The sequence below is a fragment of the Bombina bombina genome, chromosome 1 (genome assembly GCF_027579735.1).
Source record: "Bombina bombina isolate aBomBom1 chromosome 1, aBomBom1.pri, whole genome shotgun sequence".
Taxonomy (NCBI): domain Eukaryota; kingdom Metazoa; phylum Chordata; class Amphibia; order Anura; family Bombinatoridae; genus Bombina; species Bombina bombina.
The window spans coordinates 789,630,421-789,702,509 of NC_069499.1; positions in this window are offsets into that span (position 1 = coordinate 789,630,421).

Below are 72,089 nucleotides of genomic sequence, written 5' to 3' on the forward strand. Positions count from 1 at the left end.
CTATTTTACTTCCAGTGTCAAATTGTGCACAGTTTTTTTTTATATGCACACTTTCTGAGGCACCAGCTGCTACTGAACATATGCAAGAGTTCACACTCTATACTTATATGCATTGTGTTTTTATTATGCAATTCTTCTGCATTTAATGTTCTGTATTGCAGAGTGTAAAAAAAGTTTTTGTATCTTGTGTTCTCTTGAAGAATATAATAGAGCAATACATAATTTCAGTGCACCTACAGTATGCCAGACAACATGGGGTTAACACAGCTCTTCATTATCACTTGCATTATTCCCTCATCATTAAATACCAGAATGCAAGGCACAGAACAGAGAGTGATTTTATGGCAGAATAATTACTTACATCATCAAATAAAGAAGGCGCATAAGTCTGTCTCAGGAGTAAGGATTAACAGATCCTCACAAACTGCTAGGAAATATTCAGTAAGCTAACTGTCTGCATGCTTGGAGTTCAAAGTCAGATATGTACTAACAGGGTGATATTTTTATTCTCAACAGCGAGAAATAAAATAAACTGCCAAAAGCAAAATTTGAATGTTCTGGGACCTGTGAAGGTCATAAACATTCAGTGAAGTAAAGCTGTAGCACATCTGTGCTGCTAAAGAGGAAAGACGAGATGCAGTCATAATTAGCGTGTGTCCGGTATGGTGCATCATGACCAGCATTTGAAACAGTAGGCTCTGTTTATGTTCCCCTTCCCCACTGAGGCAAAAAAAATTGTTTAACCTCCACAATCTTTACCTCTTTAAAAATGAAATTTGAAAGAGTTTAGACAAATCAGGAAAAATAGAAACTAAACATTTGGCCTCTTTGCAAATCAAAACATACAATTTTTTTATGTAGCATCTATTTTTATTTCAATTTGTTAGCAATTGCCTTGGGAAATATATAGCATAAATTTGTCAATGCATTATTAATAGGAACAGACCACAGTATTACCATAGGAAACTGAATAACATGTAATAGAAAATGCTGATATAACATGGTATGACCCGACTTCTTGCCTTAAGATATAACTACTATATATTTGCCCTTTATTGAAAACCACAGATTTTTTTTTTTTTAAATGTGATATTATATTAAATATATAAATAGATATGAATACATAATTATAATATATTTTTTGGTGATGTGTTTAAATTACAATATTTCACACACAAAATATATATATATATATATATATATATTTTTTTTTTTTCATATTTTCTACCTCATACCTTAATGTAGTTCTTCCAAATATGACTGATATATACCCATTAAGAATCAAATCTAAATAATTTCTTATACTTTAATTATGTTTATATCACTATACAGGTGGCCCTCGGTTCAATTTACACTGTTTCAGAATAACAACCTTTTTTCCAGTCATGTGACTGCTATTGAAAAGCATTGAGAAGCAGTGCATTTATTAAAATAGCCAGTAGGTGGAGCTCTCTTCCTGTGTTGCAGCAAAGCCAAGCAAGCTGAAATTAATCAGTTTAACCAGACCTGAGCTATCGAGCAGATTTCAAAGGAACAAGATCTTCCTGTCTATAAATCAGTCCAGATTGGAATGCATAGAAAGAACTGTTTGCAGAAAAATGCAAGTGAAGTCTGTGTTGTGTGATTATTTTATTAGGTTTATAATGCTGTTTAGAAAAAGTTTTTGCTCATTTAGCTTAGTTTAATTATATATTCTGTGTTGTGTGATTATTTTATTAGGTTTATAATGCTGTTTAGAATTTAAAGTCTTAATTTCAAAGCTTTAAAAATAATGTATTAGGTTTTATTATGACAATTTTGAGAGGGGCCTGGAACCTATCTCCCTCACTTCCCATTGACTTACATTATAAACTGGGTTTCAATTTACAACCATTCCTTCTGGAACCTAACCCCAGCGTAAACTGAGGGCTACCTGTACTTTAAAACTTTAGAAGAAAGCTGTTTTTAAAGTTCTGATGATTTACGCTCTCTCCTTAAAGGGAAACAACATAATAACAAGAAATTTCTGTTGTTTTGCTATAGAATAATACTAGCTAAGTCTAAACATTTTTAAAACAAATTAACATCTTGGTTACTGCAATTCTTTTTTAATAGCTAGACTTTACCCACTATTTGCCTTATTTCAAGGAACCAATCTGATCTTGAGTGGATAGCAATGCTAGTCATGGTAATTAAGTTAGTATAAAGTGAATTGTTTTGCAGTTGTTATCTGTTAAAATAATTATTGAAACATATGCAGCAGGATTAGCCATGAGAGATCTGCAGTGTGCTCTTTCTGCTCTGAGAATTTGAAAATCAACATTTTTAAGAGCTTAAAATGATGGTAAACTCGGAACATTAACTTTGTATTTTCATATAGAGCATGTTTAAATTAAAGTGAAAGTAAATCCTAGTTTTACTAATGAAACAAATACTTCACGTAGAAAGCTCCTTTATTTGATTCAATCGATCGCCGTTTTTAGCTGCTTTGGCAACCCACATGTTGCACTTCTGATAAATAAACTCCACAGTGCGATCGGGGTTGGGTGAAATTAGGGTGCTTTAATATGAGCTGCAATAAAATGGAGGACACTCATCACTGAGGGAACAAGTGTGTAACTGAAAGAAGGTTCCCCTCAGAAACAAGTAACTAAGTTTCCCTTCCCACTTACAGTGCAGCAGGTGCTCTGGTAAATGTGTCCTCTCTCTACAAACAGGAGTTTAGCTTAGAGTGTCAATGTGTCCTCACTAAGAGAGCCTTTACATGTTATTAGAATATTATTTTGGGGGTGTCTATTTTAACATTCTTTACACTCTCCCCCACAAACTTTTATGTCGTCCTCGACATATGCCAACCCTGTATGGTAAAACAATATGTACTTGTTGTCTGACAACACCGTTGGGTAGTCAGGAGTACGTCACAATTTCTCACTAGGCCTATTGCGCGCTATAGTACCTGGTGAGGTATTCTTGCTCGTACAGCAAGCTATTTGGTAAACCCTTTTCCTCACTTACTTGTGTAAGTTACTGTAGTCAGACTAAAGATGGTGGTAACCTAGAGTACACACTCTTACTCTGGCCCTTTACTTGACCCAACATGGTGGAAGACTAGATACACATTCACCCTGTCAGTTTTTAATTTTAACCAATACCTTTGGGTGAACTTTTCCCATCTTATCTAGTTCCATCATCTCAAAATTACTGCTTTTGCTTTACCATTTGTACATCTTTAACATTTGCTCTGTACATGAATAATTGCGGCATCATTTTATATGCAAACATTAGAACATTAAACCTGACAGATTTACCAATAGTTAGAATCTACATCAAAACAATCTGGATCTAGATACCAATCAGGGTAGACAGGTAAAACATTTTTACACTGTATGGCTTGTACTGTTGGATCTCTGGAAACTATGCTGGGTTGACCTAAAGTATCATAAGTCAAAGTCTTTGGTTGTCTCCTTTCTCGGCTGGATTTTAGTCTTTTTAGAGGAATGGTATCTGAATAGTCCTCATTCTCATCGCTCACACTTTCAACTATCTCTGTTGAGTTTTCAGGTGATGACATTTCCTCTTCCATGTGTCCTGATGGATTTTCAGATCTCTCATCTTCAGAAGAATGTTCTTCTGTAACAATCTCTGTAAGATTTTCATTGGTCCCTAACTGATGTGGGTAGAACTCATCAGCTTCTGGATTCAGATCTGTTGTGTTTCCATCTCTGTGATCACTTTGAGATATAGGAATGAAAGCTTTCCAATGTTCCTGTTCCGTCTCTGACTCACTTCCTGTCTCATCACTGAAGTTTTGTGCAGATTGTAATGCAGTATTCTTACGGTTTTCGTGTTTTCTTGCAGTAGGTCTGTCTTTTGTTTTGTGACCTGGAGCTACAGGTAAATAATCACATGGCAACAACAAATTGCGATGTAGAACTTTGATTTTTCCTTTTCCAGTTTCTGGCTTAACTTCATAAACTGGGCTGTCTTTACATTTCCTCTTCAGAACAACATAGACAGTATCTTCCCAATAGGATCTTAATTTTCCAGGACCTCCTCTTTCTGTGAGGTTTCTTACAAGTACTCTACTACCGGGTATTAGTTCAGCTCCATAAATCTTCTTGTCATAGTGTGCTTTACCTCTTTCTGCACTTTTAGTAGCTGTTTCTGAAGCAACTTTGTAGGCCTCATTCATTCTTTTTGTCCAGGTGTTCACATATTCAGAAGAGGTATGATATTTTTCAGTTACTGGAGTGTCAAACATGCTATCAATGGGTAATCTTGGAGATCTTCCAAAAAGAAGGAAGAAAGGAGAATATCCTGTAGCTTCACTCTGTGTACAATTATATGCATGTACTACCTTTGCAAGTGAATTTTTCCAATCTTTCTTTGATTCGGATGACAAAGTGCGAAGCATGGATAGAAGGGTGCGATTGAACCTTTCCACTTGTCCATTACCTTCTGGGTGGTATGGAGTTGTATGAGAGTTTTGGATGTGGCAGTGTTTGCCTATTGCCAAAAACAGTTTGTTTTCAAATTCTCTACCCATATCATGGTGAATCTTGATAGGAAATCCAAATTTCAGGACAAAATCATTAAATATTTTATCTGCAACAGTTCTTGCTGACTTGTTCCTGGTTGCATATGCTTGAACAAATCTTGTAAAATGGTCTATTACCACTAAGATATATTCATATCCACCTTTACATGTCTCAAGATGAAGGAAGTCAATGGAGACCATTTCGAAAGGATATATATACTCAAAGGAGCTCTAGTAGGCTTGTTTGGGCGTTTATCCTTTAAACAGGTACACTGTTGAGTAATGTAATGTTCGTTGTCCCTTTGCATATGTGGCCAAAAGAATCTATCTCTGATTAGATTTACAGTCTTCTCAACTCCTAAGTGTCCCATCTCTTCATGTAATTCTTTAAACACTAATTGATGGTACTTCTTTGGCAACACTAACTGAGAACCTGATAGTGTTTTTCTTCTCAAAATTCCTTCATTGTCAAGATAAAGTTTATGCCACTGTCTCATGAGTATAGAAAAATCAGAAGACTCACCTTGGCGCTCATGTTTTGATGGAAACTTGTTCTCTTGTTTATATTTCCATATTTTTCCAATCACAGGGTCTTCCTTTTGTGCTGTTCTGATAGTCCCTTTGGGAATTTCGGCTACACTTTTTAATTCACCATTTTCTGTCATTGGAGTTGTATTATTTTTACATCTTTTCCCAATGAGATTTAACAATTTACTATGGTGTTTTGTGGTAACACCGTTCATTTTTGGTGGCAGTCCATTAGTAGAATTGTATGGTTGCTGCGCACGCTGAGCAATGCAGTCTTGTATTCTTCGTGAAGTATTCAGCTTTAACCTTTCCTTTGCTGTGTTCCTTGCTATATGAGGACTCTTATCTGATACTTCTTTGATATAGGGCAGTGTATTACTCTGGGACACAGGTGTGCTGTAGGTTACTGTCTGTCCCTTGACAGCAACCCTCTCTCTTTTAACGGTTTCTGTTTTCTCACTCTGCATCCTTTTGCAAAATGTCCCGATTGACCACATTTGAAACAATGGTTACATGTGATTCCCTGACCTGTGTTCTCACAACACTCACAAGCCCTTTTTCTTAGTCTTGGTGTGGCTGTTGGCCCTTTAAATACAAGCTCCTGCTGTGCTGCTGAACTTTGCAAAAGTGTTTTCATTTCTAGCATTTCTTTTTGCATTTGCAGTATTACCTTTTCAAGATCCAGTTTAGTATTCTGAATTTGCTGAGTATTTTGGTTACTTACTTGTGGCTGCATCAATGGCATGGTATCAGCGGATTTCTGAGAACAATGTAGATGACTGGACTTACACTCCATCATCATTGGTTTGCTGATTTGAGATTTCTTCTGCTTTCTCTCTCTTTCAATCTCCATATTGGCAGCTTCATTCATTTTCTCTATGAGCAAATCATCTGAAGCAGAGGGGTCGTCTAAATATTGCTTTAGCTGAAACTTGATGTGATCACTTAACAGTCCAGTACCTACAGACCTTAAGAATTTCTTCTGTATTAATTCCATTCCAAAGTGTTCATCTGATTCTTCTCCTTGTGAAACAAACAAGAGACGATCTTTCAGTTCAATTGCTCTAAACAGAAAATTCTGAGGTGTTTCTTTGGTATTTTGTGAGATGTTGATCAGTTGTTGGTACAAATCTGACGCATTCTCTTCCTTGTAGTGACTTTTCAGGATTCTTTTCAGTTGCACTAGAGTCAGCTCATTCTTCATTTCCAACATACCTCTAAGACTTAAACCAGGACTTATGGCCTTGACTACAGATTCCACAATCTCTATTTCAGAGTATCCTCTTTGTAGTCCCATGTCAATCTGGTGCATGAGGTTAGTATAGGACAATTTGTCTGTCTGTCCCTTCTCACCTATCTGACCCGCAATTTTAAAGTCCTTTCTTATTGCAACTTCCGGTAAGTTACTATAATGAGGTGTCTTAGCCGTTAAAACAGGTTCTTTTCTTAAATTACTGTCCCTTGAATCTTGACTTTTAGTGCTGAGTTCTTTAATTTGATCCTCTATTATCTTAGTTGTTTCCTGAAATTTTTCCTGCATAATGCGGTACTGTTGCTTTAAATATTCCAACTGTTGTTGTTCCGGTTGGGGGTCTTTGTCATTATCACTTACTGCTTCAGCATCCTTTCTCTTCCCTAATTCAGAGATGAATTTCCTAGTTGTCTGTAGAAATTGCATAACAGCCTCTTCACTCTCACTCTCTACCAGTTCATCCATCATAACGTTAATTATCCTCATGTAATGGCGGCGGTTTTTGCCTTTCGCTATACTCTCTTCTGATGCTTTAATAACCTGGCAGGTTTCAATCAGTTCACTGACTGTCATCTGTGTTAACAAACTGCTGATTTCATCTTGTAACCTCTCCATATCCATTTTTGCAGCTTTTGGCATCAACAGGGTTAATTTAGTATATATATATATATCCTCCTTTGCCTAATTCCTTGTTTCTATTCCCCTCAGCAGACAGGTTGTTTCTTCACCATACACTATTACAGGGATTGCACCAAGTTTCTTTCACTCACAGACTGCTATTTCTATATGCAGCATTCACTTCTGTGTCTTTTCTGTGACATATTCACCCGGCCCCACGTTGGGCGCCAATTTTGTTGCACTTCTGATAAATAAACTCCACAGTGCGATCGGGGTTGGGTGAAATTAGGGTGCTTTAATATGAGCTGCAATAAAATGGAGGACACTCATCACTGAGGGAACAAGTGTGTAACTGAAAGAAGGTTCCCCTCAGAAACAAGTAACTAAGTTTCCCTTCCCACTTACAGTGCAGCAGATGCTCTAGTAAATGTGTCCTCTCTCTACAAACAGGAGTTTAGCTTAGAGTGTCAATGTGTCCTCACTAAGAGAGCCTTTACATGTTATTAGAATATTATTTTGGGGGTGTCTATTTTTACATTCTTTACACACAGCTAAAAAAATTTTGGCTAAGAGGGGACGTTTTCACCTCAGCCAATAGCCGTGCGGTAAATCCGGCTTGGCGCCCATGGAAGCCGGATTTATCACACTGCTATTGGCTAAGAGGTGAAAACGTCACCTCTTAGCCAAAAAATTTTTAGTCGTGCTCTGCTGTAGCAGCTAAGAGCAGCGATCGATTGAATCAAATAAAGGAGCTTTCTACATGAAGTATCTTATACTTCATGAATGAAAGTGCCCTTTATTTGTTTTAATAGTAAATCCTATTGTTTGTAAAACGCTAGGATTTACTTTCACTTTAAGCCAATTAATTTACAATTTTTGTTATGATTTACCTTTAATAGGCAAATCGTCACCTTTAAAGACTCCTGAGCATTGCAATTCTCCACCCCCCTCGCTAGTCTATCTTTTTTTTTTTATTATGTTATACTTTGGCAAGCAATACCAATTGTTGCCGTATGGCTCGCTTTTTTCAATGCGGCTTCAATCTCACCAAGTTCTGCATGTACACCAGTGTTATGCCGGTCAGAAGCCATCCATCAATCAGATTATTTTTATGGCTGACATCACTAAGCACATGCACGAGAGTTCCACACATGCACAATATAGGCAAAGGGGAGTCCCTATGATGCTATGACAAATAATGAATAGGAAATTACATTCTGATTCATTGTTAACGGTGAATTATGCTAGTAGCATTGTCACTTGGAAAATTCTCAATTTTAAAATACAATAATAAATTCAATAAATGGAGTTTAAAAGAACAAATTATTTTAACCTTTGTTAGTCATATTTATATTATGTTGTTACAAATAAAATATAACATGCAATAAGTTAGTTAAAAATATGAATTTTGTACTATTATCAACACAAATAGTGCCGCCCATTTAAATTGGGAGTGCACATCAGTTTAAAGTTTACTATGCTGATGTCCATCATCTACATTTTCTCCACCCAAATTATTTTCGCTGCTACTTAGTGACAAGCCAGGGATTGTTGGTGGCCTAGTGGGCAGCACTCCCAGGCTTCATGGGAGTGCCGGTCGACGTCGCCACTTACCCAGGTGGTAACATCACAAAGGGCCTAAAACAGGATTAACCAGTAGCTGCTAGGGAGCTAGATGGGGGGAGGCTATTCTAACCCCTCAATCTCAGCTCCCATAGCAGCTACAAAGCTCCAAGACCCCTTGTTTGAAAGACAACCTGCTCTTTCAAATGGTGGTGGTCGTATAGCTGTTCTGCAAACCAGATAATTTAAAAATAAAGTAAACCAAACACACAGTGATCTGATTTGCAATACTACTTTATATGCACCATAAAAAAATGTTTATGTCTAGAGACCCCTAATAAAATTTAATTCCCGGTAGACAATTACCTCTCTTAAAAAATATATATTAATTTTGTTTGTATAGCCAGATGGTCACTGTGAACAGCTTGCAAGAAAAAAAGTGCTTTTGTTTCTGTACTGCACAAAAGGGAGAAATTAGTAAGGTGATTACAGTTACAGCAGTGATCACTGGGCTATTTTCAATCACCTAGATTACGAGTTTTGCGTTGCAATAAAAAATGGCAATTTCAGTGTAAAAGCAGGAGCGCACTATTGGGCGTCGTGTCGGTATAGCTATACCACAAGCATTTTAGCCTGTAACTCAACGTCAATCCCGCACTCAAAAAAATGACGTTTTTGCGAGTGATTTCCATAGCGCCACTATTATAGGTTGTGCGGTGAGGCTAAAATGCTAGCTTTACAGCCTATACCGACACAATCCATACCGCCATCTGAGAGCAGTAGTTATGGATTTTGTATAAAAAAAATGTTTCACAAAACTCATAACTAAAGTGTTACAAAGTACACTAACACCCATAAGCTACCTATTAACCTCTAAACCGCTACCCTCCCGCACTGCAAACACTATTTAAATATATGAACCCCTATTCCCCCGCACCCCGACACATAAAGTTATTAACCCCTAATCTGCCGCTCCCGACATCGCCGTCACTAATAAAAGTTATTAACCCCTATTCCGCCTCTCCCCGACATCGCAGCCCCTATAATAAAGCTATTAACCCCTTTTCCGCTGCTCCCCGACATCTCTGCCACTAAATAAACCTAATAACCTCTAAACTGCCGCCCCCCCATTGCAAAACACTAAATTAAACTATTAACTCCTAAACCTAACACCCCCCCAACTTAGAATTAAAATTACAATATAACTCTATTAAAATAAATAAACACCTGTGAAATAAAAATAAACCTAACATTAAACTATAAATTAACTTATATAAAGTTAAATATATAAAATACAAATTTAAATAAACCTAACACTACAAAAAAAAATTAAAAATCTTTTAAACTACAAGAAAAAAAATCCTATGAAAATTTAAACAAATCTATGTTTACAAAAAATAATTAACACTAAAATCACGAAAAATAAAAAAAACACTAAGATTACAAAAAATTATCAAAATTATCAAAAATAAAAACAATTACATCTAATCTAATAGACCTATAAAAATAAAAAGCCCCCCAAAAATAAAAACACCCCCTAGTCTACAATAAACTACCAATAGCCCTTAAAAGGGCCTTTTGTAGGGCATTGCCCTAAAGAAATCAGCTCTTTTACCTGTAAAAAAAAATACAAACAACCGCCCAACAGTAAAACCCACCACCCAACCAACCCCCCAAATAAAATCCTTACTATTACCCTGAAAAGGGCATTTGGATGGGCATTGCCCTTAAAAGGGCATTTAGCTATTTTACAAAAGCCCAAAGCCCTAATCTAAAAAAAAAAAAAAAAACACACCCCAAAAAAATAAAATTGGGGTTTAAAAGTAACTTTTTTTTCCCCATGGGCATCAATGGGGTTGCGTTACGGCGATTGCCATACCGCACTTCAGGCGTTAGATTTTTTTTTCTAACACTCTCTCCCCATTGATGTGTATAGGGGAAAGCTGGTACAAGCATGTATTCTCAGCCATCGGGGCCTAGCAAGCTCCGAATGGAGCTTGAAGGCCCGTGTTTCTGGGGAGTCTTCAGACTCACCAGAAACACAAGTAATGGAGCAGCGGTCTAAAGACCGCTGCTCCATAACCCTGTCCACCTGCTCTGATGAGGCAGACAGGAATTGCCGGAAATCAACCCGATCGAGTACGATCAGGTTGATTGACACCCCCCTGCTGGCGGCCGATTGCAAGAGCTGCTGGTGCAATGCTGAATACGGAGAGCGTATTGCTCTCCGCATTCAGCGATGTCTGTCGGACAGACATATGATAAATAGGCCCCATCGGCTTTTATGCGGTATGGAGCTTAACGCCACCATATCGCATGCACAACGAGGTTTTCAGAAACTCGTAATGGCTGTGCTATGGAGGGTGAAATAATGCAACTTTCGTACACTTTTTAGAGCAAAACTCGTAATCTAGGTGAATATTATTTACTAAAATCTACCCAAATATTATTCTCACATGCCATGAAGTGTAAATATAATAATGGCATATTGTGAATTTGCAGTGCCTATTGAAAAAGACAATATATAATGTATGTGGGTCACTCACTGAATTCTGACTACAAAAGGGGTTTAAATGTAATGCAAAAAAAAGCTCAAAATTGGCTCAGCACTGGAATGAAACAAATGCTTAGCAGCGAAAGGGTTAAACTATATACTTGAAGTTAGGTGCATATTGTTTATCATCACTTTAATTACATGAAAAAGGGCAAAATAAGTATTGAATGTATATTGCAAAGTATATATTAAATAATTTATATTGAAATCTTAAGGTTTTTACTGTTCCCTTAAAGGGACATAAAGCCCAATTTTTTTCTTTCATGATTCAGATAGAGCATACAATTTTAAACAGCTTTGTTTTCTTGTTATGCTTTGTTGAAAAGCTGGGATGTAAGCTCATGAGTGTGCACGTGTCTGCAGCACTACATAGCAGCAGTTTTGCAACAATGTTATACATTAGCAGGAGCACTAGATGGCAGCACTATTTCCTGTCATGTAGTGCTTCAGGCATGTGCACGCCACCTACCTAGGTATCCCTTCAACAAAGAATAACATAACAAAACATATTTGATAATAGAAGTAAATTGGAAACTTTTTAAAAATGGTATTCTCTATCTAAATAATGAAAGAAAATATTTGGGTTTACTGTCCCTTTAACTTTCATTTAAATGAATATCATAATTACATTTTCTATATAAAATAGTGACATTATGTTGTAATGTGTTGTTTGCAAAAAAAAAAAAAGTGAACTATTACAGCAATATTAATTGTGAATGTGTAGTCCCCACTAATGCTCACTGTTTTAGCTGAATTTGTAAAAATTAGGATTAACAGGAAGTTCCTGCCAGGCTAGGAGCATTAACAGGAAGCATCTATCATCCAATTAGCTTTAGCAGTAAAAGCACAGTTTGGATAAGTTTAAATGTAAAGAAGTTTTTACTTCACATGTTTTCAGACAAAAAAAAACTAAACTAAAATCAACATTTTTAAATGCTGCCCTTTCATATGAATGACATTTTTTAACACAGTATCTTTACATTGACTTTGTTTTTATCATAACTTTTCTCAGCTCATTACACAGCATCAAGGTCCCATAGTCTCATAGTCTCAGCTCTTGTATATATTTTCAAGAATGTGATAACATTTCTCTGCAATTATTTTTTTCCCCTCCAGGCCACAGTTGTCCAACAGTTTTCTACCAACTTTCAATATAACTCTCAACCTTAAGACATCTTTCAAAAAACTATACAACATTTGATCCTAATCTAAATGAAAGTGTCGTTGCCCAAATATTCCAAAGAATTAATCTAATTAACACATCTATACTTTCTCAGTTGATATCTTATTTTAATATGTTGCTTTTGTTGCCAAAGATATAATAATATGTATTTTAGCAATATGTCCATTGAAAGGTCATCCTTCTAATTCTTACCTTATGATTTGTTCTTCTTTTTAATATTTTAACTTTGAAAAAACTGTATCTATTCCTTGGTTTTCTATTATAGCATAACATTCAGGATTTTGTCTTGTTATTTCTTACAAAAAATTATGAAGAGTTCAGAAAAGGGCAGCAACTTCAACAAACATAGACTAGAAAAGGTGCCTGTGAATAAATAGGATTATTAAATACAACTTTATAAAAGGTCAAAACAACAATTTTTCAGTGAGTTTCATTTTATCCTAAGATATGTGATAAGAATGAGGTGTGATCCGTTAAAGATAGAAGAAAACAAATAAAAACAGTGTCAAAAGAAAGGGTTATATATAAAATGATTGATTGAGTGGCGAGCTAGCAGTTGAATGTGAGAGATATAGGGTTTATTACATCTGTTTGCGTGCATAGGAAGTAAAGTAAACACGATCGCGTGTCTGGTTAGGACGACCTCAGTGCTCTGGTTAAATGTTACACTCAAAAAAAAAAGTTGTACCAAACACATCAAAATTACATTACAAAGTACAGTTACATTCATGATTAAACTCTTTTAAAAAAAATAGCACAAAAAAGTAATAAAGGATCAAAGGAATGAGGTCTCAGGTGCTTAGAAAAAAGGCAGGCAAGGGATTTAGCATATTACATATACATGTCTAAAGATGTATGTATGTATATATATATATATATATATATATATATATATATATATATATATTGTATACATATACTGTATATACATATGTATTTATATGTTTATATATGTATTTACAGACACATATAAACACAAATACATATATATATATATATATATATATATATATATAGACATATATATAAATGCATTGGAGCTCTTTGCAGTCAAGCAGATGAAAATATGGGGAAAATGTATATATTTTTAGGCAAAAGATTTTAACTATGTATTTACTGTAAATATTTCACATTAGGTGTTAGGTTTTTTCAACTTTTTCTCCATTGACTTCTATAGGGGAATTCGTTAACACACCGTGTGATATTCTTAGTTTGGCTTTTTGCGTGCATCGAGTTAGCACACAAGCGATTATTTTTTACTTTCAACTTGTAAAACATGCGCTACCTAACACATAAAAAGCTTATGTCTATTGGAGTTAGCACGTGAGTGGGAGCACTAAATAGAGCTCTACTCATACTCTAGGTCTCTAGTCTAGCCCACAGTCTTAAAATGGACTTGAAACCCCACATTTTCCTTTATGATTAAGATAGAGCAAACAATTTTAAATAACTTTTTCTATTATCTAATTTGCTTAGTTCTCTTGGGTTACCTAGGTAGGCTCAGGAGGTCGGAGCTAGATGCTGATTGGTGGCTGCACATATATGCCTCTTGTCATTGGCTTACCAATGTGTTTAGCTAGCTCCCCTTCATGCATTGTTGCTCCTTCAATAAAGAATAACAAGAGTATGAAGCAATATTGACAAAAGAAGTTAGTTGGAAAGTTTTTTTGTTTTTTTTAATTTATCTGATTCATGAAAGAATTATATTTTTCTGGACTTCATGTCCCTTTAGGGGAAGCTTAAACATCTAAATGGATTCCAATTTTAGATCATATACAATTTTACAGTTTTGTTTTTCTTCTCTATTTCAATTAAAATATATAAAACCGTTACCAAATCTAGGTTGCATCCTCAATCTATTTACATTTAAAATACACAGGGGCCGATTTATGAAAGCGTCAATCTAGGCACATTTGCTGAAGTTAATACCCTTGCCAGACATCGCTGCCGCAAATCTACAATCGACAGTCTTATTTATCAACACGTCTGTCAAATACACGCGCATCAAGTCCGGCGCGATTAGCATCGGACTGTTGATAAATAAGAGTCCTCGATGTTACAGATATCCTCATCTATCAATTGATCTACTCTTAATGTCCATCAAATGAAGATAGTTTTGTCTTCTTCTTTCAACTTTATTTATACTATTTCATTCCTGTCCATGAACAAGTACATTTCTCTAAAGCTATCTTTTATTTATCATCTATTAATGTCCTTAAAATAGCTATATTTATACCTTAACAAACAATAAATATCATACGGCTAGATTACAAGTTTTGCGGTATGAGTAAAAAAGCAGCGTTAAGGCTCATAACGCTGCTTTTTCACTACCGCTGGTATTACAAGCCTCGCAGGTTTAGGGGCACTGCACACTTTTTTGGCCGTACCGCAAATTAACTTACGCAATTTGCATAAAGTCTTTTTTCAATGGGACTTCCATAGCGCCGATATTACAAGCTTTTTCTGGGAGGCCAAAAAGTGAGCGGTACAGCCTATCCCGCAAGATTCGTAACGCATTCTAAAGTCAGTAGTTATGAGTTTTACACTACATAGCTGTAGCATAAAACTCATAACTAAAGTGTTAAAAAGTACACCAAAACCTATAAACTACCTATTAACCCCTAAACCGAGGCTCTCCCGCATCGCAAACACTAAAATAAAATTATTAACCCCTAATCTGCCGCTCCCGACATCGCCGCCACTAGAATAAAAATATTAACCCCTAAACCGCTGCACTCCCGCATCGCAAACACTAGTTAAATATTATTAACCCCTAATCTGCCGCCCCCAACATCGCCGACACCTACATTATACTTATTAATCCCTAATCTGACGCTCCGGACATCGCTGCCACTATAATAAACATATTAACCCCTAAACCGCCCCACTCCCGCATCGCAAACACTAGTTAAATATTATTATCCCCTAATCTGCCGCCCCCGACATCACCGCCACCTACCTACAGTTATTAACCCCTAATCTGTCGCCCCTAACGTCGCCGCCACTATACTAAATTTATTAACCCCTAAACCTAAGTCTAACCCTAACACCCACTAACTTAAATATAATTCAAATAAATCTAAAAAAAATTACTATCATTACCTAAATTATTCCTATTTAAAACTAAATACTTACCTATAAAATAAACCCTAAGCTAGCTACAATATAACTAATAGTTACATTGTATCTAGCTTAGGGTTTATTTTTATTTTACAGGCAAGTTTGTATTTAGGTAGAATAGTTACTAAATAGTTATGAACTATTTACTAACTACCTAGCTAAAATAAATACAAATTTACCTGTAAAACGAAACATAACCTGTCTTACACCGACACCTAACATTACATTACAATTAAATAAATTACATAAATTAAATACAATTACCTAAATTACAAAAAAAAACACTAAATTACACAAAATAAAAAACAAATGATCAGATATTTAAACTAATTACACCTAATCTTATAGCCCTATCAAAATAAAAAAGCCCCCCCAAAATAAAAAAGCCTAGCCTAAACTAAACTACCAATAGCCCTTAAAAGGGCCTTTTGTGGGGCATTGCCCCAAAGAAATCAGCTCTTTTACCTGTAAAAAAAACCCCAATAAACCCTTAAAAAAAACCTAACACTAACCCCCGAAGATCCACTTACAGTTTTGAAGACCGGACATCCATCCTCAATGAAGCCCTCAACGAAACGGCAAGAAGTACTCAACAAATCAGGGAGAAGTCTTCATCCAAGCCGGCAGAAGTAATCCTCCAGACGGGCAGAAGTCTTCATCCAGACAGCATCGTCTATCTTCATCCATCCTGCACGGAGCAGGTCCAGGTCAGCCAATAGAATGCGAGCTCAATCCTATTGGCTGATCGGATCAGCCAATAGGATTTTTTCACCTTTAATTCTGATTGGCTGATAGAATTCTATCAGCCAATCGGAATTCAAGGGACACCATCTTGGATGACGTCACTTAAAGAAACATTCATTCGGGAAGAAGACTTCGTTTGAAGAGGATGCTTTGCGCCGGAAGTCTTGAAGATGGACCCGCTCTGCGCCCTAATGGATGAAGATAGAAGATGCCGTCTGGATGAAAACTTCTGCCCTTCTGGAGGACCACTTCTCCCGGCTTGGATGAAGACTTCTCCCGGCTTCGCTGAGGACTTCTTGCCACTTTTTTGAGGATGGATGTCCGGTCTTAAAAACTGTAAGTGGATCTTCGGGGTTAGTGTTAGGTATTTTTAAGGGTTTATTGGGTGGGTTTTATTTTTATGTTAGGGTTTGGGCAGCAATAGAGCTAAATGCCCTTTTAAGGGCAATGCCCACCCAAATGTCCTTTTCAGGGCAATGGGGAGCTTAGGTTATTTTAGTTAGGATTTTATTTGGGGGGCTGGTTGTGTGGGTGGTGGGTTTTACTGTTGGGGGGGTTGTTTATATTTTTTTACAGGTAAAAGAGCAGATTTCTTTGGAGCAATGCCCTGCAAAAGGCAATTTTAAAGGCTATTGGTAGTTTAGTTTAGGGTTTTTTTATTTTTTTTTTGGGGGGGGGGCTTTTTTGATTTTGATAGGGCTATTAGATTAGGTGTAATTAGTTTAAATATCTGATAATTTGTTTTTTATTTTGTGTAATTTAGTGTTTGTTTGTTTTTTAATTTAGGTAATTGTATTTAATTTATCTAATTTATTTAATTGTACTGTAAGGTTAGGTATTAGTGTAACTCAGGTTAGGTTTTATTTTACAGGTAAATTTGTATTTATTTTAGCTAGGTAGTTAGTAAATAGTTAATAACTATTTAGTAACTATTCTACCTAGTTAAAATAAATACAAACTTGCCTGTTAAATAAAAATAAACCCTAAGCTAGCTACAATGTAACTATTAGTTATATTGTAGCTATCTTAGGGTTTCTTTTACAGGTAAGTATTTAGTTTTAAATAGGAATTATTTAGGTAATGATAGTAGGTTTTATTTAGATTTATTAAAATTATATTTAGGTTAGGGGGTGTTAGGGTTAGAGTTAGGTTTAGGGGTTAATAAATTTAGTATAGTGGTAGCGATGTTGGGGCGGCAGATTAGGGGTTAATAAATGTAAGTAGGTTGCGGCGACATTGGGGGCGGGAGATTAGGAGTTAATAAATATAATGTAGGTGTCAGCGATGTTGGGGGCAGCAGATTAGGGGTTAATAAGTATAATGTAAGTGTTGGCGATGTCCGGAGCTGCAGATTAGGGGTTAATAAATATAATGAAGGTGTCGGCGATGTCGGGGCGGCAGATTAGGGGTTAATAAGTGTAAGATTAGGGGTGTTTAGACTCGGGGTTTATGTTAGGGTGTTAGGTGTAAACATAAATTTAGTTTCCCCATAGAAATCAATGGGGCTCTGTTACGGAGCTTTACGCTGCTTTATTGCAGGTGTTAGGCTTTTTTTCAGCCGGCTCTCCCGATTTATGTCTATGGGGAAATCGTGCACGAGCACGTAAGACCAGCTAACCGCTGACTTAAGCAGCGCTGGTATTGGAGTGCGGGATGGAGCATAATTTTGCTCTACGCTCACTTCTTGCCTAATAACGGCGGGTTTAGGAAAACCTGTAATACCAGCGCTGTAGGTAAGTGAGCGGTGACAATAACGTGCAAGTTAGCACCGCACCCCTCATAACGCAAAACTCGTAATCTAGTCGATAGTAATGTACCTGTGTAAATATATATATATATATATATATATATATATATATATATATATATATATATATATATAATGATTCTTATTGCTCAAATATGTACCTCTCTCTTTGGATATACTTTGCTTTATTTCTGACATTTTTTGCAAACATATTTACATGTCTTATTCATCTTTTCTTTTTTATTCAATAATGATGCAATTTCAAGTGCTGGCCCAGTTTTTGTGCTACACCTGTGTATTGTTTCCTGATTGGAGTCCTTATTTCAAGACCAATACAACACAGGTGTTAAAATCATGGGCTGGCCTTTTAGATTAAACCATCGGAAAATATTATAGAGGTCATTATAAATGCTGCTTTATCTGAATCATGCCAGTTTAATTGTATGTAAAGAGATATATATCACATAAAAGTGTTAAATTGGATGCGCCTATATTACGCTACAAGTGATAAACTGATAAAATATCAAATGTTTAGTGTCTGATACACAAATGTATCACCTTAAAAGTGCCGTATCAGTGTAAACAAATAAATGAAAATATATAAAACAAAATGCACAATAATGTTAAAGATACATTTCAGTTTTGGCGTTAAGCACTTATCAGTCCTGAAGAAATGTCCTTGTTCCAAGAAAAGAGAGGCTTTCACATTCAAAGAAGTATACTTTGACGTCCCAGTGGAGGGTAACGAGAAAGCTGTGGCAGGCTGCTTCTTCAGAAAGTAGTTGGGGTACAATCCTGCAGGTTCAAAGATATAACAAAGAAAGAAGGCGCCACAATAGTGCAGGGTCAATGATGTTATGAGAATCCCCACTCCAAAATCCGTACTTACAGAATCCAAAGCACTAATACAGTGCTATTCGTGCCTTCTGGGCTCTTACAGTCGCCCAGCAAACTGCTCAACGGTGTATTGTCTGCTCCTTTAGGATAACTTGACACTGTAGCAATCAGTTAGTATAATTATAGTGTGCACAAAACTCACAAACCTCACCACTCATCTAAATGGCAGGAAAGGCTGTAACTGGCCACCAATTAGGAGTGAGATAATGGTGCCAATAATAATATAAAAGTCCGTGGCAAGCCTAGTGTAGATAAAATTAGACTTTATTACAAACAATATTCAACACAATGTTTCACGGTATCAAACCGTTTTCTCAAGTGTAATACAGTCTCTAAAATAACCACGGCTTATAAATGCTCTTACGGCGTCCTCAGGGTCACACTGCGTCTGCGCTCACATTCTACTTTCGATTGGTTTTCATGAGGGGTGTGTTTGCTTACGTCAGAGATTCATTCATGTTACTCTTTTCAAACTCTCAAGATAGGTCCGTTTATTGACCAATGAGAGAGTAAAACAAACACACTCCCCCATAGTAAGTATACGTTATATCGATACTGGCTCATGTTAGCTCAGATATTTAGTAGCATTGTGTGTATAGAATAAGAGCACAAAGGTCAAGTGTTTCTCCCCTTACAATCTAGGAAAGCATCTCAATCTTAAAATATATAAATTATATATATTAAAATAAAAAAAATGAAAAAACAAAATAAATTCTCTCTTATGAACCAGGGAAACTCGCTATAATAAAATTCAAACATAAAATAAAACATAACCAATGCATAGTTCTTAAATTCAGGGGAACTAAACCCATGTAATTCAGATAACCAAATTATTTATACATTGGGTCTAAAGGATATATATGCACATACCCCTGTCTAATATTCTATGCATGTGGTTTATTTACCCAATACCTGTCAAACCGACCCAATCTTAATTCTAGGTAGTCTAGTCACAAAGGTGTGTGCCTAAATATAATAATAGTACTCCAATGAGATGTCATATGCGTGAAGACTAATAATTACTCACATATTGCATAGAGGATATATTATTAAACCCATTATGCTTCTTCATCTATATTACCATAGTACTGATGAATTGATCTATCATACTGCTATATTACATAATGAGAAACATCTCATTTCCTATTGAATCCATGTTGTGTTCCCTGTGTCCTAGGATCTTATTTCCACTCTTGTGACATTTAATGAACAGGCACAACTACTCAAAGAAAGGTTCATAGAGAAGGAATATCCTATAGAGCTCATTGAGGAAAGCATAATAAGAGCATGAAATGTAAATAGGAACGATCTACTAAAGAAGAATATAGAGAATACCACATTGGAGGAAACCAATAAAAATGAGTATAAGACAAAAAAATGTAAAAAGAATGATTTGAGATTTATTACACAATACAACAATAGCCATAGAAAAATTAAAAACATTTTGAGAAAATATTGGTATATCCTCAAGGGAGATCCAATTCTTAAAGATTTGCTAGATGAGTAGCCTATATGCACTTTTAGAAGGGCTCCAACCATTAAAAATAAAGTAGCACCCAGCAAAATATTAATGAGGAAACATCAAAACACCATTACGAATAAAAATAAAGATAAGAACAAATTCTGCAAGAGAGGATTGTGTAAATTTGTTTTTATAAATGCAATAGAGCCTTATGTGGATTGTGTAAATATACAATCGGGAAACAAGTGATTGTTACTTCATATGTCACCGGGGAAGTGTTCAAGATTGATACACACCACTTGTGACTCTGCCTTTGTTGTATATTTATTGGAGTGCAAGTGTGGACTCCAATATGTGGGTAGGACCTCCAGACCCCTGAAAAAGAGGTGGGGTGAACACATGAGGAACCTTAAAAATAAGACCAAGAACCATAGTATACCAAGGCATGGGAATAAATGCCATCCAGGTGACTTTAATATCTTTAAAATGTTTCCACTAGAATTGGTGAAACCAAAGTGGGGTAGAAATAGGCGTCTCCATCTGAGACAACGTGAAACATACTGGATTTGGAAAATAAAGACACTGAACCCATATGGACTCAATGAGAACATTGACATGACAGCCTTTAATAACTAGAGACTGATAAATGGATCAAATACTCATTTAGACATCTTTTTCCCCTGTAATAATCTCCAACACGAGTGGGGACAGTTAAGGATATAATTTAATATAAGAATCCCATGAGAGGGAATGATATAGTACCTTCTATCCCCATATAACCTCCCCGCGATATCTCACTTGAGCTTCCCCCCCCCCTTCGCCTGTATATCCGACTTTGACATACTGAGTATTAGTGGAAATAAGATCCTAGGACACAGGGAACACAACATGGATTTGATAGGAAATGAGATGTTTCTCATTATGTAATATAGCAGTATGATAGATCAATTAATCAGTACTATGGTAATATAGATGAAGAAGCATAATGGGTTTAATAATATATCCTCTATGCAATATGTGAGTAATTATTAGTCTTCACGCATATGATATCTCATTGGAGTACTATTATTATATTTAGTCACACACCTTTGTGACTAGACTACCTAGAATTAAGATTGGGTCGGTTTGACAGGTATTGGGTTAATAAACCACATGCATAGAATATTAGACAGGGGTATGTGCATATATATCCTTTAGACCCAATGTATACATAATTTGGTTATCTGAATTACATGGGTTTAGTTCCCCTGAATTTAAGAACTATGCATTGGTTATGTTTTATTTTATGTTTGAATTTTATTATAGCGAGTTTCCCTGGTTCATAAGAGAGAATTTATTTCTCCAACATTGGTGTGTCCGGTCCACGGCGTCATCCTTACTTGTGGGATATTCTCTTCCCCAACAGGAAATGGCAAAGAGTCCCAGCAAAGCTGGTCACATGATCCCTCCTAGGCTCCGCCCACCCCAGTCATTCTCTTTGCCGTTGTACAGGCAACATCTCCACGGAGATGGTTAAGAGTTTTTTGGTGTTTAAATGTAGTTTTATTCTTCTATCAAGTGTTTGTTATTTTAAAATAGTGCTGGTATGTACTATTTACTCTGAAACAGAAAAGAATGAAGATTTCTGTTTGTAAGAGGAAGATGATTTTAGCAGACAGTAACTAAAATCGATTGCTGTTTCCACACAGGACTGTTGAGATGAAGTAACTTCAGTTGGGGGAAACAGTTAGCAGACTTTTCTGCTTAAGGTATGACTAGCCATATTTCTAACAAGACCAAGTAATGCTGGAAGGCTGTCATTTCCCCTCATGGGGACCGGTAAGCCATTTTCTTAGTTAAACATAAAAGAATAAAGGGCTTCAAAAAGGGCTTAAAAACTGGTAGACATTTTTCTGGGCTAAAACGATTGCTTTACTAGGCATATTATGCAGATTCTAACTAATAATTGGTATTATAATCTTGGGGAATGTTTAAAAAAAAACGGCAGGCACTGTGTTGGACACCTTTTTCAGATGGGGGCCTTTCTAGTTGTAGACAGAGCCTCATTTTCGCGCCATTAATGCGCAGTTGTTTTTGGAGAGCAAGGCATGCAGATGCATGTGTCAGGAGCTAAGAATCACTGAAAAAGCTTATAGAAGGCGTCATTTGGTATCGTATTCCCCTCTGGGCTTGGTTGGGTCTCAGCAAAGCATATAGCTGGGACTGTATAGGGGTTAAATGTAAAAACGGCTCCGGTTCCGTTAATTTAAGGGTTAAAGCTCTGAAATTTGGTGTGCAATACTTTTAATGCTTTAAGACACTGTGGTGAAATTTTGGTGAATTTTGAACAATTCCTTCATACTTTTTCACATATTCAGTAATAAAGTGTTTCAGTTTGAAATTTAAAGTGACAGTAACGGTTTTATTTTAAAACGTTTTTTGTGCTTTGTTGACAAGTTTAAGCCTGTTTAACATGTCTGTACCATCAGTTAAGCTATGTTCTATATGTATGAAAGCCAATGTGTCTCCCCATTTAAATTTATGTGATAATTGTGCCATAGTGTCCAAACAAAGTAAGGACAGTAATGCCACAGATAATGATATTGCCCAAGATGATTCCTCAAATGAGGGGAGTAAACATGATACTAAATCATCCCCTACTGTGTCTACACCAGTTATGCCCACACAGGAGGCCCCTAGTACATCTAGTGCGCCAATACTTATTACCATGCAACAATTAACGGCTGTAATGGATAACTCCATAGCGAATCTTTTATCCAAAATGCCTACTTATCAGAGAAAGCGCGATTGCTCTGTTTTAAACACTGTAGAACAAGAGGACGCTGATGATAACTGTTCTGACATACCCTCACACCAATCTCAAGGGGCCATGAGGGAGGTTTTGTCTGATGGAGAAATTTCAGATTCAGGAAAAATTTCTCATCAAGCTGATCGTGATGTTGTGACATTTAAATTTAAATTAGAACATCTCCGCGCACTGCTTAAGGAGGTGTTATCTACTCTGGATGATTGTGACAATTTGGTCATTCCAGAGAAATTATGTAAGATGGACAAGTTCCTAGAGGTTCCGGTGCCCCCCGACGCTTTTCCTATACCCAAGCGGGTGGCGGACATAGTAAATAAAGAGTGGGAAAGGCCCGGCATACCTTTTGCTCCCCCCCCTATATTTAAGAAATTATTTCCTATAGTCGACCCCAGAAAGGACTTATGGCAGACAGTCCCCAAGGTCGAGGGGGCGGTTTCTACTCTAAACAAACGCACTACTATTCCTATCGAATATAGTTGTGCTTTCAAAGATCCTATGGATAAGAAATTAGAGGGTTTGCTTAAAAAGATTTTTGTACAGCAAGGTTACCTTCTACAACCAATTTCATGCATTGTTCCTGTCACTACGGCAGCGTGTTTCTGGTTCGAGGAACTAGAAAAATCGCTCAGTAAAGAATCTTCGTATGAGGAGGTTATGGACAGAGTTCAAGCACTTAAATTGGCTAACTCTTTTGTTTTAGATGCCGCTTTGCAATTAGCTAGATTAGCGGCGAAAAATTCAGGGTTTGCTATCGTGGCGCGCAGAGCGCTTTGGCTAAAGTCTTGGTCAGCGGATGTGTCTTCCAAGACAAAATTGCTTAACATTCCTTTCAAGGGTAAAACATTATTTGGACCTGATTTGAAAGAGATTATTTCAGACATCACTGGGGGAAAGGGCCACGCCCTCCCACAGGATAGGTCTTTTAAGGCTAAAAATAAGCCTAATTTTCGTCTCTTTCGCAGAAACGGACCAGTCTCTAATTCTGTATCCTCTAAGCAAGAGGGTATTACTTCACAACCCAAACCAGCCTGGAAACCAATGCAAGGCTGGAACAAGGGTAAGCAGGCCAAGAAGCCTACCACTGCTACTAAAACAGCATGAAGGGATAGCCCCCGATCCGGGACCGGATCTAGTGGGGGGCAGACTTTCTCTCTTTGCTCAGGCTTGGGCAAGAGATGTTCAGGATCCTTGGGCGCTAAAAATAGTTTCTCAAGGTTATCTCCTGGAATTCAAGGAACTACCCCCAAGGGGAAGGTTCCACAGGTCTCAATTATCTTCAAACCAAATAAAGAGACAGGCATTCTTACATTGTGTAGAAGACCTGTTAAAGATGGGAGTGATACATCCAGTTCCAATAAGAGAACAAGGAATGGGATTTTATTCCAATCTGTTCATAGTTCCCAAAAAAGAGGGAACATTCAGACCAATTTTGGATCTAAAGATCCTAAACAAATTTCTCAGGGTACCATCGTTCAAAATGGAAACTATTCGAACGATCCTACCTACTATCCAGAAATATCAATTTATGACTACCGTGGATTTAAAGGATGCGTACCTACATATTCCTATCCACAAGGAACATCATCAGTTCCTAAGGTTCGCTTTTCTGGACAAGCATTACCAGTTTGTGGGACTTCCATTCAGATTAGCCACTGCTCCAAGGATTTTCACAAAGGTACTAGGGTCCCTTCTAGCGGTTCTAAGACCAAGGGGCAGTGCAGTAGTACCTTACTTGGACGACATCCTGATTCAAGCGTCGTCCCTGTCAAAAGCAAAGGCTCATACGGACATCGTCCTAGCCTTTCTCAGATCTCATGGATGGAAGGTGAACAAAGAAAAAAGTTCTCTGTCCCCGTCAACAAGAGTTCCCTTCTTGGGAACAATAATAGATTCCTTAGAAATGAGGATTTTTCTGACAGAGGTCAGAAAATCAAAACTTCTAAGCTCTTGTCAACTACTTCATTCTGTTCCTTGTCCTTCCATAGCGCAGTGCATGGAAGTAATAGGATTGATGGTTGCAACAATGGACATAGTTCCTTTTGCACGAATTCATCTAAGACCATTACAACTGTGCATGCTCAGACAGTGGAATGGGGATTATACAGACTTGTCTCCGACGATTCAAGTAGATCAAAAGACCAGAGATTCACTCCGTTGGTGGCTGACCCTGGCCAATCTGTCACAGGGAATGAGCTTCCGCAGACCAGAGTAGGTCATTGTCACGACCGACGCCAGCCTAGTGGGCTGGGGCGTGGTCTGGGAATCCCTGAAAGCTCAGGGTCTATGGTCTCGGGTAGAGTCTCTTCTCCCGATAAACATTCTGGAACTGAGAGCGATATTCAATGCTCTCAGAGCTTGGCCTCAACTAGCAAAGGCCAAATTCATAAGGTTTCAGTCAGACAACATGACGACCGTTGCATATATCAATCATCAGGGGGGAACAAGGAGTTCCCTGGCGATGAAAGAAGTGACCAAGATAATTCAATGGGCGGAGGATCACTCCTGCCACTTATCTGCGATCCACATCCCAGGAGTGGAAAATTGGGAAGCGGATTTTCTGAGTCGTCAGACATTCCATCCGGGGGAGTGGGAACTCCATCCGGAAATCTTTGCCCAAATAACTCAATTATGGGGCATTCCAGACATGGATCTGATGGCGTCTCATCAGAACTTCAAGGTTCCTTGCTACGGGTCCAGATCCAGGGATCCCAAGGCGACTCTAGTAGATGCACTAGTAGCACCTTGGACCTTCAACCTAGCTTATGTATTCCGACCGTTTGCTCTCATCCCCAGGCTGGTAGCCAGGATCAATCAGGAGAGGGCCTCGGTGATCTTGGTATGCAGACCTGGTGAATATGTCATCGGCTCCACCATGGAAGCTACCTTTGAGACAGGACCTTCTTGTTCAGGGTCCATTCGAACATCCGAATCTGGTTTCCCTCCAACTGACGGCTTGGAGATTGAACGCTTGATTTTATTAAAGCGTGGGTTTTCAGATTCTGTAATAGATACTCTGATTCAGGCTAGAAAGCCTGTAACTAGAAAAATTTACCATAAAATATGGAAAAAATATATCTGTTGGTGTGAATCTAAAGGATTCCCATGGAACAAGATAAAAATTCCTAAGATTCTATCCTTTCTACAAGAAGGTTTGGAGAAAAGATTATCTGCAAGTTCTCTGAAGGGACAGATCTCTGCTTTATCTGTTTTACTTCACAAAAGACTGGCAGCTGTGCCAGATGTTCAAGCATTTGTTCAGGCTCTGGTTAGGATCAAGCCTGTTTACAGACCTTTGACTCCTCCCTGGAGTCTAAATCTAGTTCTTTCAGTTCTTCAAGGGGTTCCGTTTGAACCTTTACATTCCGTAGATATTAAGTTACTATCTTGGAAAGTTTTGTTTTTAGAAGAGTTTCAGAGTTATCTGCTCTGCAGTGTTCTCCTCCTTATCTGGTGTTCCATGCAGATAAGGTGGTTTTGCGTACTAAGCCTGGTTTTCTTCCTAAAGTTGTTTCTAACAAAAATATTAACCAGGAGATAGTTGTACCTTCTTTGTGTCCGAATCCAGTTTCAAAGAAGGAGCGTTTGTTACACAATTTGGACGTTGTCCGTGCTCTAAAATTCTATTTAGAGGCTACTAAAGATTTCAGACAAACATCATCCTTGTTTGTTGTTTATTCTGGTAAAAGGAGAGGTCAAAAAGCGACTTCCACCTCTCTTTCCTTTTGGCTTAAAAGCATTATCCGTTTGGCTTATGAGACTGCCGGACGGCAGCCTCCTGAAAGAATCACAGCTCACTCCACTAGGGCTGTGGCTTCCACATGGGCCTTCAAGAACGAGGCTTCTGTTGACCAGATATGTAAGGCAGCGACTTGGTCTTCACTGCACACTTTTGCCAAATTTTACAAATTTGATACTTTTGCTTCTTCGGAGGCTATTTTTGGGAGAAAGGTTTTGCAAGCTGTGGTGCCTTCCATTTAGGTGACCTGATTTGCTCCCTCCCTTCATCCGTGTCCTAAAGCTTTGGTATTGGTTCCCACAAGTAAGGATGACGCCGTGGACCGGACACACCAATGTTGGAGAAAACAGAATTTATGCTTACCTGATAAATTACTTTCTCCAACGGTGTGTCCGGTCCACGGCCCGCCCTGGTTTTTTTAATCAGGTCTGATGAATTATTTTCTCTAACTACAGTCACCACGGTATCATATGATTTCTCCTATATATATTTCCTTCTGTCCGTCGGTCGAATGACTGGGGTGGGCAGAGCCTAGGAGGGATCATGTGACCAGCTTTGCTGGGACTCTTTGCCATTTCCTGTTGGGGAAGAGAATATCCCACAAGTAAGGATGACGCCGTGGACCGGACACACCGTTGGAGAAAGTAATTTATCAGGTAAGCATAAATTCTGTTTTTGTTTTTTGGTTTTTTTATTTTAAAATATATAATTTATATATTTTAAGATTGAGATGCTTTCCTAGATTGTAAGGGGAGAAACACTTGACCTTTGCGCTCTTATTCTATACACACAATGCTACTAAATATCTGAGCTAACATGAGCCAGTATCGATATAACATATATTTTAAGATTGAGTTGCTTTCTTAGATTGTAAGGGGAGAAACACTTGACCTTTGCGCTCTTATTCTATATACACAATGCTACTAAATATCAGAGCTAACATGAGCCAGTATCGATATAACGTATACTTACTATGGGGGAGTGTGTTTGTTTTACTCTCTCATTGGTCAATAAACGGACCTATCTTGAGAGTTTGAAAAGAGTAACATGAATGAATCTCTGACGTAAGCAAACACACCCCTCATGAAAACCAATCGAAAGTAGAATGTGAGCGCAGACGCTGAGGACGCCGTAAGAGCATTTATAAGCCGTGGTTATTTTAGAGACTGTATTACACTTGAGAAAACGGTTTGATACCGTGAAACGTTGTGTTGAATATTGTTTTTAATAAAGTCTAATTTTATCTACACTAGGCTTGCCACGGACCTTTATATTATTATTTGCACCATTATCTCACTCCTAATTGGTGGCCAGTTACAGCCTTTCCTGCCATTTAGATGAGTGGTGAGGTTTGTGAGTTTTGTGCACACTATAATTATACTAACTGATTGCTACAGTGTCAAGTTATCCTAAAGGAGCAGACAATACACCGTTGAGCAGTTTGCTGGGCGACTGTAAGAGCCCAGAAGGCACGAATAGCACTGTATTAGTGCTTTGGATTCTGTAAGTACGGATTTTGGAGTGGGGATTTTCATAACATCATTGACCCTGCACTATTGTGGCGCCTTCTTTCTTTGTTATATCTTTAACTGTATGTAGACTATGCCTTTCTGCTTAAGATTATATTGAATAAAACTTAATTTGCAGATTTTATTTGATTATAATACTCTTACAAATGTTGACTAATTATGCATTTTCTGAATATTAAATTGTCTGATCTTTTTTGGTTATTTTCATGTGACAACCACATGTGACAGCCATTGTATGTCCTATCAATTATAATACACAATCTAAAAAATTTACAATTTTCAACAATTGATTTGCTATCATTATAACACTGTTTTTTGCATCGTTTAAGGTCACTATATCTCCTTATGCATATTCCTCACGTCATATTTATCCCAGACATGCGGTACATGCGTCCCATCATCTCATGAATGTTATAATCCCTTTTTTTGTCGTCTCTAACAGTAACTACTACACCAATTCCACCATTATTGACCAAATCAATTTGTTATAGAGAGTAGAAAATGTATGTTAACTTTTGACTTGTTTATTTAATTAATCATGTGATTATGCATTTCCCAATAAAACATGGTTGATAATTTACTTACTTGGTTGTTATTAGAAGTTGGAGTATTGCGTGGAAGAAGGAGCAGACTTGCTGTGACAGTTCTTTTAACTAGGGAGTAGTTGTTCCATGCGTTAAGCATGACGCAAAAAAAAAATGTGTTACCAAATTAAGTTATGCTCTTTGGTAATCGAAATATATTATGTAATATCTCTTTTGTTCTCTTTAATCCCTATATGTTTGACAGCATCTACTAGTGAAAAGCGTTCATCCCTTTCACTCAAAGGATATAGACCAGTTCTGGTGAGAAATACTCTTGGCACTCTTTGTTGACGCACATCTACTTGTGCAATCTGTTGCTGGTTTATTAACTCCTTAATGACCGCAGCACTTTTCCATTTTCTGTCCGTTTGGGACCAAGGCTATTTTTACATTGTTGCGGTGTTTGTGTTTAGCTGTAATTTTCCTCTTACTCATTTACTGTAACCACATATATTATATACCGTTTTTCTCGCCATTAAATTGACTTTCAAAAGATACCATAATTTTTATCATATCTTATAATTTACTATAAAAAAACATTATAAAATATGAGGAAAAAATGGAAAAAAACACATTTTTTCTAACTTTGACCCCCAAAATCTGTTACACATCTACAACCACCAAAAAACACCCATGCTAAATAGTTTCTAAATTTTGTCCTGAGTTTAGAAATACCCAATATTTACATGTTCTTTGCTTTTTTGCAAGTTATAGGGCCATAAATACAAGTAGCACTTTGCTATTTCCAAACCACTTTTTTTCAAAATTAGCGCTAGTTACATTGGAACACTAATATCTTTCAGGAATCCCTGAATATCCATTGACATGTATATATTTTTTTTTAGAAGACATCCCAAAGTATTGATCTAGGCCCATTTTGGTATATTTCATGCCACCATTTCACCGCCAAATGCAATCAAATAAAAAAAATTGTTCACTTTTTCACAAATATTTTCACAAACTTTAGGTTTCTCACTGAAATTATTTACAAACAACTTATGCAATTATAGCATAAATGGTTGTAAATGCTTCTCTGGGATCCCCTTTGTTCAGAAATAGCAGACATATATGGCTTTGGCTTTGCTTTTTGGTAATTAGAAGGCTGCTAAATGCCCCTGCGCAAAATACGTGTATTATGCCCAGCAGTGAAGGGGTTAATTAGGGAGCATGTAGGGAACTTCTAGAGTTAATTTTAGCTTTAGTGTAGTGTAGTAGACAACCCCAAGTATTGATCTAGGCCCATTTTGGTATATTTCATGCCACCATTTCACCGCCAAATGCGATCAAATTAAAAAAAACGTTAATTTTTTCACAATTTTAGGTTTCTCACTGAAATTATTTACAAACAGCTTGTGCAATTATGGCACAAATGGTTGTAAATGCTTCTCTGGGATGCCCTTTGTTCAGAAATAGCAGACATATATGACTTTGGCGTTGCTTTTTGGTAATTAGAAAGTCGCTAAATGCTGCTGCGCATCACACGTGTATTATGGCTAGCAGTGAAGGGGTTAATTAGGTAGTGTGTAGGGAGCTTGTTAATTTTAGCTTTAGTGTAGAGTTCAGCCTCCCACCTGACACATCCCACCCCCTGATCCCTCCCAAACAGCTCCCTTCCCTCCCCCACCCCACTATTGTCCCCGCCATCTTAAGTACTGGCAGAAAGTCTGCCAGTACTAAAATAAAAGATTTTTTTTTTTAAAGAAAAAAAAAAAAAGCATATTTACATATGCTGTGTTTAGGATCCCCCCTTAGCCCCCAACCTCCCTGATCCCCCCCAAAACAGCTCTCTAAGCCTCCCCCTCTGTCTTATTGGGGGCCATCTTGGGTACTGGCAGCTGTCTGCCAGTACCCAGTTTGCACAATTAAATGTTTATTTTTTTATTTTATTTTTTATTTTTTCTGTAGTGTAGCTTCCCCCCCCCCCCCCCCACGGACCAACCCCCACCACCTAAATAACGCCTAAGGGTTTTTTTTTTTTAAATTATTGGTCCCACTTTTATTTTGGGACACATTTTTTTCTGTAGTGCAGCGGTCCCCACCCGGTTCCTGCCCCGGCACGCGCCCGCGCGCGCCCCCTCGTGCACGTGTGCGCACGCCCGGACTTCCACGCCCACGATCCCGCCCCCCTCCACATGACCAGGGCCATCGATGGCCGCCACCCACCTCCCACACCGGCTCCCACCCACCAACGATACCGGCCATCGATGTCCGGTGCAGAGAGGGCCACAGAGTGGCTCTCTCTGCATCGGATGGCTATCTAAGGTTATTGCAGGATGTCTCCATATCGAGGCATCACTGCAATAACCGGAAAGCAGCTGGAAGCGAGCAGGATTGCTTCCAGCTGCTTTCCACACCGAGGACGTGCAGGGTACGTCCTCAGGCGTTAACTGCCTTTTTTCTGAGGACGTACCCTGCATGTCCTCGGTCATTAAGGGGTTAATGTCCTCCTTCTGCATCTAAAAGGTCAGGGACTGTGTTCCTTTCTTTCATTCCTGTATAAATCATTTGTCCCCTTGCTTTGTAATGGACTCTACGACAGAGAGATGAAACATAACCCATAATTAGGGTAACATCTCCCTACTTGATTTTACTTAGTAATAAGGGCAGATCTTAATATATTTTGTTATCACAAAAGGTTAAAGGGACATGAAACATTTTTATTATACTTCATGATTCAGATGGTTCATTAATATCCTCCTTCCGCATCATAAAAGTATTGCAAATTTACAAAAATTCTGCATGTTCTTTTTTAACTGTCTGCGATGACAAACAGCAGAGAACAAAAACTTTTCAGACTCCCATTGATTTTTATGGCATTCGGGGCCTCAGAGGTGGTGGTTTGAAGGATAGGTACGCTGCATCGAAATAGAAGTGAGCGTACATGTTGAATGTTTGATAAATTGGTGAGATGGTCAAATAGAGTCGAATGTGAAGGCAGATCATCAGTAACACGCTCAAATAGAGTCGAATGTGAAGGCGGATCATCAGTAACACGCTCAAATAGAGTTGAATGTTTAGGCGGATGACTTGACCATGCTCGAATAAGTAAAGCAACGATTTGCATTGGATTGATCTTGTGAGGGCGTATATTATGTCAAACATTTCAACATTGATGCTGTGTTAAATAGGGCAGATCAACTTGGCGTCTAATTTGACGCAAACTTCCACCGCATTCACAGTTGAAGCTTTGATAAATCAGCCCCACAGAGTGTTCTAGAATTTTCACATTCAAACACTCCCTATAGCAAAGATAGCAAATGGAAAATGTAAATGGTTCTAATACATATATAGAGTGTCCAATACTTCTAATGGCAAAGGGCTAGTAGTGGTAGTAGTGATAGTAGTGTACTTATTGCACTTGTATTACAAGTTAACGGCTACAGAACCACTAAATACTTTAGATCTGAATCATTTGCAAATGCACAATACAAAGACAATGTAATAGCACTTACTTTGAATTTGAAATGAGAAGTATAATATTTTCTGGCAAATTTCAAATTTAATCCAATTTCCATCCTCACGTATTATGTGACAGCCTCCAGCCACTCACAAAATGCATATACAGTATGTATATAATGCTAGATTACATGTGAGGCGCAAACGTTTTTGTGCAAGCAATATCGTGTTTTCGCGATTCATTTTAATTGCACTTATATTAAGTGGAGTAAAATTGTGATTGAGCTAGCACTATCGCGATTTACGCTACAATTCTTACTTATCTTATCTTAGAGCTGTGGTTAACTGGTTTTCTAAACTAAAAAGTTGCTCAAAACATTTAAAAAATTCATTACGATGTACAGTTACACTCATAATAACACTATCTAATAAAATGTATGTTTATAAAATATTGAACAAAAAAGTTATAAGGGCTCAAAGATATGAAAACTTCTCAGGTTTTAACACAGAGAAGAAATACATACAGATACATTGCTAAAGATGTATTTGTTTTAAAAAACTATCATATGAATGTAGAAATATTTAATTATGAATTAAAAGAACATATTAGAACATTGGAATATGAAACATTCATATATTCATCTTAGGATAGCACAATTTTAAAGAAAATGTATGATTTATTTGTATTATCAAATTTGCTATTGGTATGTTTTGTAGGAGGAGGAGCAATGCACTACTGGGAGCTAGTTGAGCACATTGGTAAGCCAATGACAAAAGGCATAAATGTTAAGACATCAATCAGCAGCTAGCTCCTGCGCATACCTAGATATGCTTTTCAATATATGCTACTAAGAGAACTAAGTAAATAAGATAAAAGAAGAAAACTGGAATATTGTTTAAAATTGGGAGAAAGTTGGGTTGCATGTCCCTTTAAATAAATAAAAAAAGTGCCATTAATTTAAAATGAAAAGTGTATAGCAAAGAAACACATTAAAAACCTCACTACCTGAGTGGAGGTTTTATGCCAGAATGTCTTTGCATAACTGTGTTATCCTACATGAATAATTTTTGAGCGGGCCCTAATAGAAATCTTTTACCTGAGGGAAATTAACATGCTAAAATGGTTTTACGCATCTATGGTATCTAACATTATTACTGTAATGTGCACTATACTATCAATCTCACAATAAATAGCAACAATTAACTTGTAATAACAACCCAAGTTGTACAAGTGGTATCGATTGCAAGACAGAAGGGTTGTGCTCTACTAGTAATCTATGCACTATGATTCATATTAATCCATGTATCAGAAATTAATCTTTAATTGTTGACATATATTACAGATTATACTACTTAATCATGTACAGATTATGGATTTAAAGGGACATTCAAGTCAAAGTTAAACTTTCATGATTCAAATAGTTCAGGCAATCCAATTTACTTCCATTAACAAAATGTGCACTGTATTTTTATATTTACACTTTTTGAGTCACCAGCTATAAATACAGTATATGCATTTGTGATTGGCTAATGGCTGTCACATGATACAGGGGGAGTGGAAATAGACATAACTTTGAAATTTGTCACAAAAAATGTACTACTCATTTGAAGTTCCGACACAGGGGCCGATTTATCAAGCTCCGTATGGAGCTTGATGCCCCTGTTTCCGCGCGAGGCTTCAGGCTTGCCGGAAACAGAAGTTAAGAAGCAGCAGTCTAAAGACCGCTGCTCCATAACTTGTCCGTCTGCTCTGAAGCCGGGGAACGAAATCAAGCTGATCGGGTTGACTGACTGCCCCTGCTAGTGGCTGATTGTCCACGAATCTGCAGGGGGCGGCATTGCGTCAGCAGTTCACAAAAACTGCTGGTGCAATGATAAATGCTGACAGCGTATGCTGTCGGCATTTATAGATGTGCAGCAGGCATGATATGCTACATTGTATCATGTCCGCTCGCACTATGATAAATCTACCCCTAAGTGCTACAGCATTGTCTTGTTATTATGCATATGTTGAGTATGCAAATGTACTGTATTTACTGGTCCTTTAAAGTAAAATTAATTTTATTTAAAGGGGCATTAAACTGCTAGCTACAACTACAATAACAGTTGCTACTAACTGCAGTTACTACTCACTGTGGTATTGGTTTTCCTCCAGTGCTTGCAGCTCTCTTTAAAGGGACATCAAACACTAAATAAATCATTCATCATAACATATTATATTCAATCATTTATACATGTATTTGTTAAAAAAAATATATTATTTGTTTAAATATTGAAAAAATAAGGGTAACGTTTTAACGTCCACAAAGCAGTGGGCACCACCATATTGTAACTTAGGTTTTGTTTCTGCTAAGGCTTATTAGGTACAGTTATAAATGGCTTACTAGAGTGTGCAACCAATGACTGTGTGGATTACAGCTGTGTCTGTACTTCCATTTTTAAACAGGAATTTGGGAAGCTTACAATATTCAGAATTAAGCTACAGGAAAAAGGAACAAAATAAATAATGAAAGTATAATGTAAAATTGTTTCATTACACACAATTAAACATTTTATATTAATATCTCAAAGTTTTTAATGTCCCTTTAAAGCCTTTTTCTTATTTTAAACCCTTACAAGTGCTGGTTAGTGAATGTCTGCATCTTCACTCTAAATGCTGCTATCTTGTAACTTAAAGGACCATTACATAACAATTCAACAATGCATAAACTTTTACATTACTACAAGTGAAACATTATTGCAATATACATTCATTATTTATTTTGCAGCCTTGTGTTGTAAAATACATCTTTAAAATGTGTTTGTTTAACTTTCTCCCAGCGAGGCTTGGGTTAATACTTTAAGGCAATTTATGTGAGCTTTTGTTTACTTTACTTTTTTGCATCAACAATCATGATAGCCAAATCACTCTTTGCAATAGTAACCAAGTTGAATCATTGCTAAACATCCTTAAAGGAATACAAGAGTGCAGGCTAGCCTAGTCTGCACATGTGCTTTATCTGAATATTAGTTTGTGATTGGTTAGCAAGGGTTCTTTGGCCAATTAGGGACAGTTATAAATAAGTCACTAGAGTGTGCAGCCAATGGCTGTGTGCAATATAACGTGTTCTGCCCTTTCATTTCCAACAGGAACTGAAAAGCTCATAATTTCAAAATTAGAATTACAGGAAAAGTGGACAAAATAAATAATGAAAGTATATTGCAGAGGTTTTTTTTAAATACACAATTTATCATTTTATATTACCATCTCAAAGTGTTTAATGTCCTTTTAAGATGGTTTACTATCTCTGCCATATGGGTATCGTATGTATGTATTTGTTTTTATTTATCCAAATTTCTCCATTACCCTTGAAATAGTTGGATCTGCCAATAATGTACTGAAGTGTAAATTTGGTTTATCTGCCACTGTTTTATACCATATAGAATCAGTGTGTAGAGTTTTACAGTTTAGTTACAATGTTCGAACAAGATAAAGCAGCAAAAAGAATTTGATCTCGTTTGTCAGAAATCTTGAAATCTTTTGACAGTGCTGTATGTTCTAGTCAAATGGCACGTCTTGTTATAGTGAGATTTTTTTTTCTTTTCTTCTCTAACATTTCTGATGGAACATTTCTGAGATTAAAAGAGACACGACTATTCATCTCGCAAAACAAAAATTCATTTAGATATGTTGCTTTACTCATTTATAAAAGGAATCTTCTTATCCCAAATTAACTGCTATTGATTGTAGCTTCTTTATTAGATAGGCATAAACACCATGCTGCATATTAATACAGAAACTAATCTCTATTCAATTGCATGGTCAGTGATATAATGCACAGTCCTAAAGATTTTTTTTTTTTTTTTTAAATATATTTCAATGGTAAAATAGAATACGTTTCTCAAGGAATGATGGACAAAAGCTATTGGTTTGAGCAACCACAAGACAGGGGACATTAAGTCAAAATGAAGCTTTAATTATTAAGATAGAGCATGCAGTTTTAAGAGAGTTTTAAGAGTGGAGTAGGGGAAAAGGAGGAGCGGGGTTCCCTACACTATGGCAAAAGGTTATGTAGGGAGGGGGAGGGATGGGGCCCTACACTAGGGAAAAGGTTATGTAGGGAGAGGGAGGGATGGGGCCCTACACTAGGGAAAAATATTGGCTTGAGGGGGGCGTACACTTCAGAACAAATATAAAAAATATAAAATAAAATTTAAAAAAAGAATAATTTGTCGAGCAATGAGGAGGGTTAGAAAGTGTTTGGGGGGATCAAGGAGATGGGAGGGTGAAGAGGGATCTACTCTACAGAAATATTACAATATATATATATATATATATATATACACACACACACATACTGTATATATGCCAGTACCTAAGATGCTCTGGTGGATAACTGGGGGAAAGAGAGCTGTTTGGGAGGGATCAGAAGGAGGGAGGTTAATCCCTACACTATTACTGCTGTTGTGATACAATGCAGGTACAATTGTTTTTTACAATTGCAACAGGGATGGACGGCAGCCACTACATCCAAGACTCCAGTTTAAAAAACTTCAAAATTTATTTAGACAAGGTTAAAAATCTATCTATGAGTAAGCGCCTGTAGGGGGCACGAAACGCGTAAGATTACACAGCATGTGTTTTACCTGCCATGTCTGCACACCTTTTTAACCTTGTATAAATAAATTTTGACGTTTTTTAAACTGGAGTCTTGGATGTAGTGCCTGCCGTCCATTCCTGTTGCAATTGTATCTCATAGCGGTCTGATCCACCGCATTGGCTACGGCACTCTGTGCAGTATTTTGGGCTATTATTTTGAATCTGCCGACCGCTACCCGGTAGCTTTTGGAGTCGGGACATCATCACTTCCGGTTTGCGGTGCAGCTTGCTGGCTGCGTCTCCGTGTTTCTTTCCTCAAAATTGTTTTTTGCATCTATATTTCTGCAATTTTCCATTCGAGCCCTATATACAATGTTATAGTTACAACTGTTTGCACTGTTTTTGTACATTCGCATCTCTATATCCATTTATTTAAGCACTGTGTACACTGGGGTTGCTATGGGAATGTTGTTTGGTGCAACACTAAGGAGGAGCACTAAGAACTTTGATTGTTATTCACTGTCACTCTGGTTGGTCTGAGGAAGAAGACCATGTCCCAGATATGTCACCTAAATAAAATACGTGTGAGAATATACTGTATATATATATATATATATATGCCAAATAGTTAAATAAAACAGGGGTAATGCTGCAAAAATTGCCTGCAAATATCACCTATGTTTTAATAATAATATTGGTTTCTTAATCACATTAGTAAGTTTGCTTTTGTTTATAACTTCTTGCAGTACAGATGTGCACTGTGCATTGGACAACTTGACCTCATTTCGAGAAAGGGAATTATCTGATTTTTGTTATACTATTGAATGAATGACATGAATTAGAATTATTATTTATTGATTAGTGTGCTACATATTTTTTGCACTTATATTACTACATTTCTGATCAATTGAACTATTTTTCCATTGAGAAGAATCTCTACAATTGCCATGATATAACCTATAAAAGCAGCTAATTTAATTAGATTTGTAGAGCTACCTCATGCATACCATAAGATAAAATATAAATTAGAGTTTTGTTAGTTTGTTGGAAAATTGTTTGATTTAAGTAGAAATGCCTGACTGTATTATTCTAAATCAGTTCCATGAATACATTAGTAACACTATAACGTTACACCAAGATTGTTGATGTTCCTGCTTTACAAATTTAAACGGACATTAAACATTATGAGGCCTATCTATCAAGCCGTCAACCACAAATACGCTGGAATTCCACAGTGTAATTGTGGCAAGCTTTATTCGCCTCATTTATCAAAGCCTACAGACCAGCAAAAGTTGAAATCTGTGACGTAACATACAATCCGCCGGTCTCAGTCCAACACAGATCAATGCTTACGTCATTAGAGATGTTCCGAATACAAATTCGGCACTATCTGACTACTTTTGCTAGTTATCAAACTCCTAACAGGTACGCTCGCCACTATTCCGGCCCAGCGTACCTGCTTTTCAATCCGCCGCCCTGGAGACCGCGGATGCCATAGGAATTAATGGGAGTCTGAAAGCAGCGAAAGCTTATGTTTGATGCTGCCAGATATCCCATTGATTTCTATGGGAGAATAAAAGTTATGTTTACACCTAACACCCTAACATAAGCCCCGAGTCTGAACACCCCTAATCTGCCACCCCTACATTGCCGCCACCTACATAATGTTATTAACCCCTATTCCGCCGCTCCCGGACCCCGCCACCACCTAAATAAATATATTAACCCCTATCCCGCTACTCCCGGACTCTGCCACCACCTATATAATGTTATTAACCCCTATTCCGCTGCTCCCGGACCCCGCCTCCACCTAAATAAATATATTAACCCCTATCCCGCCGCTCCCGGAGCCCAACGCAACTAAATACATGTATTAACCCCTAAACTCCTGGTCTCCAACATCACTACCACTTACTAAACCTATTAACCCCTAAACCGCCAGCCCCCCACATCGCCATAAACTAAATTAACCTATTAACCCGTAAACCTAACAACCCGCTAACTCTACATTAAAATTACATCATCACTATCTTATAATAAATTTAAACTTACCTTTAAAATTAAATTAAACTATATTAAACTATTAATTAATCTACCCTAACTGTTATACTAAAATTACTTTAAACTATATTAAACTATTAATTAATCTACCCTAACTATTATACTAAAATTACATTGAACTACAAATTAAATTAAATATATTATATAGTTAAAAACCTAACCCTACTCAAATAATTTAAATCTACTATTAAAAATTACAAAGTTACAAAAAACTAACAACTAAGTTACACAAAATAACAAACGCTAAGTTACAAAAAAAATAAACACTAAGTTACACAAAATAAAAATTAAATGATCAAATATTTAAACTAATTACACCTAATCTAAGAGCCCTATGAAAATAAAAAAGCCCCCCAAAATAAAAAAAATCCCTAGCCTACAATAAACTACCAATGGCCCTTAAAAGGGCCTTTTGCGGGGCATTGCCCCAAAGAAATCAGCTCTTTTACCTGTAAAAAAAAATACAAATACCCCCCAACAGTAAAACCCACCACCCACACAAATGGGCATTTAGCTCTTTTTCAGCCCAAACCCCTAATCTAACATTAAAACCCACCCAATAAACCCTTAAAAAAACACTAACCCCCGAAGATCCACTTACAGTTTTGAAGACCGGACGCGGACATCCATTCTCAGCGTAGCCGGCTGAAGTCTTCATCCAAGCCGGCAGAAGTCTTCATCCAGACGCGGAGCAGCTCCATCTTCAAGACATCCGGCGCGGAGCATCCTCTTCAATCGACGTCTTCTTCCGAATGAAGTTTCCCTTTAAATGACATCATCCAAGATGGCGTCCCTTAGATTCCGATTGTCTGATAGATTTCTATCAGCGAATCGGAATTAAGGTTGAAAAAATCCTATAGGCTGTTGCAATCAGTCAATAGGATTGAGCTTTCATCCTATTGGCTGATCCAATCAGCCAATAGAATGCGAGCTCAATCCTATTGACTGATTGGATCAGTCAATAGGATGAAAGCTCAATCCTATTGGCTGATTACAACAGCCAATAGGATTTTTTCAACCTTAATTCCGATTGGCTGATAGAAATCTATCAGCCAATCGGAATCTAAGGGACGCCATCTTGGATGACATCATTTAAAGGGAAACTTCATTCGGAAGAAAACGTCGATTGAAAAAGGATGCCTGGATGTCTTGAAGATGGAGCCGCTTCGCGCCCGATGGATGAAGAAAGAAGATGCCTTCTGGATGAAGACTTCTGCTGGCTTGGATGAAGACTTCGGCCCGCTTGGATGAAGACTTCTGCCGGCTTCGATGAGGACTTCTGCTGCTTCGTTGAGGATGGATGTCCGGTCTTCAAAACTGTAAGTGGATCTTCGGGGGTTAGTGTTAGGTTTTTTTAAGGGTTTATTGGGTGGGTTTTAATTTTAGATTAGGGACTTTGGGCGGAAAAAGAGCTAAATGCCCTTTTAAGGGCAATGCCCATCCAAATGCCCTTTTCAGGGCAATGGGGAGCTTAGGTTTTTTAGATTAGGTTTTTATTTAGGGGGTTGGTTGTGTGGGTGGTGGGTTTTACTGTTGGGGGGGCATTTGTATTTTTTTTTACAGTTAAAAGAGCTGATTTCTTTGGGGCAATGCCCCGCAAAAGGCCCTTTTAAGGGCCATTAGTAGTTTAGTTTAGGCTAGGGTTTTTTTTTTATTTTGGGGGGCTTTTTTATTTTCATAGGGCTCTTAGATTAGGTGTAATTAGTTTAAATATTTGATAATTTATTTTTTATTTTGTGTAACTTAGTTTTTATTTTTTTTTGTAAGTTAGTGTTTGTTATTTTGTGTAACTTAGTTGTTAGTTTTTTGTAACTGTGTAATTTTTATTAGTAGATTTAAATTATTTGAGTAGGGTTAGGTTTTTAACTATATAATATATTTAATTTAATTTTAGTATAATAGTTAGGGTAGATTAATTAATAGTTTAATATAGTTTAATATAATTGTAGTATAATAGAGTAGATTAATTCATAGTTTAATATAGTGTAATTTAATTCTAAAGGTAAGTTTAAATTTATTATAAGAAAATGATGATGTAATTTTAGTGTACAGTTAGCGGGTTGTTAGGTTTAGGGGTTAATAGGTTAATTTAGTTTATGGCGATGTGGGGGGCTGGCGGTTTAGGGGTTAATAGGTTTAGTAAGTTTTAGTGATGTTGGAGGCCAGGGGTTTAGGGGTTAATACATTTATTTAGTTGCGGTGGGCTCCTGGAGCATAGGGATAGGGTTTAATACATTTATTAGAGTTGTGGTGAGCTCTGGGAGAGGAGGGATAGGGGTTTATACATTTTGTTAGTTGTGGCGGTGTCAGGGAGCAGCGGAATAGGGGTTAATAAGTTTATTAGAGTTGCAGTGGGCTCCGGGAGCAGCGGGATAGGGGTTAATAACTTTATTTAGTTGCGGAAGGGTCCGGTAGTGGCGGGATAGGGGTTAAACATTTTAGTATAGTGGCGATGCTTAGTGACAGGGTATAAATAAAGCTGGGAAAAAGCTGAATAGCAGCGAGATCAATGACTGTTAGTTAACAACAGTCCACTGCTCATCGCCCATGTACTTGGTGCGAGGCTTTTTGACTGATTTTTTAATAAATATGGAGAGTGTATTCAGGTCTGCGGCCGCGATGTTAGGCGAGCGAATTGGTGCCGTCGAATGCAAGAAAGTTGACGGCTTGATAAATAGGCTTCTTTGACTTAGTAATATAAAATGATAAATCGTATATATAAAAAACCTCTGAAATATACTTTCATTATTTTTTCATTAATTATAATGATATATAGGTTTAGATATAGATATATATTGTACCAAAATACTATCAGCTATATGTAGAAATATATATTTAAGTATAAACATATTCTTCCATGTGAAGAACATTGAAATGTGAAATATTAATATTTTTATGTTGGATTTAGCGCATTTGAAAATATGCATTCAGGTTAGTGCATGAGTGGAGTGTTCCATTTTTTTTGCTCCATTGACTTCTATAGGGGAATAGGTTATCACAGCCAATATTCTAAGTTTGGCTTTTTAAACGCATCTGGTTAGCGCACGAGTGATAGCTTTTTACTTTTAACTTGTAATACGAGCGCAACCCGATGCACTCAAAATGTTTATTTCTAGCGCTGTTAGCACGAGAGCGAAAGTGCTAAGTAGTGCTTCAATCATAATCTGGGCATAAAACGTTACACTTATCTTGTCAATATTTTTTTTTTTTTTAAATGAAACGTTAAAAAATGCATCTACATGTTATTCTCGGGCTAATCTTTTCTTTGACTGCATCATTCAATCTAGCATTTAGTATTAAAATGTCCCTTTAAATTTAAAAAAAAAAAAGCAATTCTCACAGGGCTTATACCTGCCACATCCAATAGACCAGTTGCATAAAATAAATATTGCTCCAGCTACCGTCTTTCTTAAAAAGGACATGACTAAGGGCCTAGTGTAGGTCTTTTTACAAGCCTGAGGAACCTGATGTATAAATAAAGACCCTTTTTAATAAAGAAGGTGGCTGGAGCAGTATTTCTTTTATGCAGCTGTTCTACATTTCGCAATCCCAATATATATTAGCATTTTCTGCAATGTATTTACTTCTTTTCTCAGAAAAGCACAACTTATACATTATTATTATTATTATTATTATTATTATAATACTTTATTTATGAAGCGCCATAATATTCTGCAGTGCTGCCCATGGGTACAATTCATTTAAATAAAACAATACAAGACTTGTAAGAGACAGGACAAAATCTACAAACACATACAGGAGGGATTGAGGGCCCTACTCCCGTGGGAACTTACAATCTAGAAGGGCAGGAGGTTGAGAAACAGGAAGTGAGGACTGCAAGATTGAGAAAGATGTTAATGCAGAGTTAGATGAGGGAAATGTTAGGTAAGTGAAGTTTATTTATTATTGAGTTGGGTGGTAGGCTTCCATGAACAGAAAAGTCTTCAGGGAACATTTAAAGGAAGAAAGATTAGGGCAAAGCCTAACAGCACGAGGGAGAGTGTTCCAGAGGTTAGGTGCTGCACGACAGAAGTCCTGCAGTCTAGCATGAGAGGAGGTGATAGTTGCGGATGCAAGGAGCAGGTCATTGTTGGATCTTAGTGGGCGGGCTGGAGTATACTTGTTTATTAGAGAGGATAGGTAGAGGGGAGCAGCGTTGGTGAGAGCTTTGTATGTAAGGGTGAGAATTTCCATGAGCTCTGCCACTTGGAAACTGTATTTAGAGATATAAAGGCATTATATTAAATTCCTTCTCAGACTCAAAATCCCAGTTACATGATAGAAGAATTAAAAGTGTAATTTAAAATGTATAGTTATTCCAAGCCTGCCAAGATACATTGTGCTTGAAGTATGTATTTTTCATTTTGTTTATTGTAGTGTGAAGCATATTTTCTAAGTTTAATCATTTTATCTGTTTTGTGTTGTGTAACAAAAAAAAATGTACAGGAAATGATAACTAATCGCTCCTTTAATACCATGTGTAGGACAAGATCATTGTTAGGTAAAGACCCAACAATGATCTTGTCCTACACATGGTATTAAAGTATTAAAGGGACATAAAAATGCAACAAAGAAAATGCTCAGTGTTAGAATTTTTTATTATATTATCGTTGCTTGCATATAATTGTGTTTAACCCCTGCAAAGGAGTTAAACATTTAATCTCCAGAGCAGCAATCTACTACTGAGAGCTAGAACACATCCAGTGAGCCAATGGCAAGAAGCATATGTGTGTAGCCACCAATAACCAAGTTGGTCACAATAATTGATTGCTGCTACTGTGCCTAACTAGGTATGGATTTCAACAAAGAATATAAAGAGAAAAAAGTCATGATTAAAAAAGTCATAATTAAAAAAGTGAATGGAAAAGTCTCTTAAAATGTTGTGTTCTTTCTGAATCTTGAATGTTTAATCCTTAACCCTTTCGCTGCTGAGACAATTTTGAGCTTTTTTTTTTGCTACCTACATTTAAATCCTATTATTAAACCCTATTGTAAGTAGTTTAATTCTTTTGGTATCCATTGTTGAAAGAGCAGCAATGGATTTCGGGGAGTTAGCTGAACACATTTGGTGAGCCAATGACATGAAGCATTTATGTGCTGCCACCATTCAACAGCTAGCTCCCAGTAGTGCATTGATACTCCTGAGCCTACCTAGGTATTCTTTTCAATAAAGGTTGCAAAGAGAACAAAGCAAATTAGATACTAAATAATTAAATAATATGCTTTATACAAATCATGAAATACAAATGTGTGTTTCTTGTCCTTTTAAATACAGTAGAAACTCATAATCAATAAGTACTTAATAAAATTCCAATTCAATAGCTCTTAGTCGTAAATTTAAATGAGCAGAAGAATTTTCTTCTGACAAATTTCAAAATTGACTTTCATTTTTCAGCTCCCTGTAATATGTGACAGCCATCAGCCAATCACAGACTCATATATGAATACATGGTGAACTGTTGTATGTGCTCATTAATAGTTGGTGCCTCAGAAAGTATGCATTTAAAAAGACTGTGCACAATTCAATATTGTGAATTGGAAAAACTCTTAAAATTGCATGCTCTATCTGAATCATGAAACTTGAATTTTAACCTATTGATATTGGTAAGCACTGTCATTTTAATAAATAGTGGGTTTACGTTTATTTATTTAACTTTATTTAAACTATATTGTGTTTATTTAGTTTATGCAATTATTTTCTGGTAAGCATATTATCTGAGAGTTTAGTAATTTAGCCATGGTTAAGCAAGCAATTTTCATTGGGTTTATATATATATATATATATATATATATATATATATATATATATATATATATATATATACAGTATATATATAAAATAATGAAAATTGCTTTAGATCAATTAAACCATGGATGTGTCACACTGAAACAAATATTTAGAAACAACATTGTATAAAACAAATTGAAAAGAGAAAAAAAAACATAATCGTGTTCTATGCTGATTTTTAAGGAACACAAAATTCTAATCTCAGAACAGTGGCTAACAAGATTACGTATCCAATATTTTAGCAGTAAATACATCTGACAAAAGGAATTGCACACTAATCTTATATCCTGCCATAACACAGTTTTGAAATTCGCAGGGGTTTTTAAGTAATCAGTTTTTCTGAGGCAAATTAACTCTTATCATTTTTGTGCACTCAGAATAGTCTTTAAATGCAGAACCAATGATTCTCTGTGTTTTTGATCATTTTTATTTTTGTTATTTTTCTCTCTTTTTTCGCTTCCTTTTTAAAAAAATATCATTTGTACTTGCGCTCTAACCTGTTCCTGTTTTTTTTTTCCTTAGTAGTACAGTAATTTACTGAAATGTCAAAGTAATCAAAGCTTTTTTATAATGCTACATTTTTATTATTAAAGCCACACAACAGGTTTGAATAAAGAACGGTATATCCTGTTCCTCACAAGAAGGTTATAATTCAAATGTCAAATTATTTATTTTGGTCACAAGGTTTAACACTTTGTATTTTATATGTCTTTAATGTGAGATGCTAATTAATTAATGCACTGTGCATACTTCAACAATACATGTGGCAAAGAACAACATATGACAAGTTATAGTTTTATGGGGTTTTTAAATGCATAGTATATATTAAGGGGACATATATTAATATAAAATGTTTAATTCTCAAAAAGAAAAAAAAAAAGTTATTTTTGCATCCCCCTTTTCATTTAATTTAAAGGGACAGTCTATTTCAGATTTTTTTATTGTTTAAAAAGATAAATAATACCCTTTATTCCCAAATGTTGCATAACCAACACGGTTATATTAACATACTTTTTCTTCTGTGATTACCTTGAATCTAAGCCTCTGCAGACTGTACCCTTATTTCAGGTTTTTTTGACAGACTTGCATTTTAGCCAAACAGTGCCCTTTCACAGGTAACTCCATTGGAGTAGACACGTTATCTATATGGCACACATTAACTATAACTGTCTAGTTGTGAAAATCTGTCAAAATGAACTGAGATAAGAGATGGCCTTCAAGGGCTAAGAATTAGCATATGGGCCTACTTAGGTTTAGCTTTCAACGAAGATTTACAAGAGAACAAAGCAAATTTGATTATATAAGTAAATTGGAAAGTTGTTTAAATGTGCATGCCCTATATTAATAATTACAGTTTAATTTTGATTAGACTCTCCCTCGAACATTCATTTATTTTTGGATTCTGAGAACTGGAAGTGCATATGCCAGGCTTTACACTAACCCTATGTGTCTCTAATTTGCCTAAGCATAGATTATATAACAAACTAAAAAATAGTTGAACATTATAACTGTGGTTAGCTGTATCTACTCCAGTAACAATTCTCGATTGGCTCGTCCCAATAAGGCAATTGGTAGGTGAAGTTTGAGTATTGAAATCCAATTTAATGCATTCAATTTTTTGCAGATTGAACTAGTATGTTCATTTATTGCAATAAACAGAAAAAAGTGTAATTACTAGGTGTTTCTTATCCATTTAAATGAATGAGAGGTTAAAACAGGAAAAGCATTTAGCTTTAAGAGCCAGAGAAAATTAGAACACATATCAGAGTGGAGAGATTTATAAAATTCTCAGAAGCTTGATGCTCAGATGCACCAGTTAAGTAGTGGTGTCAGACTAGCTGTCTGAGATGATTAATCCCATTACAGAAGTGCAGGGAGGTTTGATAAGGTAGAATAAAGAGGGACAGGTTTTTATGGCTTTGTAAAGGTCCATAAAAATATATATTTTTTCCCTTTGTTACATCAAAACAGAGATATTTTAAAATATATTTTAAAGAGATATAATACTGTCTGTTTTATTGTTGTAATAAAAAAGCACTAAGTAGTGGGTTATACCTAAAAAAAAGGATTGCAAAATGTATTCATCATTTTAAAAGGATTTTACCTTTTATTTTTTAACTTAATTTGTACATGGTCCATTACTTCCTGTGTCTCAGTGGGAAGGCAAAGGAGTAGCCTAATCTTTAAAATGGTTCCTCAGAGACACCTGTACTAAACTCCAGATAGTTTCTTGCCCATGCTCATTAGAGGACTTTTGCTACAAAAACTTAAAGGGACACTGAACCCAATTTTTTTTATTTTGTAATTCAGAAAGAGCATGCAATTTTAAGCAACTTTCTAATTTACTCCTATTATCATTTTTTCTTTGTTCTCTTGCTATCATTATTTGAAAAAGAAGGCATTTAAGCTTTTTTTTGGTTTCAGTACTCTGGACAGCACTTTTTTATTGGTGGATGAATGTATCCACCAATCAGCAAGGACAACCCAGGTTGTTCACCAAAAATGGGCCGGCATCTAAACTTACATTCTTGCATCTCAAATAAAGATACCAAGAGAATGAAGAAAATTTGATAATAGAAGTAAATTATAAAGTTGCTTAAAATGTCATGCTCAATCTGAATCACAAAAGAATTTTTTTTGGTACAGTGTCCCTTTAAGGTTTATAATGGTAGTCCTCAGTAAAGGCAATAGCAACAGTGAAAATTACTAAGTGCTCATTTTGCAAGAAAACAAGAAAGTTGTTTGCTGTTTTTAACACTATCTTTTTTATATTTACTTTGATGTGATATATATATAACTATAAATATATATTTACATATAAATATATATTAACTAAAAGGGGAATTGTTTGATATCTCTTTCATATACCAGCATTTATGTGCAGTCACCAATCAGCAGCTAAATGCCAGCTCCTGAGCTCACCTAAGTATCATTTTCAACAAAGAAAACCAAGAGAACAAAGCAAATTACATAATAGAAGTACATTTAAAAAAGGTTTAATATTGTATACTGTAGCTGAGTCCTGAAAGATTGTTTGGGGGGTTTCATGTGCATTTAACACTGAAGTGGTGGTTAAGTGCATCTATTTGCACTACAAATTTCATTTGCTTTATAGTTTCAATTAATTATGTTTAACTCCATGTACCTAGATGTGCTTCCACAGCCATATGGTTCATTGTCTGCTGCATTCCCTGCCAACATACTTCCCAACTATCCTGCATCCTGTGGTATTGTCATGAGCCGGGTGGTATAGGGCTGCTTCCCAACTGCAGTCCCTCAGTGTCCAGTTTTAAGGTCCTGGCAAGCTCTGCTCAAGCACTGCCCAGACATGCCCACAAACTACCTGGACACACCTCTAACCTTCTTGATAGATTCATGTGCCAGCCCTCTCACATGTGGACCATCCTGGAGTCATTTGAAGATCATTAACCTAATTTAGAAGTTAATTGCACATCAGACATAATCAGGCTTGTAAAGTCATCAGCTAAAGTAAAAAAAAATCTGCTTGATTTCTTCAGAATAATTAGCAGATTACCTTACAGATTATTTCACAAGCATGAAAAGCCAGTAGAGTCATCTCATTTAAATATTTCGGCCTGTGGGCATACTTCAGGATGGCTTCTGATGACTAGCTTGGAGTCATCGATTTCTTAAGAATGACTCTAGGAAGATCATCCTTTTTGACTAGGGAAAATACAAGTTGTTTTTTGTCCATAAACTTTGAATCTTCCACTCCCCGTAAATCATCTGCCAGATGTTGGCAAAAATGTGTTTTTGATCAGACGACCCATGAAACAATCACCTCACTATCTATTATAATCACTTAATTTACCCCATGGATTGCAATCTCCAGCAAGGAGCTGTTTTAACATGTTAAAGAGACATTACATTCAAGTTAATCTTTCAAGAAACAGAGGAAGCGATTTTAAAATATTTTATCCCACTCTTTTTAACAAAAAAGTAACCTCTTTATGCTATAATTCAAATTCAAATAGTATAATAAAAATCAGTTGTAACAGCATATCATTTCCAATCGATAGTACAGGGTCCCTTGCTAAGAATAACTCAAAATCTGATAATACAGTGGATGGTTAAAAATATTAACCAAAGCATGTTTACATGGTCAAAAGTTCTTGAATCCACCCTATACTTGTGCTCGTATTACAAGTGGTGAGTTAAGTGTCGCACTTGAGTGCTAACCAAAATTCACCTGTAAAATTAGGTACCTTTTGAGATCTGAAGTACACCATTATTATTAATGGTATAGCCCGCAGGTACATGGAGAACTCCACTTGTTGCACACTATCGGCTTAGCGATCAAGAAATATCTTACATGAAGTTTACTAAGTGCCCTCATAAACATCTATTATGCAAGGGATTTATTTCACCCACGCTATCTGAAATGCAGATGTTAGTGCACCCTGGACTATCGTTTATGCAATAAAGGAAGCTGTACTTGAGAATACATGGGAGGGCATTTGAACCTCATTGTGCATGTAGCCTAGTAAGGGTGGTTTGTTTAGGTGGGTGGAGCAGTATCTATAAGTGGGGCTGGGAAACAGTATAGGCCCTCTTTATCCCTGGAGATGTGTGTGAAGTAGCTCCCTCCCTTTCTCCCTTGGTTAGGCTTTGTCGCAGAACTTTTGGGGGCAGGGGTGCTTTCATGGGGAAACATATGTTGGTTTAGGGGGTGTACCTCCTGGCTTGCCAGGGGAGGTTTGGTTCAGTGTGATGCTGAGCTTGGTATTGGAGGCTATGTGTGGGCAAGCACCGCTGTGGATATTTTGAGTTGTATATATATTGAGAGTTATTTATATATTATGTAATATTGATGGTTTCCATGTTTGATATGTTATTTAATAAATATGTGCTGCCTCCATTATAACCCATTTTTGGTGTCTGTGTATTATTGCAAAATATTGCACATAAGGGGTCAAAATAACTTTGAACTTGTAATAAGAGTGAAAAAATAGAAGCTTTGTTGATTGCTCTTAAGTGATGTTAATGCACAATAGAGCTAATATTGTTGCGCTCCACTTGTAATCTAGGCCTGTATTTATTATTTTATGGCTGAAACGTGCTTATAAAGAGAAAAAGATGTTACTGATGTCTGATCAACAATACATTTTTATATTTTTTACTGTAAAAGTATACATTCAAAATAGATATGTGGAAAGTGAGGTGTGGTAGCCAAGCGCTAAGATATTCCCTTATGCTGAGTACAAATAAAGGGTCTAACCAACCCCCAAAGGAAAGAACAGGTAATGAAGGAATATGTACAGCGCCAATAAAGGCTAAGGGATAAATATAAACACTAAAAACGAAATATACCTGCTAAGGCTGAACAAGAATTTATTACAATACAACAGTATTGGTACCAATAGATAAAATGGGTAAAAAACAGTTAATAAAAACAGTTGTTAAAAACAATGGTAAGGTGGAGTGTTGTGCTGATACACTCACAAAGTGCAAATAGCAATTGGGTCCAAGGGGTGGAAAACTAAAATGGTGAAATCCACATGGGCTTGTGGACACACAAATGAACAAAATGTGTAAGCAACATAAAAATGTATGCGACTTAAATGTGCAACATGATAGTGCAAATGTTGTGCAACATGAGTGAAAGTAATTGTGATCACTATGTGTGTAAAAGATAAGGAAAAACAATTCACATCAAAAATTCAAAAAATCACAATAAAATATAATATATTGAAAAGTCCCGATGGCACTGCAGTGCAAAAAATATTAAATCACAGGTGAATAACTGCCATTGAGTGGAAAATGTGGAAAAAAGGGGGGTATACCCAAGGCAAAAAGAGGAAATCCAGTGAAAAAATGAAAATAAAAATAAAAAAACAGATACAAAAATGATGTTCAACAAAGGATTAAAAAAGAACAAAAAAGAACAAAAAGAGTGTTGTAATCCAAAAAACAGTAAATTAAAAGGCAATCACATGAAGGAACCTTGAATCCTGAGGGGTAGAGTTCCCAGGCGAATCCTAACAACGGTCAGCTCTTTGTCCAATGTCCTAGAGATGTCCCTGTAAAAAAAGGAGTACCATAGCGTAACAAGTCCTCAAAGTGGTTAAAATACTTGGAATAATGCTTACCAACAGGTCTACGCGTTTCGGCCCCAAAATAAGGCCTTTATCAAGACTGCTGAAGTGGTAAGCTGAGTGCCTTTAAATAACAGTGTCACTTAAGTGACCGGATATGGCTCTGGAATTCACTTCCGGTTTCGCCATAAGTAAAAAAGAGTTTAAACAGGGTATTTACCATGTTTAACGTGTTTAAAATGTCATATGGAGATAGAGTGATCTTGTATTTTATGTTTATATATGTGTCTTTGATATTTAGTGTCATTTAGTTCACTGTACCTTGAGCCCCTCATGATCATGATGTCACTTCCGGTTTACCGGAGTAAACATTTTTAGCTGATTCTACATTTTTGGTGGCCTCTGGTTATGAATACTAGTTAGAAGATATACTTCAAAGATGTACTTTGGTATATTTACAGCTTAAACACCTATATTTTTATGGTGACGATTTTGTCATGATTTGATTGGTCGTGACATCATGATCCAATTCCTATGGTCCTATTGGTTTAGAGAAGAGGTGTGTGGGTAATAGTCCTCCTGATTGGGTGTTGAGATGTCAAAAAATGTTTAAAGACAACAAGGGGACAGATTGTTTCGATAACAAAGGGGATATAAATCCAAATGCCCATTTTAACAATAAAGAAGCCCATTAGCTTATAAAAGAGCCGTTTTAAATGATTAGCCATTTCAAAATAGGGAAAGGCTCTAGAATGATTGGAGATAATATGTATGTCTTCTTCACTGTTAGTGCATAAATCATATGTTCTATACCAAGTTTTAGTATATATATCTTATCCCATACTATGTACTTTCTCCAATATATATAATGATAGACGATATGATTTATATTGGATTATATGAGGTTTATTTTGCTCTGTGAACAAGTGCTGCTTTAGGTATTTATAAATGTTTTTAAGGTACAGCAGCATAGTAAGGGATATAATCCAACAGTAGCATAGTGGTAGAGCAGTAGAACAGGAAAATCACTAATCCTATAAACCCAATCACATAAATTTAATCAGGTTTAGGAGAGTGCTTTAGCAGTGCGTCAGATTTATCTTACACTGTCTGGAAAAGCGGCTGTGGTTTTTTAAAAAAAGGGGCTGTGGTTTTTGAAAAGAAAAAGAAAAAGTGTAAAATATGAGTGTAAGAGAGACTTAATGGGGGTATATCTATATGTCTTGAGTCAAAGTTTTATACATACTTATCACTGAGTTCAGTAGCCTCAGTGAATTCCATAGAGGAGGATGTGTTAATACCTCTTATCTATATTGACATTATAAAGCCATACATAAGAGACCTCTCGATCACTAAGGTCATTTAACGAGCAGTGATTGGGTGGGTCTGTGCACTACCCAATAAATAAGAAGCTTGGTAGTGGCTACCGATAGATATATGAGATATAAGAGAAACTCCTGTGGATTTCTTATGAGCAGAAAATGATGAACTTCTGAGGTGGATATAGCTTATAAGACCAGATACCTGGACTATATATATTATAGCCCTAGAAATGTAGGGAGGATCTGACAGGGATAATATTGGATTCAGATTGAGGGGATAGTCTGATGCATATTCTATAGTAAAGACTTCATATGCCTTTAGGTCAGGGGTTAAGTGGTAATGGAAGCGAAGACTATTTTGGAGGGAATGCTTGGTCAATCTATGTCTGAAGTGTGTATTTCTCGTCAAAGCTTGGGAGTTTTTGATAGATACATTTAATAAGGATTCTGGAGAGCATCAAATCCAATGGTGTCATCGTACTGTTAGATATAGTCATAGATTAGAATAGATGGTTAAGATCCTCTCTATTGTTTAGACCTTTTGGATGTAGACTGTCCAACAGGAAGATCCATTTGGATTCAGCTTTGAGAAGACTTTTTTCAAAGTCGCCACCTCTCCAATTTTTTATAACCTTCTGTATGCCAGTATATTTCATATCTTTTATATTGCCGTTATGTTTAGTTGTAAAATGATTATAGAGAATTGTATCTTTATTCTGTTTCTCAATCAGCAATATATGTTCTCTTAGCCTATCTCTGAGGCTCCTTGATGTCTGGCCAATGTACTGGAGGCCACATGAACATTCAATAAGATATATAATCCCTTTGTCCTGGCATCTTATTAGATCTTTAATGTTAAATTCTTCTCCCGTCTGGTTTGATTTGAATTTTTTGGTCTTAGTTCCTCTTTTACATGCCTTGCATGTAGGGCACGGGTAAAAGCCTTTAATTGGTTTCCCCTGTATATCATATGTTCTTAGGTTGTTCTTCCGTTGTAGACTTGGCGCTAATTTGTTTTTTAAATTTCCTGTTTTTTTATAGATGAATTTTGGTTGATTTGGGAGTTTGTCTCCAATGACATCATCATTTTTCAACAGGTGCCAATGTTTTTTGAAGATCTTTTCGATGATGTACCGGTTACTGCTATATTCCGTGATCATAGGTACATTTAGCAGTTCTTCTGTTTCCAATATTTTACGGTCTTTATACTTAGTTAACTCATTTCTCTCCATTTTTCGTGCTTCCTCTATTTAAAGATCCAGATGTTCCTCCTTATAGCCCCTTTCCATAAATTTTTGTTTTAATCTTTTCACTTGTTTTTCCCATGTGGTGATGTTAGAACAATTTTTTCGGACCCTTAAAAATTGGCTCTTTGGGATATTATTTTTCCATTTTACATGGTGACAGCTCTCGTAATGTATATAGCTATTGCTGTCAACTGATTTAAAGTGTGTAGATGTTTCCCATTTGCCTTTTTTAACTTCTATTTTTAGGTCCTGTATACATAAGGTCCTGTCATCTGGCGAGGTTCGATACAGGACCTTATGTATACAATAGAGATCATGAACCAGAACCTACTAAATCTAAAGTTCACTTATACATGGAGTCCAAAAGAAATTGTTTTTCTGGACCTAAAAATAGAAGTTAAAAAAGGCAAATGGGAAACATCTACACACTTTAAATCAGTTGACAGCAATAGCTATATACATTACGAGAGCTGTCACCATGTAAAATGGAAAAATAATATCCCAAAGAGCCAATTTTTAAGGGTCCGAAAAAATTGTTCTAACATCACCACATGGGAAAAACAAGTGAAAAGATTAAAACAAAAATTTATGGAAAGGGGCTATAAGGAGGAACATCTGGATCTTAAAATAGAGGAAGCACGAAAAATGGAGAGAAATTAGTTAACTAAGTATAAAGACCGTAAAATATTGGAAACAGAAGAACTGCTAAATGTACCTATGATCACGGAATATAGCAGTAACCGGTACATCATCGAAAAGATCTTCAAAAAACATTGGCACCTGTTGAAAAATGATGATGTCATTGGAGACAAACTCCCAAATCAACCAAAATTCATCTATAAAAAAACAGGAAATTTAAAAAACAAATTAGCGCCAAGTCTACAACGGAAGAACAACCTAAGAACATATGATATACAGGGGAAACCAATTAAAGGCTTTTACCCGTGCCCTACATGCAAGGCATGTAAAAGAGGAACTAAGACCAAAAAATTCAAATCAAACCAGACGGGAGAAGAATTTAACATTAAAGATCTAATAAGATGCCAGGACAAAGGGATTATATATCTTATTGAATGTTCATGTGGCCTCCAGTACATTGGCCAGACATCAAGGAGCCTCAGAGATAGGCTAAGAGAACATATATTGCTGATTGAGAAACAGAATAAAGATACAATTCTCTATAATCATTTTACAACTAAACATAACGGCAATATAAAAGATATGAAATATACTGGCATACAGAAGGTTATAAAAAATTGGAGAGGTGGCGACTTTGAAAAAAGTCTTCTCAAAGCTGAATCCAAATGGATCTTCCTGTTGGACAGTCTACATCCAAAAGGTCTAAACAATAGAGAGGATCTTAACCATCTATTCTAATCTATGACTATATCTAACAGTACGATGACACCATTGGATTTGATGCTCTCCAGAATCCTTATTAAATGTATCTATCAAAAACTCCCAAGCTTTGACGAGAAATACACACTTCAGACATAGATTGACCAAGCATTCCCTCCAAAATAGTCTTCGCTTCCATTACCACTTAACCCCTGACCTAAAGGCATATGAAGTCTTTACTATAGAATATGCATCAGACTATCCCCTCAATCTGAATCCAATATTATCCCTGTCAGATCCTCCCTACATTTCTAGGGCTATAATATATATAGTCCAGGTATCTGGTCTTATAAGCTATATCCACCTCAGAAGTTCATCATTTTCTGCTCATAAGAAATCCACAGGAGTTTCTCTTATATCTCATATATCTATCGGTAGCCACTACCAAGCTTCTTATTTATTGGGTAGTGCACAGACCCACCCAATCACTGCTCGTTAAATGACCTTAGTGATCGAGAGGTCTCTTATGTATGGCTTTATAATGTCAATATAGATAAGAGGTATTAACACATCCTCCTCTATGGAATTCACTGAGGCTACTGAACTCAGTGATAAGTATGTATAAAACTTTGACTCAAGACATATAGATATACCCCCATTAAGTCTCTCTTACACTCATATTTTACACTTTTTCTTTTTCTTTTCAAAAACCACAGCCCCTTTTTTTAAAAAACCACAGCCGCTTTTCCAGACAGTGTAAGATAAATCTGACGCACTGCTAAAGCACTCTCCTAAACCTGATTAAATTTATGTGATTGGGTTTATAGGATTAGTGATTTTCCTGTTCTACTGCTCTACCACTATGCTACTATTGGATTATATCCCTTACTATGCTGCTGTACCTTAAAAACATTTATAAATACCTAAAGCAGCACTTGTTCACAGAGCAAAATAAACCTCATATAATCCAATATAAAGCATATCGTCTATCATTATATATATTGGAGAAAGTACATAGTATGGGATAAGATATATATACTAAAACTTGGTATAGAACATATGATTTATGCACTAACAGTGAAGAAGACATACATATTATCTCCAATCATTCTAGAGCCTTTCCCTATTTTGAAATGGCTAATCATTTAAAACGGCTCTTTTATAAGCTAATGGGCTTCTTTATTGTTAAAATGGGCATTTGGATTTATATCCCCTTTGTTATCGAAACAATCTGTCCCCTTGTTGTCTTTAAACATTTTTTGACATCTCAGCACCCAATCAGGAGGACTATTACCCACACACCTCTTCTCTAAACCAATAGGACCATAGGAATTGGATCATGATGTCACGACCAATCAAATCATGACAAAATCGTCACCATAAAAATATAGGTGTTTAAGCTGTAAATATACCAAAGTACATCTTTGAAGTATATCTTCTAACTAGTATTCATAACCAGAGGCCACCAAAAATGTAGAATCAGCTAAAAATGTTTACTCCGGTAAACCGGAAGTGACATCATGATCATGAGGGGCTCAAGGTACAGTGAACTAAATGACACTAAATATCAAAGACACATATATAAACATAAAATACAAGATCACTCTATCTCCATATGACATTTTAAACACGTTAAACATGGTAAATACCCTGTTTAAACTCTTTTTTACTTATGGCGAAACCGGAAGTGAATTCCAGAGCCATATCCGGTCACTTAAGTGACACTGTTATTTAAAGGCACTCAGCTTACCACTTCAGCAGTCTTGATAAAGGCCTTATTTTGGGGCCGAAACGCGTAGACCTGTTGGTAAGCATTATTCCAAGTATTTTAACCACTTTGAGGACTTGTTACGCTATGGTACTCCTTTTTTTACAGGGACATCTCTAGGACATTGGACAAAGAGCTGACCGTTGTTAGGATTCGCCTGGGAACTCTACCCCTCAGGATTCAAGGTTCCTTCATGTGATTGCCTTTTAATTTACTGTTTTTTGGATTACAACACTCTTTTTGTTCTTTTTTGTTCTTTTTTAATCCTTTGTTGAACATCATTTTTGTATCTGTTTTTTTATTTTTATTTTCATTTTTTCACTGGATTTCCTCTTTTTGCCTTGGGTATACCCCCCTTTTTTCCACATTTTCCACTCAATGGCAGTTATTCACCTGTGATTTAATATTTTTTGCACTGCAGTGCCATCGGGACTTTTCAATATATTATATTTTATTGTGATTTTTTGAATTTTTGATGTGAATTGTTTTTCCTTATCTTTTACACACATAGTGATCACAATTACTTTCACTCATGTTGCACAACATTTGCACTATCATGTTGCACATTTAAGTCGCATACATTTTTATGTTGCTTACACATTTTGTTCATTTGTGTGTCCACAAGCCCATGTGGATTTCACCATTTTAGTTTTCCACCCCTTGGACCCAATTGCTATTTGCACTTTGTGAGTGTATCAGCACAACACTCCACCTTACCATTGTTTTTAACAACTGTTTTTATTAACTGTTTTTTACCCATTTTATCTATTGGTACCAATACTGTTGTATTGTAATAAATTCTTGTTCAGCCTTAGCAGGTATATTTCGTTTTTAGTGTTTATATTTATCCCTTAGCCTTTATTGGCGCTGTACATATTCCTTCATTACCTATACATTCAAAATAACCAGTTAAAAAGAAACATACAGGGGAAACTCGAAAAATTAGAATATTGTGCAAAAGTTAATGTATTTCACTAATGCAACTTAAAAGGTAAAACTAATATATGAGATAGACTCAGAAAATTAGAATATTACATGCAATCAATAAAACAAGGATTGTACATAGACAATATCGGACCTCTGAAAAATATAAGCATGCATACTGTATGTATTACCCAGGACATACTTGCAAACGAGAGAAATCTCAATGTATCCTTCCTGGTAAAATATTTTATAAATAAATAAATGTACTCAGTACTTGGTTTGGGTCCCTTTTGCAGCAATTACTGCCTCAATGCGGCGTGGCATGGTAGCTATCAGCCAGTGGTACTGCTGAGGTGTTATGGAAGACCAGGATGCTTCAATAGCGGCCTTCAGCACTTCTGCATTGTTCAATCTCATGTCTCATCTTTCTCTTGGCAATGCCCCATAGATTCTCTATGGGGTTCAGGTCAGGCGAGTTTGCTGGCCAATCAAGCATAGTAATCCCACGGTCATTGAACCAGGTTTTGGTGCTTTTGGCAGTGTGGGCAGGTGCCAAGTCCTGCTGGGAAATGAAGTCAGCATCCCCATAGAGCTGAAGGAAGCATGAAGTGCTCCAAAATCTCCTGGTAGACAGCTGCTTTGACCTGGGACTTACTTAAGCACAATGGACCAACAGCAGCAGATGACATGGCTCCTCAAATCAACACAGACTGTGGAAACTTCACACTGGACTTCAAGCATCTTGCAGTGTGTGCCTCTCCATTCTTCCTCCATACTCTGGGTCCTTGGTTTCCAAATGAGATGCAAAATTTGCTCTCATCAGAAAAAGAGGACTTTGGATCACAGAGCAACAGACCAGGTCTGTTTTTCTTTAGCCCAGGTAAGATGCTTCTGACGTTGTTTGTTGTTCAGGAGTGGCTTGACAAGAGAAATAAAACATTTGAAGCCCATTTCCAGGATCCGTCTGTGTGTGGTGGCTCTTGATGCACTGACTCCAGCCTCAGTCCACTCCTTGTGAAAGTCCCCAACACTTTTGAATGGCCTTTTTCTGACAATCCTCTCCAGGCTGCGGTCATCCCTGCTGCTTGTGCACCTTTTTCTTCCACACTTTTCCCTTCCACATAACTTTCTATTGATGTGCTTTTATACAGCACTTTGGAACATCCAACTTCTTTTGCAATTACCTTTTGAGGCTTTCCCTCCTTATGGAGGGTGTCAATGATGGTTTTCTGCACAACTGTCAGGTCAGAAGTCTTTCCCGTGATTGTGATTCCTACTGAACCAGACTGAGAGACTATTTGAAGGCTCAGGAACCCTTTGCAGGTGTTATGGCTTAATTAGCTGATTAGAGTGGGACACTTTGAGCCTAGAATATTGCACTTTTTCACAATATTCTAATTTTCTGAGATTGTGGATTTGGGGCTTTCATGAGCTGTAAGCCATAATCATCACAATTATGACAAATCACGGCTTGAACTATCTTGCTTTGCATGTAATGAGTCTATCTCATATATTAGTTTCACCTTTTAAGTTGCATTAGAGAAATAAATTAACTTTTGCACAATATTCTAATTTTTCGAGTTTCACCTTATGTATTTCACATGATCTGACAGATTAAACACCAATTGTCCACTCTATCTTTATTGAAACTAGTGAAGGGACAATAATAAACAATATAATTTTTTTGTATGCTAAATATTGTTAGACATGTAATTGGTTTCTTAATATTGTCACTCGTTCAAGCGCTAAAATTGTAATGCAACAATGCTTTTTAAAGGGACATGATACACACATGTTGAAGCACATGAAGGTGATGCAGCATAGATGTAAAAAGCTGACTAGAAAATATTACCTGAACATCTCTATGTAAAAAAGGAAGATATTTTACCTCAACATTTCCTACGTATTTACACCCCACTGTAAAGAGACTTTAAGCAGTCAGCCAGGATGCTTGTCCCAGGACAAGCTAGGGAATGTGCATCTGGCATGTGCAGACACAGTAATTTTATTTTACTATTCAGTTTAAGTAAGTTCTATGAAATCACATGAGATCACAGCAAAGGCAAAACATTACCTTAGCGCTGCTGATGCTGCCTGGCTATTTTTTTCCCAACTTGTAGCGGAAGTATAAATGTTTACACAGCACTTACTCGGGTGAGCTGAAGACATTTTGAGGTAAAATATCTTCCTTTTTAACATAGAGATGCTCAGCTGATATTTTCTTGTCAGCTTTTTCCAGTTATGTTGCATCACTTTCAAGTGATTTAGCATATGAGTATTATGTTTTAACTGTGATGTTTTTCTTAATGAGCCTTTGGGCTCAATGTACTAAGCAGTGCCAGCCCATGCAGGGCAACCTGCTTCTTGCAACATAAGAAGCTTCTAATTACACTTTACACCACCTTCTGAGGTGGCGTATTGAAATCACCCGACACGCTCGCTTGGGACGATTGAAAGGCCCTTATCTCAGAAAAGTGCTATAAATTACATGTTTGTACTGCAGTATAATAAATAAGATTTGTATGTATCAAAAAAATATATTTTTCAGGCAAAAATATGTGTGTAACATTTGATCTCTGTTTTTTAAATAATTTATTTTTAAGTTTTCATGTGCTATAAGAAATCATTTCATTATTAATTGTATTCTTTTTATTGTTTTTTTGTCCCACTAGACAATTAAATAAATTTATATAAATATGTTGTGTTCACTGGGGATTGATTAACAACAGACAAAAATAAAAAATCAGACTTTATATCACAAAGATTTATACATATTAGAATCCTGAATTTAAAGTGAGGAGCCCAATAAATTTCAAGCTATTACAGGGTAACTGCCTGGATAATCTATCCACTATGATTTGCAGTAAAGTCTTTATCGATCTGCTTCTATCGTTGTTGTTACGACTTGATTCTCTATTAGGTTCAGACAAGCCCATAGCAACTAGTCACAAATACAACATACCAGGCTTCTTTAAAGCATGTATTTCTTTCACATCATTCCTGAACATAAATAAAACAAAAAACAATTAATTATTCATTTTCAATAATGCAGCTAGTCAAAAATATATTTTTGGCACTTTATTTATTCTATGGTTTTCTGGTATGTTGAGAAGTAATGTCTGGCTATACTTATAACAAAAAATCAATTTAAGATAAAAACAATTAAGATAAGGAACCTATAGTCATACAGCCATTTTATTTATCCAGCATACACTTGATGCAATGCCCTGATATGAAAAAAAGAGATGGACACAAACAGCTGTCATTCTGCATAGTTTTTTTTAAGTTTCTGGTTGAACCTCCATACAGAGATCTAGGAAAATCCCTGTGTCCATGTTAGACAATTGCCTTCTGCATAGAAAATGTCACACAGCTCGCTAGTTGCAACGAAAGGCCTCACACCTCATGTTTTTGGCAGGCATCTCAGCGCAAACAGCAGGGCTGTCAGTTTTCAGTTTGTTTCTCAAAGGACAGTCACACTTACATGCATTCATGTCAAATTGTTTCATTTAATTTCAACACTGGAATGTCAGCAGCTTCGAGGTCCCCTTTACGCACCATTAAGGATTTTGTGTCATTTATCCTTGGAGAAGCATGTTTTTTTCTTATTTCTCTGCTGTCATATTTTACACTCTAATAGGTCTCACAGTCAGCGCCCCTTGTTTCATTCTCTCTGCCCTTTGCTTCCTATATGCAGGGACAAACCAGCAGGAATATACAGAGTACTTTGCATTGCTCCCGTCCTTGCTGAAATGCTGCATTCTGCGTATCCTGCATTGCATGGGAACATGCAAGGCATCAATTTTCTATTCTTGTATTCAGCAATGGCCAGCGTCCTAACACACAGGGACTGTAGATTTAGGCAGGGGTCAAGTCCTAAAAAAAAAGTGTGGGATCTCATCAATGTCTTACCGCTGCCCTCGCTTCTCCCGGCTCTTGCCATGGCAGCATCTGGTTGTTGTGCGGCGCATGGCAATGATATCACTGTGCACCGTGATTGCTGCTCTGCTCATGTCCTGTATACCTGGGCCTCCACCTGGATGTGAGTCTGCCCCTATTTAGGGTAATCTACTTAAGTCTGTAAGTGCTCTAGTATAGGTTTGCCTCTTTGTGCTCCTGGGTGCCATTGTTTGCTGTTGTGCTTTTTCTAGACTGCCTGCTTGTTACTGAAACCTGCATTGCTATTGACCATTCTATTGCTTAACCCTTTTGATACTCAGAAAGATTGGACTGCCTGCTTGTTACTGACTTTAAAGAGACATAAAACCCAAAACATTTCATTCATGTTTCAGATAGACCATATATTTTTAAACAACTTTGCATTTTACTTTTGTTTTTCATTTTGCTTCATTCTCTTGGTATCCTTTATTGAAGGGGCAACAATGGACTTCTGGTAGCCAACCAAACACATTGGTAAGCCAATGGCAAGAGGTATATATGTGAAGGCACCAAATAGCAGCTAACTCTAAGCTCCTGAGCATACCTAGTTGTTGATACCAAATGATACCAAGAGAACAAAGCAAATGTGATCATTAAATAAATTAGTATGGTGTTTAAAATTGCATGGTCTATCTGAGTCATGGAGGAACATTTTTGGGTTTCATGCCCCTTTAACGAAGTGTGTAAACCATTAGTCAACACTTCTAACCAATGTTTCCTCTAATTTTTTGAGCACTCTGCACAAAAATTTTTACCTGTGCAATTGTGGTCAAGTGACTAAAATGTGTGCGCATTTTATTTTTGGGTGTTGCCAAACTTGAAAATGTTGTAAAGGTAAAACACATATACACAAAGACGCAGCGACAGAAACAAACTCAAACACACATAAAAACTCTCTCTTATACACACACATACCATTCACTCACAAAAATACACACACACAAAAATATTCACACACAGAAACACTAACATCCGCCCCATATACAACCAAAGGGATGGAGGACAGGTAATGGAACACATCAGACAGAACAGTTTCAGTAGCAAAGGCAAAGGTCAGCAACAGAAAAGCAAATTCAACATACTCCATGATGCAGGTAAAAGCTGCATCAGTGATGATGCCACCTCAAACTTGTGAAGTGGCATGGGTCAAGATTTGAACCCCATAAAGCAAGTAAGCTAACATAAAGGATCCCTAAGTTTGGAGCACTTGAAAGGGGATGCACAAAACATCAAGTTCTGCTGAAGACATGGCCCACTGTTTTAACATTGACACCTAGACCACACATCTCCAAGTAAATGAGAACCTGAAAAAATGGCCCCTAGATTGGCAAGGGAGAGTGAGTAAGGATGCACACAATGCAAAATCTGGTTTAATGTGGGAGTGTGATAGCTGGCCTGGCTTCGAATAGTTTTTCTAAGTGAACATATTAGAATAAAAAAAATGTATTCCCATTGTCTTACATTATATGCTGAAAACACTGTCATTTGAAATCTATTTTAGCCAGTCTCTTCTTCCCGCAGTAAACAGAGCATTGTTTTGGTGCAGCACAAAATGAAGCACCATAAAAAAATACTACCCTCATAGTTTTACACAAATATATATATATATATATATATATATAAATATATATATATATATATATATATATATATATATAAATAAATATATATATATATAAAAATATATATATATATAAATATATAAATAAATATATATATATATATAAATAAATATATTTATATATAAATAAATATATATATATATAAATATATATATAAATAAATATATATATAAAGAAATATATATATAAATAAATATATATATAAATAAATATATCTATAGATATATATAAATAAATATATATATATATATATAAATAAATATATAAATATATATATAAATAAATATATATATAAATATATATATAAATAAATATATATATAAATATATAAATAAATATATATATATATATATATATATATATATACAGGGAGTGCAGAATTATTAGGCAAATGAGTATTTTGACCACATCATCCTCTTTATGCATGTTGTCTTACTCCAAGCTGTATAGGCTCGAAAGCCTACTACCAATTAAGCATATTAGGTGATGTGCATCTCTGTAATGAGAAGGGGTGTGGTCTAATGACATCCACACCCTATATCAGGTGTGCATAATTATTAGGCAACTTCCTTTCCTTTGGCAAAATGGGTCAAAAGAAGGACTTGACAGGCTCAGAAAAGTCAAAAATAGTGAGATATCTTGCAGAGGGATGCAGCACTCTTAAAATTGCAAAGCTTCTGAAGCGTGATCATCGAACAATCAAGCGTTTCATTCAAAATAGTCAACAGGGTCGCAAGAAGCGTGTGGAAAAACCAAGGAGCAAAATAACTGCCCATGAACTGAGAAAAGTCAAGCGTGCAGCTGCCAAGATGCCACTTGCCACCAGTTTGGCCATATTTCAGAGCTGCAACATCACTGGAGTGCCCAAAAGCACAAGGTGTGCAATACTCAGAGACATGGCCAAGGTAAGAAAGGCTGAAAGACGACCACCACTGAACAAGACACACAAGCTGAAACGTCAAGACTGGGCCAAGAAATATCTCAAGACTGATTTTTCTAAGGTTTTATGGACTGATGAAATGAGAGTGAGTCTTGATGAGCCAGATGGATGGGCCCGTGGCTGGATTGGTAAAGGGCAGAGAGCTCCAGTCCGACTCAGACGCCAGCAAGGTGGAGGTGGAGTACTGGTTTGGGCTGGTATCATCAAAGATGCTTGTGGGGCCTTTTCGGGTTGAGGATGGAGTCAAGCTCAACTCCCAGTCCTACTGCCAGTTTCTGGAAGACACCTTCTTCAAGCAGTGGTACAGGAAGAAGTCTGCATCCTTCAAGAAAAACATGATTTTCATGCAGGACAATGCTCCATCACACGCGTCCAAGTACTCCACAGCGTGGCTGGCAAGAAAGGGTATAAAAGAAGAAAATCTAATGACATGGCCTCCTTGTTCACCTGATCTGAACCCCATTGAGAACCTGTGGTCCATCATCAAATGTGAGATTTACAAGGAGGGAAAACAGTACACCTCTCTGAACAGTGTCTGGGAGGCTGTGGTTGCTGATGGTGAACAGATCAAAACACTGACAGAATCCATGGATGACAGGCTTTTGAGTGTCCTTGCAAAGAAAGGTGGCTATATTGGTCACTGATTTGTTTTTGTTTTGTTTTTGAATGTCAGAAATGTATATTTGTGAATGTTGAGATGTTATATTGGTTTCACTGGTAAAAATAAATAATTGAAATGGGTATATATTAGTTTTTTGTTAAGTTGCCTAATAATTATGCACAGTAATAGTCACCTGCACACACAGATATCCCCCTAAAATAGCTATAACTAAAAACAAACTAAAAACTACTTCCAAAACTATTCATCTTTGATATTAATGAGTTTTTTGGGTTCATTGAGAACATGGTTGTTTTTCAATAATAAAATTAATCCTCAAAAATACAACTTGCCTAATAATTCTGCACTCCCTGTATATATATATATATATATATATATATATACCATGCTAAGAAATCTTGGTACGCTGCAAATAGTCAGTGCCCTATTCATGCTCAGTGTCAGGAGTCCAAAATTAGCACAACATACACAACAAAGCTGATTGTCACAGACATCTGCTTTACTGAAGTATTTGGATAGCACAGCAAAGTAATTTTATATTTTCCAGACTTTCCAGACTTCCCTGGCAACTAAGGTGTTAGACTAGACATAGTTTTAATCAAAGGCAGCAAATAAGTTTGTACCCATGTTATATAACAATGCTTCTAAATAAAATACCCCATGAGGCAGCTTCAAACACATCCAAACAATACAGGAGATCAAAGCCTGCAGAATTTAACGGCCCCATTACTACAGTAAGAAGACGAAGTGCCAGTGTCTGGCTTAGACCTCACAATGGCTAACAGAATAAGATGAGGGCAAAACAATGTTTTTGCCCAGTTCTGTCAATGGCTGTTTTACTTTAATTACCTGTGTCCACTGAACTCACAGAACAGAAAGTCACTGCTCCAGCCAATCGCCGGTGGCGTATGTCGTGGGTCCACTGCAGAGCCACCACACCTGCTATCTGAATCCAACACCCAAGGCAAGGTCCACAGTCCACTATGGGGCCTATTTATCAAGCTCCGGATGGAGCTTGAGGTTCCGTGTTTCTGTCGACCGCTGCTCCATAACCTGTCTGTCTGCTCTGAGCAGGCAGACAGACATTGCTGCAATTCAACCTGATCAAGTACAATCGTGTTGATTAACACCCCCCTGCTGGCAGCCGATTGGCCGTGAATTTGCAGGGGGCGGCGTTGCACCAGCAGCTCACAAGAGATGCTGGTGCAATGCTGAATACTGAGAGCGTATTGCTCTCCGAATTCAATGAGGTCTGGCGGACCTGATCCGCACTGTCTGATCAGGTCTGCCAGACCTTTGATAAATATCCCCCTATGCCTCTTCCTGATGTCAGCGTAGTTAATGACGTCAGTTGAGGGTTTTATACTGTTAGTTAGGTGGATGACTCGTGCTGCCTGCTGCTGCTACTGTTTGCTTCCCCCCCGAGTCGGCTGCCCTGCCTCATAGCAAAGTTTAGGCTGCTGAGTGATCTCACTTTGCTATGGGGCAGGACTCAGGAGGGAAGCAGCAGCTCTGATCAAAGTATCAGTTATTTTCTTCTACTGGTGACGTGAGGGACTATTTTTCCAGGGGGAACATAGTTCCCATGCGTTCCCACTGGACTCAACCCCTGAATTTAGGGCCACATACACATTTATAGCTTTTTAGACACACAACTAATAATGTATTTCCTAAAAAAATGGTTGCATGGTACCCTCTGTCTGCTATTCTCTACTTCAGAGATTTTAGCTGTGTCTACCTTGTTTGCCCACCCATCAGAAATCCTCATAGCACACATTTATAGTTCTGCTTTTTGCCAGGTGCAAACAAATAAGTGCAGAGGCCTGAATGACATGTGATCCATGTGCTGCAGTTGAACATCCCAGCTTTATTTAAAAGAGCAGGTTTTAAACATTACAACAATGTTGTTGTTTGTTTTTCATGAGATGGGATAAAAGATTTGTTCTTGAACAACATATAATATATGTCAATTGAAGATTTTTATTTAACAGACATTTATAAAGCAAGATACATATAAAAGCAGTTATAAATTAAATGCAGGATGACCCTTACATTCCCTGCTGTAGCCTAGGTAGGGGAGGGGATAAAGTTGACTAAAACCATTCACAAGGTTTTCTTTCTCTCCTCATACCATTAAATCCTTGTTATTCTTTCTGTATAAAAGTAGACAGAATAAAGCACTTGAATGACACTGAAGGTTACCTTACACTTATTTATGCCCTAGTATATTTGCAATATGTCCAGAACTATACTCTTTTTCAGAAGAATGCTGCACCAAGGTTACTAATGAAATAAGCAGATCTACATTTGTGACGTGATACCCATCCTCTATTGCCTGCTTCATTTTGTTTGTAAAAAAAAAAGTAAATGTGAATGTAGGTTCTTTGCATTTAAAATCATATTTTTCATAGAGCATACCCCTTTTTGAGAAATAATTATATAAAAAAAGTGCACCTAATATATGACACTAACGGCTAGATTACGAGTTTCGCGTTACGGTTTAACGCTGAAAAATGGCAATTTCAGTGTAAAAACAGTAACACAGCCATTACGGGTCTTGTCGGTATAGCTATACCGCAAGCATTTTAGCCTGTAACGCAACATCAATCCCGCACTCAAAAAAATGACGTTTTGTGTGGGATTTCCATAGCGCCGGTATTACAGGTTGTGCGGAGAGGCTAAATTGCTTGCGTTACAGCCTTTACCAACATGATCCATTCCGCCATCTGAGAGCAGTAGTTATGGATTTTGTGTAACAAAAATGTTTCACAAAACTCATAACTTAAGTGTTACAAAGCACACTAACACCCATAAACTAAAATTAACCCCTAATCTGCCACCCTCCTGCATCCCCTCCACTATAATAAAGTTATCAACCTCTATTCCGCCGCTCCCCGCCACCGCCGCCACTAACTAAACCTATTAACCCCCAAACCACCAGCCCCCCACATCACCACTACTAAATAAACCTATTAACCCCTAAACCTATCAGCCCCTAACTTTAAACTAAAATTACAATATCTCTATCTTAAATAAACAAAAACTGTGAAATTTAAAAAAAAAAACTAAGTTTAAACTAACAATTAACCTAACATAACTATTATACTAAACTATTATACTAAAATTAAAAAAACTAAATTACACATTAAAAAAACCTACTTATTTCAGTCTAAAATTACAAAAGATAAAAAATACTAAATTATGAAAAATAACAAACACTAAATTGCGGAAAAAAACAACCAAAGTTATCAAAAATAAAAACAATTACACCAAATCTAATAGCCTTATAAAAATAACCCTCCCAAAAAAAAACACCCCCTAGCCTACAATAAACTACTGATAGCCCTTAAAAGAAATCATCTCTTTTACCTTGAAAAAAATACAAAGACCCCCCAACAGTAAAACCCTCCAAAATAAAAAAACTAACTAACAAAAACCTAAGTTTTATTTTTTGTAATTTTAGACTTAAATTGTTTTAGTAGTGTTAGTTTTTTTTAATGTGTAATTTAGTTTTTATTAATTGTTAGTTATTTTAATAATAGTTATGTTAGGTTAATTGTTAGTATAAACGCAACTTTTTTTTCCCCATTGGCATCAATGGGGTTGCATTACGGCGATCGCAATTCCGCACTTCAGATGTTATTTTTTTTTTCTAACAACTTCTCCCCATTGATGTCTATGGGGGAAAGCGTGCAAAACAGGGATAGGCATGAGCCAAGGCTGTGGCGGACATTTTCTAAATTAAAGACCTTTAGTGAAGGACACCAAGGTACATTTACAATTAAAACTATTATTTTATAGTGCTGAATTTTATTATACTGATGCAGATACCACTGATCCTATAACCAGCCCTTGTCTGGCTATACACATGTGCCAGTGTAACTTCTGTGTCTTTGTATAGAGCTGGTTGTTATTATACAGATGCAGAGAATACACATCCAGTATTGGATATCGTAGGGAAGAAAGGTGCATTATGTAGCTGATAAGAATCAATTTTACTCAAATTTGAAGCAGAAAGATTCCCCCCCCCCCCCCCCACGGAGATTACGTTTTTTGTTTACATAATACTGCAGTATTAATATTTTCAGTATAGGAGGCAGTTTTAACAAGAAAAACTGCTGTTTCAAATGTCAAAATGAAGGTAAAGGAGACATTTGTAAACAAGTGAATACACTCCAGCAGCTAAAAGGTATCATTGGTAAATCATTAAATCATTAAATGTTACGAAAGCTTGGAGTGAGAAATGAGTGAGAAATGAAACACACAAGGACATGACAAATTCTTAGGTCTGTAGTTTTATTATCGTAATATAAAAATATTGTAGTTTTTATTAATTGAAGCATTTTCAATGATTGTGTGTGTATCTTAATAAGTATGTATTAATATTCAAGAAATGTTTTTTCTTCCTCATTATCTTTTTATGTTTTATACAAAGAATAGAAATGCCATTGTTCGCCTGCTTAATTGAACAGTAAAAATCAACCCCCTTCAAATGTTAGAATAAGGGTGGTTTGAAACATGTTTTAAACAATAACTCTTCTTAATTCTTTTGAATCTCTAATTAAAAAAAAAAAAAAGAATAAAAAAAACCAGGTTGCATTATCCACATTGCTATATTTTTTTTTTTGTTTTACTAAAAAAAATAAAACAGTTAATGTTCAATTGATTCTTCTAAGATAAAAATGTCTTTGTGTTAAGAAAATGACAAAAGTTAACTGAGGTAAAACAGTTTTTGGCTTACTAACCACTAAAGCTGTTTTAGGTCTATACTGTATATTATCTTTTTTTTTTCCATATAATTAAAAATTAAAATATCATTATTTAGATATAACATCAAGTTTTAAGTAGCTGAATAATGTACTTCTGTTATCAAATTTGCTTAGCTATTTGGCTCATAGGACCTCAAAAGTTTGCATGTGTCTATAGCACTCTTTGAAAGCAGTGTTTGGGGATTATTTATTAATGTGCGAGCGGACATGATATGATGTAGCATATCATGTCCGACACACATCAATAAATGACAACAGCATACGCTGTCAGCATTTATCATTGCACCAGCAGTTCTTGTGAACTGCTGGTGCAATGCCGTCCCCTGCAGATTTGCGGTCAATCAACCGCTAGCAGGGAGTGTCAATCAACCCAATCATATAGGATTGGGTTGATTTCTGTCCGCGGACTCAGAGCAGGTGGACAAGTTATGGAGCAGCGGTCTTTAGAAACAAGGGGACTCAAGCTCCATACGGAGATAGATAAATTGGCCCCATTTGCATCTATGTATAGCATTGCTACAAAACATTGTTGCAAAGATGTCTGCCATAGAGTGCTAAACACACGTGCACGCTACTTAGGTTCTATGAGCCTACCTAGGGTTACTCTCAGCAAAGGATACCAAGTGAAGAAAGCAAATTTGATAAAAGAAGTAAATTATAAAGTTGAAAAAAAAAAAGTTCATAGCAGCCCATAAAAGAAACCAGAGGTAATCTTCTTGGATAAAATAAAATCAGAAAATTATATTTATAGCATATTAAAAGGAAAGCAGACTCCAAACAAAGGGAAAGGAGAAAAGCAGAGTCTGACCGGTTTCGGTCTCACAGACCCTAAGTCATAGACCACAGCTTCTGGATACTGTTTGCCCTCTCACCGGAGTGTATTTAATCATCTTTCAATTGCACACTGCATGTTGCGCCTTGTAACAGCTCAAAGTATATACATATGTAATATATACTGTATATATATATATGTGTGTGTGTGTGTGTGGTTATATGAGAGTGGCAGACTTTTATCCCATGCTTTTTATAAATTAAAAAGTTGTTTAAAACTGCATGCTCCATCAAGACCATGAACCTTTATTTCCCACTATCCTTTAAAGCTGTATAGTTGCATGTATGTATTGGTTGTATATTATATCTATAAGGGGCAGTTTATTTACATGTAACTTGCAGAGAAAAGCCACTTGTCTATGTACCAGTGTTTAGGGGAATTTATCAAAATAGGAACAGGCCTGTCTTTATATTTTATATAAGCCTGCAGGGACAGTCTACAATAGAATTTAAATTTTTTGGAAAGATAAACAATCCCTTTATTACCCATTACCCAGTTTTCTACAACCAACACAATGATATTAATATACTTTTTACCTCAGTAATTACATTGTATCTAAGCATCTTCTAAAAGCCCCCTGATCACATTACTTTGTATTTATTATCTATTGAGTTGCATTTAGTATTGTGTTCTGCTAAATCTTAAATAACTTCTCGGACGTGAACACATTGTTATCTATATGGCCCACATGAACTAGCAGTCTCCTGTTGTGAAAAGCAAATTCAAAAGCATGTGATTAAGAGGCTGTCAATAGAACCTTTGAATCAGGCAGATATTTAGAGGTTTTAATGTTATAAAGTACTGTATATTAATCTAACAATGTTGGTTGTGCAAAGCTGGGAAATGGGTAGTAAAAACTATTTTTTGTGTAGACTGTCCCTTTAATTACATACTCAAATTTATGAAAAAAATAATTAACATACAAAAGAAATCTTCATTCATTGTCAAGTTATGCAGTCAACATTTGTGTTGTTTTCATTTAAGCTTAACTTTTTTGAAGCACCATGTGACAAGAAAGTAACCTGCTCTTTGGCACATTTTCTTGGTGGCATTTGTGAACTAAAAATTCATACACTCCACAGAGAGCTGCATCAGATTTTTGTGCTGATATAACAAGTCCAAGGTTAATATATATTGTGCAAATTGTAGTATGAAGCAGGCTACAATATCTAGCGCAGGGGCATTATTTTCCATATTATTAGACTTTCGTATAGCACGCACTAAAATTCATGCCCCTTAAAGCTTGAGTGCTAATCTGATGCAATATATATACCTTTAATTCTTTTGTATACACAACAGCAAGCAATTAACACATGTTTTTCTAAAAGTAAAACATGGAAAACTGTATTTTGGATTGCGCTCGACCACAACACTTAACCAAACCGCTGAATAACAAACTGCAAAAAGTGCTTGACTTGTAATCTACCCCTAAATATTTGGAGACATGTAACAGGCTTGTCCAGAATAATTTACGTCCCCTTATGCTTGATATAGTGTTCAATAAGAATTGTATGTAAGTAGCATAGCAATGCAAAAATATTCTAGTAAGTGATTATCTAGCGGTGCAATATTTTGTTGTCATGTAAGCTATGACTCTTACTGTCTATTACTATACATATAGAACTTATAATCTATATAGATATTATACTGCCATATGTATTTATTTTATTTCAATGTACATTTACATTAATAATTACAATTAATTTAATATTTAAAATGTGTGCAGAAGACCACCTAACTGTTCTATCTATTGTGCTGCATATGCTTGATCTATTTCTCTCTGTAGAATTCCTTGGCTTTGCCTCGTGTCAAGATCTATAAACTTAGTAGTAATTACTGTGAATTCAAGTCATTTATACTCACCCAATTTTATCTTTCTTTTTTGCAGTTTCTTGAGAAAGGTAATGTGACAAGGCTCTTAGCTCTGCATGGCATTCCTAGCACTGATAAGTTTTCCTATAATGACATTTATTTTGTGCAACCCACAATTTGCTTAGTTTGTCTGCTTAAATAAAAATCCATGATAATTACCCTTGCAGCCTTTTCTGCT